The following is a 72089-nucleotide window of genomic DNA, read 5'->3' as shown; positions in this document are numbered from 1 at the left end:
ATATATATAATTAATTGTCACAATTTACTTGCTGTTGTACACTTCAGTAAAATAACAAAACTGTAATAACTCATTAGACATAAATCAAGAATCCCATACGGGACCAAATGCTGCAATCCCAGCTTTGTTGCAAGCATTTACAACATCCCTGCTTCCTTCAGGATTGCTGGTGACGATGACCACCTGAGCATTACATCTCTTGGCTGTGATCACACTGAGTTCAGACACATTTGGCCTCCCAAGAACAGCAGCATCATGAACTATCACCTTCTCTTTTGGATGCCCACTCATCATTCCTTTGATTTCCTTCCCAAAGTTCTGTTCAATCCCCTTAGCCACCCACAACAAGTTTACGTCTGCTCTACATGGCTGCAGCAGAAATGAGAGGAAGACGCAGATTCCTGAACCAGTGGCCACCAACAACACCCTCTCGTACATGTTCACCAGATATGGCAGGCCTGCGAAGTGAACCTGGCGAACCCACAAGTGGCTTGGTGGGTTTGAGACCAGAGATCTTGTGAAGTCTCCAACTGCACCAGCAAGCATCATGTGGTCTTTCTTTCCGTCTGAGATTATCCCAAAGGCGTGCCATTCGGACAGCGGTGAAGGACTGATTCTTCCCAGTATTCCGGCCTTGATTCCTCCTTGGAATTTGATGATCGACGCGTGGCCGGAAGCGGTGGAGATGTCGACACGAACACGTCGAACTGTGAGCCATGGGATGATTATAATGATTGTGATGGCCATAGTGAACCAAAACTCTTGTGTTTTGATTAACCTTGACCCGAGGCCGCTTGTGTAGGATTTGGATTTCGGGTCGTAGGAGATTGTGAATATGATGAACGCCCAGAGAAGAAGAAGAGAGGCCCAGCCAGCAAAACGGTGAGTTCGTTCGAATACATTGTGATGGAGATGGCGAACCAGTGGGAATGCTGCCAGAGAAGAGAGGCAAAGAAGGCCAAGAATGGCGGAGGCGACGCCTATGATCTCCGGTGAAGTGTTGTCTCTGTCTTTAAGAGTGAGAACCAAAGCATATACGAGCCAAGAAATAGAGGAAACACCACAGCCGCTGTGTATGCCTCCTACGCCCTGCAAAATAGCAGTTGTGCCAGTTTTGAGAAGAAGAGGCACCCATGGCCTCCCAAGGAGCTTCACTGAAAGCCAAAACACGACACGAAAGAAGGTCTCGCTTCTACAGAGAGTCAAAGTGAGTATATTACCAATAGAGAAGAGAGCGGCCCTATTTCTTGCATATGGGAAATGACCTGTTGCTGCAAGAACCAGGCCAATAATGTTGATGATCAAGCTAAGAATGAAAAGTCTCTTGTATATAGTGAAAATTCCTTGATCTAGAAGTATGATTGACAGTCTCGATCCGTTCTTTCGTGCAGGTTTTGATGGTTGCACTTCTTCATGCTTGCTGGGGAGCGGGATCATGACTGGCTTCTGGTTCTCCACGTCGTCGATTTCTTCTAGGACATGTTCGACAGAATCATCGTCTTCTTCTTCGCGTTCCACCTCAATGTCACAAAAGTGGCTACTGGTCGTGCTACTGGATCTATGAAAATCAGAAGGAAAAACTCTCGAAGAGCCCAAAGAATCTGTGTGAAGCTTGGCCTCAAAGGCCAGCTGGGTTCTGAAGCTTGAGAACTTTACTGGAGTTTCCATGGAATGAATAGTAGTTGGAATGCTATGAATGCAGAAATTGAGATTTGGAAGCATGGCAATTGCTTTTTTAAGGTTGCTTTCCCTTCGTCCAAAGAAATGTTCTATTTATAGACGCTCCCCCTTCTTGAGAACTAGTTTCAATACTTATCATCTTAATGAACACCCTAAGTTTATCAGATCTGAATTGTCTACATTTTATTTAAATGGTTTAGATTTAAATCTTTAATTAATTATTTTTAAATAGAAAAAATTATTTTTTGAAAGAATGACAATTAAGAGATTATCTCTATTTTAGATTCTATACATATTAAAATAATTATTTTGAATAAATAAAAATAAAAAAAAATCAAATATGAACTATCTAAATAAGATATAGATGATCTAAATTTGATGAGTTTATAATGCTCATTAAAACGATAAGTATTGAAACTAGTTCTCCTTCTATGCGAGGGAATTTTTAGCCGCCTTTTGTCTCTTGACAGTTTGTATTCAAATTATTGCTTTGACTTTCTCACAAGACAGATTATTCGCAATCCTTTTTTTAAATAAAAAAGGAACTTATTTTTATATGCTCTAAAAAATTTTCTTAAGAAAAAGATAGGAAGAAGACATTTAATAATCTCCATAGTTATTTCTTTTAACATGTCCTTTTTTTGGACAAAATTTTAACGTGTCTATTGGAAATTTAATACTTAACTGGCTCTACTACTAAATTATAGTATCAAAGAAATTCTAATTCTAATTCTCTTAATTTTCATGAGCAGAATTTTAATTCTTTAAAATTAAATGAAGTTCGTAAACTACGTAAAACGCCAAAAGTGAAATGTAAAAAGTTGACAAACAAGTGGAGAAGTGGCGACAAGGCAGACAAACTACCTGTAGGAAAGCGGTGGACGGTGGGTCACTTTATGGCTTTTTAATCCGAACTTGTCAGTTGGTCAGATATCTGGTCGACGTTAAAAGTTAAGATCTAGAAAAGACTGTGGATACCACGTAGTAGGATTTGCCCTTGTTTAAAAAAAAAGAAAAGAAATAGTCAATGTGCACTTTGAGACATTAGTTCAAATATGAATGGTCTAACGATGGATCAAAGTCAATTCAATCAAAACTAAAACAATTTAATTTAATTAAAATTACTTTAAAAACAGTATATATATGTATGTATTACCTCCGATCTTTAATATAAGAATTCGTTTGATTTTCAATTTGATCATAAATATAAGACTCTAATTCACTTTGTTTTTCATATTTTTTTTCCAACATAGTCCTTGTAGTAGTTGTACATATTAAATATTCAATCAAATAACAATTTTAGCTATTACAAGATTAACAAGGATATTTTACAGAAGACAATACTTAATTAGTACAAATATAGTTAACTCAACAAACTTTTTTTAATCTATTCAAATTAGTAAACTACTTTTTTATTAAGGACCAGAGGTAGCATGATGTAAATATTACAAAAGTACAGACCCGGACGGTTCCCCACCATTACCCCAACCGAAGATGATTGATTAAGTAATGATCGGATCCGTCATTAAGTAGATTGAGATAGCATGTAGTTCAATGATTAATACTTCTAGCCGTGACTAAACTGAAGTCAATTCAATTATGATTAAAATAACATAACGTAATTAAATTGTGATATATATTAAGGAAAAAACTGATAAAGGATTCCGTTCTATCTCTACATTATTGAAGCATGGGAGGAAAAGTCCCTGTATGAACCTTTGAAATCAATTTTGTTGTGATGTGAGGCAATGCCGTGGAATGGAAACTCATAGAAATTTCTTGGCGAAAAAATATGCACGTCATGGAATTTGAATATCAAATTATTTAAAAATATAACAACTTGTTATAAATTTTTATATTACACTGAAGTTTCCTTGTTAATTTCACTAAAAATATAACGGCTTGTTATAAATTTTATATTATACAATGAATAAATTTGTTTATACGTTATCCAGCTTTTAAGAAATATGTGCCACACCTTTCAACATTTATAGATAGTGAGACGTCAAATTTTATATATTAAAGCAACAATCATGTTTTGCAAGACTATCCCAATGAAGGAAGTATATTCTTCACGATGATGGTTGTCAAAGTTACTTCAAGTATATAACTCGATATTTCAAACTATATATAGATGCAGTCTTCTTAGCTTATACCATCGAAATAATAATAATATTAATAGTAATAAGACTTGTTATAAATTTTGCATCTTAATTAACACATATATGCAAAAAGTTATTCAACCAAAAATGATTCTGAAGATATAGCCACAATTTATCAAAATCATGTGGTTTATGTGGTCTTGTATTCTTCTTACCTTTTCTTTCACTAAAAATCAAATATATACCACCAATATTTAAGAGTCAAAATCAATATACTAACAAAAACGATGATAATATTTTATCACTTACCAATATAAATCTTTTAAATATATTTAATTGTTGATCCGACCTGGCCTGGTCAACTATTTCTGCAGTTATCTACTACCATATATAGATGAGTCTTAAGTTGAAAAAATACACATAAACACACACACACGTAGAGGTGAGTCTTAAATTGACAAGTTGACCACAATACGGCTGAAGACAAGTTTTTATTTTCTAATAATGCAAATTGCTTTTAAGAGAGCATACGGAAAACCAGAAGAAATTAGAAGGGGTGGGGAATAAATATTTAATAGAACTTGGGAATTGAAAATTTATGTTTCGAGTACCTACGTAATGTAATAAGAAAAGTTATTCAAATACAAATATAAATGAGAGACACATAATTATATAACAAAATTAAATTGAATAGAACAATTAATTAAATATACACAAATTATGAATATAACTAACAGGAAAAACGTAACTTTTTGGTATAATTAACATAAAATATACAAATTCTTTTATTTTAATTTGAAGAAATTAAAAACATGACCATAATTTTATTTACGGTAAAATATTTGTAATTTATCCTTTTTAGGAAATATTTGTAATTTCATTTTGAATATAAATAATCAAATTCTTTTTTTTAAACAAAAATAGAAAGGCGGCTGCATTATGCATCACGTAAGGTCAGTTTGTAGGTTTTGGACAGATAAGGACATTTGGTTTGTTTTCCAAATTCAAATTATATTGAATGAATATCTATATGCAGTGTATCCATGGAATAAAAATAATCCGACTGCAGCAATGAAGTAAATAATACTTCTTCCAATTATAAATGTACGAGCAAATTGAGATATTTGTTTTTATTTTAAATATAAAATCTCCATCTATTTTATTTTTCAAATTATAATATTAAAAAATGGCTTTCATATGGGGTAGCTTACATTATGACGGTATTTTAGCAAAATAAAAACATATTTTATCATAAATAACTCAACTACTACCTCTTGTTCAAATTATAAGACCCCGTTTGTAATCTATAAATGATATCTTATAATTAGAATTGGAGGTAATATTTCTAATCTTCTTAAATTAGTTATCTAATTTTTATATTTAGTGAAAAAAATAATCAAATTTTTTGTCATCCATCCATTTTCCCTCTAGCTTCTCTTTTACTAAAATCTTAATTTGACTCTAATATGAGCCATAATATTCTAGGTTTAACATAGGCATAAGTTATGTAGACTATGCAGATGCCCAGTGTCCAAGTAGATCGGAGAAATTCTTGCCTGCTCCGAGAGCACCAAATCATTTATGCCCTGACCAATCAAAATATACCACATCAATCAATTTAATCTGACGTGCAGGCTTATTGTCATTTTATAAAAGCTTTGTTTCTATTTTTTCGCCCGCTTCTCTCTCCTCCTCCGTTATTTTTTTCTCTTCATCTTTTTTTCAAGGGAAAATTTCAGTTAAGGATCGCAGAAGACAATTTATATCAATCAAGGATCAAAATTTTCTGAAATTTTGCTGCAGGACCAAGAGACCAAATTGAAATTAAAATTTAGAGTGAGATTACAATAATACCCCTCCATTTTTATTTTATTAAAAAATAAATATTAACAGGAAATACTGTTCCGGCCACTGGAGGTCGGAGGTTTGGCCACCGATGCACAGGTGGCCGCTGCCAGGAGTTCGACCACCGATGGCCGGAACAGTAGCTCTGGCCGGCCTCCAGTGGCTGCAATTTTTTTTTATTTAAAACAAAGTGGCCAAGGGAGGATTTGAACCCATGACCCCTTGACACACCAAAAGGTTTGCAACCACCAAGCCAAGCAACCCATTCAAACATAAGATGCAAATAAATATATATATATATATATAACAAAAGAAACGTAACTATTTGAATATAAGTAAACAAGTGAAATTAGACGATTTACAAGTAGAATTCAGCAATTTACAACAAAAATTAGGCAATCTACAAATAACATAATAGAAGTCATAATTCCAAATACAAGTGTTTAAGTGCAAATGAGCAAGTAAAATTTGAAGATTTACAACAAAATTTTATGGATTTACAACCCAAATTTAGCAAACACAAGAGAATTTACAACCCAAAATATAAGTGTTTGAGTGTAAGTGAACAAGTGAAATTAGACGATTTACAAGTGGAATTCAGCAATTTACAACAAAAATTAGGCAATTTACAAATAACATAATCGAAGTCATAACCTCAAATATAAGTGTTTAAGTGCAAATGAGCAAGTGAAATTTGAAGATTTACTACAAAAGTTTATGGATTTACAACCCAAATTTGGTAAACACAGGAGAATTCACAACCCAAAGTGTTTGAATGTAAGTGAACAAGTGAAATTCGACGACTTACAAGTAGAATTCAGCAATTTACAACAAAAATTAGGCAATTTATAAATAACATAATCGAAGTCATAACTTCAAATACAAGTGTTTAAGTGCAAATGAGCAAGTGAAATTTGAAGATTTACAACAAAAGTTTATGGATTTGCAAGTGAAATTCGACAATTTACAACAAAAATTAAGAAATTTACAAATAACATAATGGGTTTACAACAAAAATTAAGAAATTTACAAATAACATAATGAAATTCACAATCCTAAATACAAGTGTTTAAGTGTAAATGAACAAATGAAATTTGAAGATTTACAACAAAAGTTTATAGATTTGCAAGAGAATTTCACTTGCTCATTTGCACTTAAACACTTGCATTTGAGGTTATGACTTCGATTATGTTATTTGTAAATTGCCTCATTTTTGTTGTAAATTGCTGAATTCCACTTGTAAATTGTCGAATTTCACTTGTTCACTTATACTCAAACACTTACATTTTGGGTTGTAAATTCTCTTGTGTTTGCCAAATTTCGGTTGTAAATCTATAAACTTTTGTTGTAAATCTTCAAATTTTACTTGCTCATTTGCATTTAAACACTTGCATTTGGGATTATGACTTCTATTATGTTATTTGTAGATTGCCTAATTTTTGTTGTATATTATTGAATTCCACTTGTAAATCGTCTAATTTCACTTGTTCACTTACACTCAAACAGTGCATTTATCTTGTTATATGTATTTTTATTTGCATCTTATGTTTGAAGTGGTTACTTAGCTTGGTGGTTGCAAACTTTTTGGTGTGCCAAGGAGTCATGGGTTCAAACCCTCCCTTGGTCACTTTGTTTTAAACAAAAAAAATTCTGGCCAAAGGAGGCCGGCCAGAGCTACTGTTCTGGCCACCGGTGGCCCGTGGCCGGACTCCCGGCAGCGGCCACTTGTGCGTCGGTGGTCGGAACAGTATCTCAGGTTAATATTTATTTTTTAATAAAATAAAAAGAGAGGGGCATTATTGTAATCTCACTCTAAATTTTAATTTCAATTTGGTCCCTTGGTCCTGCAGTAAAATTTTAGAAGTTTTGATCCTTGATTGATATAAATTGTCTTATGGTCCTTAATTGAAATTTTCCCTTTTTTCGAATCCTCTCTCCTTGTTAACGTTGTTTCCTCCGACACCATCCCCACTCCCCAGATACGGAGCGGTGTCCTTTCCTCCTTTCGCCCAGCAGAAAATAAAAATAGCAAACCACACATAAATTTCAGACCGCAGAGAAGATGAATTTTTCCTCATGACTTTAGATATGAAATAGGAACCAACCAGATTCTAGAACCTGAAAAAGGGAAAAGGAGGATCGGAGGAGGTAGGCCGGGGGAAGTGACGGTGGGAGGAGTTGGAGGGCGAAAAGTAAGTGACGCAAAGAGGGAGGGGAGGGAGGCAAGATGAGAGAGGATGAATAAAAAAAGTCAAGGAGATGAAGGAAGAGAAGCAGAAAAACGCAGCAAAGAGGAAAAAGTGAAAGAGAGAGAAAGTCAAGGAAAGAAGATGAAGAGAAGGGTTACGGAGAAAGAAGCAATGGAAGAAGATGGGCATGTGTTTTTAAAAAAAAAAGGATGGATAAGATAACACGTCAGATTAAATTTATTGATGTGGTGCATTTTGATTGGTCAAAGCATAAATGATTTGGTGCTCTTGGACCCTGCCAAAATTTCTCAGTCGGTCTCCAATTGTGGGGCAAAGATAATTAGACATATTAATATTACGTAATTTGGTCTAATACATTATATTGAAATAATCATCCATCATATATCTTGCACACAAAAAAATCTAGAAAGGGATGGATGAGGAATTGGAGATGAGGGGAGGGAGAAATTTTTTTAAAATAATTTTGATTAAAAATTTTTAATTAGATTTTCTTGCACTTTTATCTTACATTTTCTTTTTATCATAATTTCAAATGATCCCAACAAATTGTTGATTGAGCTAGTAAGCGGTTTCATTCTCATAAAGAGCATAATATAAGTTCAAATAATAAAAAATACATTTGTTGAGAGGACTATAACCTCAATGTTCCCGATTCAACAAAAATTAGTTTCCAGTCCAAAGTAAACAAAACGTTCTTTTTTTTTTTTTTAAGTTCTTTGGACATAAAGAATTGAAATAAAGAAAGTTAACATAAAAAATCCACACACACATATATCAAGAAATGAAATCAAACTAAACAAAATGGAATAATGAAGCTAATGCATGAACGACAAACAAAGCAACAATAGCAAGATAACGTCAGAAAAATCAAATGGAATCAAATGCGAACAGAAAGAAACAGAAAATCAGTGAACAGAAGATGAAGTCACATCAGGAAATAATGAACAAAATGTTCTTTTTCTCTTTTTAAACACAATGAATAGGAAGTCCTTTGATCATGAAGAATTGGAATAAACTAAGTTAAATTTAAAAGAAAGATCAAAGGAAAAGAAAGAAGTAAAACCAGAAACAAAGAGCGAGTAAATGAGAATCCGTAGCTTTAAGTGACTGAGTAAATGAGAATGTTAGCACACAATGAATGAGATAAAATTATTAAACAAAATTGCTGATCAAAGAGGAAAAAAATTTCCTAATCCCTATAGGCAGATTTAGCTAGTGAATCTGCAGTGGAGTGGGTTGTAAAGAACCAGGAGTTTAGAGTTGGGGGTGAGTGATCAAAATGACTAATTTTTCACAAAAGACAGGGGTGAATAAAAAAGAAAACTGAAAAAAGCTAAAAGAAAGAAAGATGGAGATTGCACAAGGAAAAAAAGATGAAATAAAGGACAAAGAAAAGAATGAAAAAAAATAAAAGAGGGAAATGGAAATGAAAAAAGAACTAAGCAAGATAGATTAAAAAAAAAAAATAGTAGAAACCTCATGAGGAGGGACAAGGGCAAGAAGATAAGAAGATGAAGGTTGCGGAGACTGGAATGGTTAGGACTGGCAATTGTTAGTGTTATGATGCAATATACCAGAGTTATTATGCAACGGCTAAATGAAATACTTGCGTTGAGATGTGAAAAAATATGAAGAGGTAGGTAGTCAATGCAAAATATATAAAAGCAGAGCAATATTAACATAACTCTTCCATTCAGTTTACACAGTTTTGCCTTTTTTTTTTTTTTTAACCAAGTCCTCTAGAACATAATCACTTGAAAACATAGCCCGCATGTTTAAAACTTCAATAATAATTATTTATTTTTTATCTTCTGTTATGGTTCAATTATAAATTAATATATTGAAAGATTTATATTATTTTAAACATAAAAGATAGGTAATCATCATAACCCAATAAAGACAAAGCGATCAAAAGTTCATAATTTTTGTTAGTATATCTTTATTTTTATATTTTGAATTTCGAATATTGGGATATTATTAGATTAAAAATTAGTTTCGTTAGAAGTTTATTATATATAATTATCATATATATTATTTATTAAATATTTATCAAATTACGTCCAGTACTTTTAAAAAATTGGTAAAAATGTCAGCTAATCACCAAGATCCTATACTCATTCAAAATTTCATAAAATGAAATGTTTTACTCTATGATAAACAAAGTTACTACTAAAGCAAATCTTTTATCATCGAGCCTAGTGGAAAAATCTTTAGAAATGAAAATTATACATATATTGGTTGTTAAAATATTATCATGTTTAACATTTTGGAGACAGTTTTTTTATAAAACTTAAATTTTTGGATTTGTCATTTTAATTAATTTCTGGTATTTAATGTTGACTTTTATTTACAAACACATATACTTAAAAATGAATTAAAAAAGAAAAGTAATATTTGAAAAATTAATTTTGAATTAGATTTAATATATCTAATATAATCTGTATAAAATATTTATAAAATTATACAAAAATATAATTTTTTAATTTTCTTATAAGTTTTAAACAAATAGTATCAATTTAGAGTTAAAAACAATATATTGAATTTAGTATTAATTTTCTTCTAATTCAGTCGGGCCTAATAGAGGAACAAAGAATAAGGCCCAATACATCCTTATACGGCCCAATTTCCCAACGGATATTATCAAGTCCGCGGCTAATTATTCGGATGTTACAAAAACAATTCCCAAAACAGAAAAGTCAAACTCAAGCCGAGGACAATTAAGGAGAATAATAAAAATGTGCTTAATTTTTCAACAAGGAATTCGTTGAATAAGTTTAAAATCATTCATTATTCATCAGCAATGCTGCTAAATAATAAAAGTTATCAATTTTAATTTAATACATTGATATTTCTTCTTGTTTATTTTATTATATTTTATTTAAAACTTATCAGCAATCCGCGCTCCCAATTAGGGGGGGGAAAAACACGATAAGCGTATTGGGACTGGCACAAAATAGGAAACAATTTAGTAAATCAATTAAGAAACCACAAAATAGGAAACAATTTAGTAAAACAATTAGAAAATTACAAAATAGGAAACATTTTTGTAAATCAATTAGCAAACACAGACACAGTGAACGGTAATGCTTTTCCAAACAGGAGTGCAACGTCATCCATATTCCAAGTATACAGGCATGCAAAACCAATCCTTCCCATCATAAATCAAACTACACTTCACAGACCAGTTCATTTCAGACACACCAAGAGCAACAAGAAGAAGAAGAAAAATAAGAAGATGGGCTAAGTTAGCGGTAACAGCTGTCATCCTCAGAAGGTGGTTGATCAACTTGTAGAGGAGAAGAAGATGATCAGGTCAAGAAGCAACATTGCAGCTAATTGGAGAGAACTCAGTGGTGAAAATCACTGGAAGGGTCTGCTTGACCCACTTGATGTTGATCTTCGCAGATATATAATACACTGTGGAGAAATGGCTCAAGCTACGTATGATGCTTTCATCTCTGATAAAACATCCAAATATGCCAGAAGGTGTCGTTAGGGGAAAAGAGATTCCTTCTCGAAGGTGGGTTTGGAGAATGGGAATCCCTTCAAGTATGAGGTAACAAAGTTCCTATATGCAACCGTAGAGATTGATGTTCCCATATATGGTGATGTTGAAGAATCAAACTGGATTGGGTATGTTGCTGTGGCTACTGATGCAGGCAAGGCTGTGTTAGGGAGGAGGGGCATTGTGATTGCTTGGAGAGGAACTGACCAAATCATGGAATGGATTAAGGATTTTCAGTTCTTCCTTGATGATGTTGCATGTATTTTTGGTCAAGCTAAGTGTAAAGTGCATCAAGGTTTTTATTCCATTTATACAGCAACAAACCCAGTAGTCCTCAACAGAACAAGTGTGCAAAGCCAGGTAATCACTGCTATTATAATTTATTAATTTATATGAACATTCTGCAATGTCAAAAAAAGTGAAAACAAATTCAAACATGTAATAGAAGACTATTATTTTTTTTATTTCACAGGCTAGACTGTATATAGTTGAGTTTTAAAATTTCATATACTACATTTTATGTAGAGCCCAAACTTAATTTGCATTTTTTTGGACTCTTAAATTTTGTACAGATCTTAACTGAGATCAAAAGACTCCTGCATAAATTCAAAGGTGAAGAAATCAGCATTGACAGGTCGTAGTTTAGGTGTTGCACTGGCAACACTAAATGCAGTAGATATAGTCGGCAATGGCTTTAACATCCAAGAGGATGATTCTCAGAAAGCCTGCTCGGTAACAGCAGTTGTATTTGCCAGTCCACGGGTTGGAGATTCACAGTTTCATAAGTTTTTCTCTGCTCAAAAGGATCTTCGGACACTACGCATTCGGAATAAAGAAGATATTGTACCTAGGCTACCTATCTTCCATTCTGCAGAAGTCGGAGAAGAGCTGGAAATTGATACTCTGAAATCCAACTTCCTAAAGCATTTAGGCGGTGTGAAAGTTTGGCATAATTTGGAAGTTTATTTGCACGGGGTAGAACACAAGGGGAGAAAGGAGGATTCAAGTTAGAGGTTAATAGGGACATCACACTTGTTAACAAGAACTTGGGTGTATTAAAGGATGAGTACCATATTCCCAAGGCATGGAGGATAGACCAAAACAAAGGATTGGTACAACAACCTAATTGTACTTGGAAGATGCAGGATCCAGATTCTGAGGAAGATGATTTTATCTGCCAATGATACGCGTTCTGTGTATATGGTCACTGTTACATTATGCATATAAGGTCTGTGTATATGTCCCAGCTATGGATGTTTATAATAGGGTCTGTGCATAAAGGGTTGCTGCTAGAGATGCATAGAAGGTCACTGCTATAGATGTATGTCAGGCCTCTAAATTTTTTATTTTTTGTTCATAGATGTATATGATGTCTATACATGTTATTTTCCGTTTTGTTGCAATTTGTGTTCTATTAATATATGTTGTCATCATTTAACCTAGGGCTTACAAATTCAAGCTTTTGTTTTGTCCCATTTGGGAATAATACTTTCATATATGCATGTAAGCTCTGTTAAGATTGACTATCTTTTGCATATGTCCATGAGAATATTAACATTTTTCGCCCAAAAATATAAAAATATTGATATTTGCATGGTCGATAACTTGTCAGTACGTAATTAATCCGTTTCAGTCTTTAATATCTCAATCTTACAGGGAAGAAAAAATCACTCCTATTGAAGTAAGCTTAGCAACATATGAACTTGCACTACTTAGTCCATTCAAATCTTTATTCCAGCTTTTCACAGTTTGAACTCTAAAATATTGACTTGAATTTTATTGTACTTACAAGCAGCCTATAAAAGAAGTCAAACCAAAATCACTGCAGAATTAAGTCATAATTGGTCATACACTATGTTAAAACATGAGAATGGACCAAACATTTGCATTTATGCACAATTTTCCTATCATTAATTATTACACCCTCAAACTAGTCCCCTTGCTCAAATTTACCAGCAAAATATAAAACCTAGTTTCATTATCGTTGTACTTGCTTATATAAATGTACAACCTTAAATAAAATTATGGAATATCCATCTTCAATACATTGACAAATCAGGGAAATTTGAACTTTTAGCTCCTTAATCACTCCACTCCACTTCCTTTGCCATTAAACTTCCCGTCTGAAGCAAACTAAACAAATTACTTTCTGGTGCCATGGTTCTGTAACCTCAGGTCAAGATGAAACTCTACTCTTAGTGAGTCCTAGTTGTGTCAAACTCTTCTCCTTGTGAGTCCTATTTGTGTTAGTGTTGGTGCCATAACTCTAAATGCTTACTCTGACAATGAGGCCTTTCATACACCATCTTCAGCAGATCGATCCTTGATTTCAGGCTGTGTATAGCTTGTTCTAAAATTAAGGTTCAGTACTATCCCAACTTGCACAGACTAAACAACCCGTATATCACACTTAATTAGATACTTCATATGGTAACTTCTAAGAAAAAAAATCTAGAGCATCAATTACACTCCATAACAGACACCAAAAGTTTAGCAGCTGAATTATAATCTCAATTTCCGGTACTAGTTCGGCCTCATGCGTGGTGATTGAAAGTGTAGCATTATATCAGTCCACCGATTTCACTTATCATTACCATTTAAGCACATAACCATCACATTTAACAACTTCAACCAGTACAAGTCAAACCAGTGGCGATGTATTTCTAATGCTATCACTCCTATATGAGCACTGCAACAACATATTTTAGTCACCGTGACAGTCATATAGTAAAAATACAAGTTCCTCCAAATTTTTTGTCCACAAGTCAGCAACAAAGCAGCACCAAAAAGCCAATTAACATATAGCTCTTACATGGCTTCAAAAGAATACCAATGCATCACCCTTTATGCACATTATATGGTTACAAAACAGAACCAGAAGTAGCTTTCATCAACAAAATCAGTTCACAAAATTGCTCAAAGAATGGAAAAATATTTTCACAAAGATGCAGTCCTAAAACAACAATGCTATTTAAGCCTTGTAGCACTGCCAAAAACAGCACAAAACAGAGCCAAACAGAGCTTCAGAAATTAGCCAAGTTCACATTCCATTTCCACACCACAATTTTACCCTCAAACTAACCAGGATCTTACGAGGATTTAAATGCTATACTTATATATCTCAGTTTGCCGCGTGTCGTACTTCTTAAAGAAAAACATACTTCAACTCATTTCTTCAACAATTTCACAACTAAACATCATCACTCAAGCAAATTAAATCCCCAAAATTCCACAATCCACTATAACTTTTTTTTTTTTTTTCTTTTCCTTTTGCCATCCCACTCTATCTCACTTCACTCTTTAAAGGGAGAATATGGAGTACTTGCAATATGTGTATCTATTTTTCCCTCCAATTGAAATCACAAATTTTTCACCATTAAAACCCAACTCGCAGAAGACTTTACAACGAAGAAATAATCATCGAAAAAGATTTTCAAGCCCTCAATGATCTATCAAAACGGTGCAAGGAAGAGGGTATCTTTAAAATTCAGAATATTGACCACCGTGCAAGCATGAGAATCTGCTGCATTTATTATAGCCTAAAATCAAAAAAGAAAATGGCACTAAATGGCTTCCTCAAGAGAGCCAAGTTCTGACACGCAAGGGCAAGGGGAGGAAAAAATTTACCTTATAGCTATAACATCAATTCATTCCTATTTGTTTCCTCTAATAGCACCTTCACTCAAGCTTCCACTCCTTCTCTTATCCTCTCATTTCCCCCAATTTTCCCCTCTTCATAACCATGAAGCACAAGGAAATCATTTGTTGCATAATCTAATCGGTATAACAAAAAGAGGACAAAGAAAGGGTTGGGTTTAATGAGGGTCACCAAGGTTTTTGAGGGCGATTTCATCCTCATGCGAGCTTGACATGGGAGGGTTGGTTAGGAGAGAAACTGGTGTGACATAAAGCAGCGGTCATGAAAACGCTGGCGTTGAACGACAAAGACCAAAGGGGATTGTGGGGTCAGATACCGTTATTTTCCCCGTGAAAACGTTGGCGCTAATTACTCATTGTTCGATTGTTAAGGTAGGTAAACCAGACATTCCATCATTTGAGGGAAATTTAATAGTTTCAATTTTTTTTAAAAAATTTAATATGATTTTAATTACAAAAATGAACAATATTTTGAAATATTTAACGGAATATTGTTCACTGTGATAAAAATTATACCAAAATTTAGTTTTTCTTTGAATGCAAGGCCACAGTAAAGATAGAAAAGAGAACTAATCTTCATGAAAAGCATTCGTGAAGACATGGTTGAAAGTCGAAACTCGAGAGCGTGAAGAGATCTCTAATATTCCTAATATCATGTATTGATTATTTGTATTTAAACAATTATTGGGAAAAAAGGTTGTGCGCTATACTATCTGCCATTTAGTGACATTCTTTGATATCTCAAATCCTTCCGACAAATTATCCTAATTAATTCAAAATTTGTTGATGAAAGCATTCTATTTGATTTGTTTTCCTCTTTTTTAAATTTTTTTCTTGTTATATTTTTCATCTCGCTTTCACTTTCTCCTTGTCATAATTAATATACTCTACATTTACAAAACTAAGTATAGAGTGAATTCGAGGAAAAATAATGACAAAAATTGTATGAATATCAGTATGATTTTAGATTCGTTCCATGTCAGCCAAATTTTCTTTTGTAAAACTATCCCTTTTAAAGCGTTGTTTTATGAATGTGTATTGAAAACTCAAATTGACGGACAAATATTTGGTGCAGTGATAAGCGGCTAATGCTTCCCGTAAGAATGAGAATATGAGTTCAATTCTCAGAAAATGCATATGTAGGTAGAAGAGCAGGGCCTAAAATGAGCACGGGATACTGGTGGTGGGTTTCCTGTATCACTAGAAAGACAAAAGAAATGATTTAGATTGCTTTGGCAATAAGCCTCTGGTCCTTAATCATACAGTACTTTAAGCTGCACTATTTGTTTTTAAGCCAGATAAAAGAGATTTCCAACTAGACCCACTGAGCAACTTGAAAAAATTAAAATAGATGTCCAACTGCACCCACCGAGCAATATGAAAATACTACTTCCAATTCTTAATATAAAAGCTAGTTGACTAATTGAAGTAGATTAAGAAAATTAGTTAAGTTAGTTATTTATAATAAATAGATGTTGTCCTAGAATGCCCTTACTAATAATGTGTATTGGCTAGAACTATCATTTGATAAAACCTTTAATACGTACAACTATTACAAGAACTATCTTGAAAAAAAAAGGGATAAATATGAGAGACAAAGTGGATTGGAATCGTACATTTAAGATCAAATTAAAAGTTAAATAACTTTTATATTAAAGATTGGAGGTATTATTAAACTATAGGTATGAAGATTTGAAATTACAATTATCTCATAAAATGATTTGCTGATCAAAACTTTAATTTGGTCAAATTAGGCACAAATAACTTCATTAATAATTTGAATTGTCAACTAATTAATTTGACATAACCATTTCCAAATGTAACATTTTGTTCGACACGTTCCATAACTATCAACTTCAAGTTACTTATTTTGAACAAGCATATGGACCACACGGCCACTATATCTTCCATATCATTCAAGATAAAGGAATTAAACTTTCGTCCCCTTGAATCATATCAATTAAAAAAAGGGAAACGACTAAACGAAACCAAGGTGGCTACAATGCTCCAATGAAATCTAACAGTCCAACTAGCTTATATAAGTAGCCTCGCACGGACCATCACAGAATGTAAAACCTACCAGTCTAATACTGTCACATCAATTACATTCCATTTCATAGAAAAATCGTATAATTATCAAATCGAAGTATTTACGAATTCAAAAAACACCAACGGAGCATGAAGGATGAGGTTGTCTAATCATTCCCACGTATTCGGATCAATCATGCGAAACCTAGGACTCTCAAAAAATAGAAATGATATTCATTGCATGCTTCGACACACCATCTCAAATTCTTAATATAAGAGCTAGATAATTAATTTGAGGATATTAAAAAAAACTAGTTAAGGTATTTATTTGTCATAAATGGGTTTTGACCTTTCCGTGTTATGCATTATAATTACCCTTTTAATGGAACCCTTGATATTTACAATCAATAGGGTTATTTTGGGGAGAAAATTATAAATTTGGGTGACAAATTGAATTAAAGTTTTATATTTAAAACCAGAATGAGCCTTTTGTCTACTTCTTATATTAAAAATTGGGCCAGTAGAATTTAACATGAATCATACTATATAAATATTGTGAGTCTTAATGCCTTTTATTGTGCATATTCATATATTAAATTTTGCTCCATATAACGATTGAGTCCCAACAAGCGTTTAAAAAAAAAAAACATATAACATCTGCACGCCTCAAACACAAGTAGCTAATAGTCAACTGCTAATTCCCTTTGTACTAAAATACTACGAATAAAATAATATAATGAAATTTCCAGTAAAGTTTTAAAGAGGCGCAAAACTTTGAACATGAAAGAAAAGGACGAAGTCAAGGTTTTCAAGTATATATATGAGCATGAAAAAGCAGGCTTCCTCATCATAAATCAACCTCATTGTATTTCATAAACCATTCTACTTCAAAGAACAGCGAACAGAAACAAGAAGAAGAAAAACAGATGGGTAGCTTTGCAAGCAAAATGATGAATTCCCACAAGGTGGCAGATCAACTCGAGGAAGAGAAGAAGCAGATGGCCAGATCTGGAAGCATTGCAACAAACTGGAGAGAACTTAGTGGCCAGCATTATTGGAAGGGTTTGCTAGACCCACTGGATATCAACCTTCGTATGTACATAATACATTATGGAGAAATGGCTGAAGCTACTTATGATGCTTTTAACTCTGATACAGAATCCAAGTATGCAAGAAGAAGCCGTTATGGAAAAAAAGATTTCTTTTCCAAAGTGGGTTTAGAAAATGGAAATCCTTTCAAGTATAAGGTGACAAAGTTCCTCTATGCAACCTCAGAGCTTGAGTTTCACGTATTAGACGATGTCGAAGAATCAAACTGGATAGGGTATGTCGCGGTGGCCACCGATGAAGGCAAAGCAGTGTTAGGGAGGAGAGATATTGTGGTGGCTTGGAGAGGAACTGAACAGGTCATGGAATGGATCAAAGATCTTCAGTTTCATTTGAATTATGCTCCATACATTTTTGGAGATGATTCTGAATGCAAAGTTCACCGAGGCTTTTACTCCGTTTACACAGCAACTAATTCAGCACAATTAGACTTCAACCAAGCCAGTGCAAGAACTCAGGTATAATACATATGTTTCAGTATGTGACTGACAGAAACCCATCACTATATATATCTGATCGTATTCATGAAGGCAAATAATTAATATTCATGATCTCTCATTGTGCAGGTCCTAACTGAGATTACAAGACTGGTCGATAAATATAAGGATGAGGAAATCAGCATAACAGTAACTGGACACAGCTTAGGCGCAGCCCTTGCAACACTAAACGCAGTGGACATAGTCACAAATGGATGTAACATCCCAGAAAATGAACCTCTCAAAGCTTGTCCTGTCACAGCCATTGTATTTGCTAGCCCTAGAGTTGGGGACTCAGACTTCCAGGAGTTTTCCTCAGGCCAAAAGGATCTTCGGATACTACGAATCCGTAACAAAAAAGATATTGTTCCAAGGCACCCATTCTGGGGTTATGCAGAAGTAGGACAAGAGTTAATCATTGATACTCAAAAGTCAAACTTCTTAAAACAACCAGGGAATGTGAAGAGTTGGCATAATTTGGAGGTTTACTTGCATGGAGTTGCAGGAACACAAGGGAGCAAAGGAGGATTTAATTTAGAGGTCAAAAGGGATATTGCACTTGTGAACAAAGGCACGGGTGCTTTGAAGGATAAGTATAATATCCCTAAGGCTTGGAGGATTGATCCAAACAAGGGATTGGCTCAACAGCCCGATGGTACTTGGAAGATGCAAGAACCAGAATCAGAATCTGAGAATGATGATGTTTAGTGGATTTATTCTTTCTAATTTATTAATTATTTGATTGAATTATTAATTTGATTCTTTTAAACAACTAAATGTTTCAGTGGAGAAATGTTTGTATTCATTTATTTCATTAATTAAATTCATTGATTGCAATATTAAAACTTTTGTTATATTTCTTACCTCAAAGACGATAAAAGTGTATACATGAGTTGCTAATGATTCTAACACTGATTTGCATGAAGAAATCGAAATTTTAAAGGGATATAAAATAGTTTCTCTAGAGCAATGGCAGTGACCAGGGGATGCAATTTTCTCAGGGAAGCCACAACCATGACCCCCTTTTCTAGTGAGACAATGGGATGAAGTAGCCAGGGGCCTGTTTTTCCTTGAAAACGCTGTCTCCCCGATGAAGAGCGTGTAGCCATTGCCAAGAAGACGAGGGATCACAATTTTTTCTCCCCTGTAAATCTGAGTTGGAAAGAAACTTTCGAATACCTATTGTTCCTTTACAAATGCTTGACAAAAGTGGCGTTTAACTCAAAGAAGAAAGCATGGTCATGCCTATGCAAAATCATACGTGGCATAAGGCTCAAACAACTGTTTGGGTTGCTACATACTATAGAGTAAGGCGACATTGCATCTTTTTTAACACCTCCGGGGAGACATTGAGTTGGGAAAAAAAAAAATGAAGAAAAACTTTCAAATATTCACATTTCCTTCACTAAAACTTCCAAGGAAAATAACCCTTATTAACCCATAAATCTTGAGGAATGACATTTAAGTCCCAAAAGGTTTAATTAAAAACAGTCAAGTCTTCAGAAATATTTAGAAAATAAATGGTTTCCAAATATCGATTTAGACAATTACAAACAGAAATCTCAGTTATAAATTGAGAGTTACATTTGAAAATTAAATGTCTCATTTGTAATTAAAACTCCTGATGAATTTATAGTTGTTGTGTTCCTCATTGTTCAGAAAATTTTGTTAGATACCATATATGTAAGGTGTTTTTCTGTGTCATGTTTTGCATGCCTGGTTTGTTTACCACGCATTATTTATTGAAACATGATTATTGCTAATGATTACTTCGAATCTCACCCCCCTCTCAATGTATTAACCATGAGACCAAAAGTACCTCGAGACAAGAGAAGCTGCAGAAGGCTTAGCCAAGGTGGACTATGGAAAGAAGCCAACTTTTATGATTTAGCTGTTTTTCAAATTACCTTTTATAATGTAAACTTTGGTACCTTTTTGCGTTGTAAATAGCTCCATAAGAAGTAAAAGTTGAACGAATGTAATCAGATACTGGTGCCATGATTCAGACTAAGATATATTCAGATAGACCTGCTAGATTTGAACTGATTATATGCAGGTAAATTAGTTGAAATGAACTCGGGTCTAAAATTTATTATAAAAAAAAAAGATGCTAAAGAGCTGAAAATTAGAGTTTCATACCTCTGATTTTGAATTTATAACAATTTAATTATGAATGTGTAAAGTTTATAAGAGAAATTTCATTTTCACACAATAAGTATTAGAATAGTGTAGCCTTTGAGAAAAACTTTAAAGGTTGGTCTTTCCCAAAATTCTAGAAGCTCACAAGTGGTTCATAAACAACTAAACGTTATTAATTAAGATCCTTAGCGCAAGCCATGTTACATATTTTCCATTGTTTACAAAACTTCTTCAAATTAATTTAGCAAATAATCTTCCAATTTTTATGACTAATTCTTTTATACTTACAACAAACTTTTCGGAATTTATAGTTGGACTATGTTGCATTCTCATTCAGTTGCCTTTTATTTTCAACCTTGATGCTTATATATTTATATACACATACACACACATAATTTCATAAACTCATAGTTAATTACTATTATTTTTTTCTTTAAATTTTGCTTTCTATGGTCCTCTGCGTCATTTCCCTTCAATAGATCAAGGAAAAATCAACTATTATCAACTATATTCTTGAAAACTTGTAATACCCGGTTCGTTTAAAAATGAGTCGAATATAATATTATGATATCTGAATATATTTAATTAATAAGGTTTGGATAATATTGTGATTGGGATTTGGGTATATTGAATTAAATGGGCGGCATCATTATTAAATGGGATTTCAATTGAAGACTCAGATGAAGAAATTAATAATTAATTTTGAATTTGAATAATATCTTACTTGGAATTTAAATATAATAAATTAAATGGGAAGCATCATGATTAAATAGTATGTCAATTGGGGGGTTTAATTGGAGAAATAAATAAATAAATTTAAATTTTCATATGGTCCTTCTAATTTCTCAATCTCTAATTCAAATCTTATTTGAATGAATAAAAAAAATCACATTTCTATAAAAAGTGAATCTTAAACTACCTTAGATGATACAATTTATTAAAATTTAAAATTCAATCAAATATTTTAGCTCGTGCATCGTACGGGGAGAAATTTCTAGTTGTTTTGAAAGCATGTATGTCTTGTTTAACTCCTTTGCAATAAGCCTCTGGTCCTTATAGGTCTTTGTAATTGGCTTTGCCTTTTTTCTAGCTTTTTCGTATTAAGATTTTCAGTCACAATGCATATACGCACACTCCTATAACCCTTAATATAATACCTAATTAGACAGTTAATGTTGGTACTAAATATAAGACATATGTCATATGATTATCAACTTTTTTTCAAATTAAGCTTATTGATGTTCCCTCAACAATAATCAAATAGGAGAGGAAGGAAGGAAATTAAAAAGATGCCTAGGGTGTTTTAGAAAAAACATACTACCTCTAGTCCTTAATATAAGAGTTTGTTTGACTTTGTCTCTCATATTTATTCATTTTTTTTGTTAAGATAGTTCTAACTAATACACTTGATTAGCAAGGATATTTTAGAAAAAATAATACTTATTTATTACAAATAACTAACTTAATTAATTTTCTTATTCTACTCAAATTAGTCAACTAACTCTTATATTGAGGATCACAGGTACTATCATATTAACTAATTCAACTAACATCCTTAATCTATTTTAATTAGTTAATTAATTTTTACATTAAGAATTGGAGGAGCATGTATTTATTCCGATTTCCCAATCACCATACGAATTTTTCAAGCCAGATAAAAGAGGTACAATTAACCAGGGTAACATTTGAAAATATTAAATTGTTGGTTTTGACTAAGCCGTGCAATTATAATAATCGCCAAACAAAATTTCACAAATAAAAATCAATGCCACGAATTTTGTCCACGGAGTTAGCCTTACTATTATCTTCCATGCATTAGCATGACATTTTCTGCAACCATTACATATTTAATTATCAACTCCTGAGTCACACGTTTTGAACGTGGCCGCTATATCTCATATATTATGCATGATTAAAAAAAAGAATATATTAATTCTTTAAATTATAATAAATATTCAACGTCAAAACTAGCTAGCTGATATTATAAACGAACGAAGATGGCTATAGACTGCCACAGTAAAAAGAACACCAGGAGGGAAAAAAAAGAAGACGAAAGAACTAACAGTCCAACTAGCTTGTAGTCTCGCATGGACCACCATAGGAGTAAAACCTAACAGTCTAGTTCTAACGCATCAATTACACCATTTCTCAGAAAGATCGCGTCATTATCAAAGTTAAGTTTTATGAATTCTGAAACTAAAAGATTTAAAAAGACCGAGTATGGAAGATGATGTCACCACATCATTTCTATACAGGGAGAAGTATCATGAGGTCCTAAAGAAAAGAAAATTTAATTATCAAAAAATCCTGATAACAAATAACTAACACAAACCTATTAAGTACCAATAGATTTTGAGGTAATTAAATTTTTTTTCCAAAATCTGATTATAATTCTCCCTTTTAATTAACAAGTAACACATTTTTCTATTTTATACAATTAAACACACCCACGTGCACAAACATATCAACATTAAATTTCAGGACCTCTGTTTTTGCATATTCATATATCGAAGTCCTGTTACAACAATTGATCTCAGAACCAAAATCAACCTGAGTCCCAAAGAGCGTTAAAGAGATGTATCAGCATGACAGAAACATAAGTACCTAATAGTCAACTTCTAGTCCGCTTCGTACGAAACTACTGCGAATGAAATAAAGAAGTTTAAAACCTAACAGTCTCAACAGACTGAGCAAGCATGATTTGGTCAGAAGGCGATTACTTGTCAAATCAAGATTCAACGACTTTGACCATGCAAGGGAAGGACGATCAGGTCAGCATTTTCAAGTATATAAGCATGCAAAACCAGGCTTCCTCATCATAAATCGACCTCACTGCAGTTCATATAACATTTCATTTCAAAGCAAAGCGAACAGAAAGAAGAAAGAGAAGGAGGAGCAGAAAAAGAAGATGGGTAGTTTTGCAAGCAAAGCCATGGGTTCTCATAAAGTGGCCGATCAACATGAGGAAGAGAAAAAGCAGATGGCCAGACCTGGAAGCATCGAAACAAACTGGAGAGAACTTAGTGGCCAAAATAATTGGAAGGATTTGTTAGACCCACTTGATGTCAATCTCCGTAGGTACATAATACATTACGGAGAAATGGCTGAAGCTACTTATGATGCGTTTAACTCTGATACAGCATCCAAGTATGCAAGACGAAGCCGTTATGGCAAAAGAGATTTCTTTTCCAAAGTGGGTTTAGAAAAAGGAAATCCTTTCAAGTATAAGGTGACGAAGTTCCTCTACGCAACGTCAGAGATCGATTTTCATATTCTAGACGATGTCGAAGAATCAAACTGGATGGGGTATGTCGCGGTGGCCACCGATGAAGGCAAAGCCGTGTTAGGGAGGAGGGACATTGTGGTGGCCTGGAGAGGAACTGAGCAGGTCATGGAATGGATCAAAGATCTTCAAATCCTTTTGAATGATGCTCCATACATTTTTGGTGATGATTCTAAATGTAAAGTGCACCGAGGCTTTTACTCCGTTTACACAGCAACAAACTCATCACAATCGGACTTCAATAAAACTAGTGCAAGAACTCAGGTACAATACATCTTTGTTTCTTAAATATGAGTGCAACTGAAATTTCTAATTTATTATTTTACCCATCACTATATATCATCTTATTCATTATCATTAATATCTAATATTCATCATCTATCTTATTATGCAGGTCTTGACTGAGATTAGAAGACTGGTTAACAAATATAAGGATGAAGAAATCAGCATAACAGTAACTGGACACAGCTTAGGCGCAGCGCTTGCAACATTAAATGCAGTGGACATAGTCACAAATGGATGTAACACTCCAGAAAATGAACCTCTAAAAGCTTGTCCTGTCACAGCCATTGTTTTTGCTAGCCCTAGAGTTGGAGACTCAGACTTTCAGGAGTTTTCTGCAGGTCAAAAGGATCTTCGGATACTAAGAATCCGTAACAAAAACGATATTGTTCCGAGGCATCCTTTCTTGGGTTATGCAGAAGTGGGAGAAGAGTTGGAGATCGATACTGACGAATCAAACTTCTTGAAACAACCAGGTGATTTGAAGAGTTGGCATAATTTGGAGGTTTACTTGCATGGAGTTGCAGGAACACAAGGGAGCAAAGGAGGATTTAATCTAGAGGTTAAAAGGGACATTGCACTTGTGAACAAAGGCATGGGTGTTTTGAAGGATGAGTATCATGTTCCTGAGGCTTGGAGGATTGACCAAAACAAAGGATTGGTTCAACAGCCAGATGGTACTTGGATGATGCAAGAACCCAAATCAGAATCTGAGGATGATGATTTTTACTGAATATACTATTGCTAGTTTATTTGCTTGAATTATTAATTTGATTCTTTTAACCAATCTAAATATCTGAGTGGAACCTAGTGTTAAAAGATAGAGAAATATTTGTATTCATTCATTTTATGAAATTCATTAATGCAATATTAAAACTTGTTATGTTTCTTATTACAATTGTACTAGAATTCTCATCAGATAAACATGATGTATTACTTGCAAAACATAAAGCTATAAAAAAGACTGAAGACAATAGAAGGTTATGTATTGGGAACTTTCGGATAAAATCATGGAGAATGACATTTAAATCCCAAAAGGTGGAATTAATAACATCTTGTAAGTTTGCAGAAAGCGAAAGAAAATGGCGGACAAGATGGGGATCTTTCCTCTCCCTAATATCATCTTTTTGGTTTTTTGTTTTGAACAAACTCTCCTTGATATCACCTGCTTCTAAATATGAAACAAAGAAAGAGACATCCTATATAACAGAAACTAAATGTATTGCAGCATGAGCTATATTATTTATAATGTACGAATAATATATTTAATTTATGTTTTGCACTAGATATTTAATTAAATTAAATTTTAGTTATGTTCCTAATCCTCTTCTCCTTTTCTCGTGCTTTTTTTGGGATAATTTTTATTTCCAAAACCAAATAATAATAGTAGTTTTTATAAACATAGAACTCAGTATGATATTATACTCCTCCGGTTCTTAATATAAGATATAATTAATTAATTTGGCTAGATTAAAGATTTTAATTAAATTAGTTAGTATGATATGTTTTTCCTAAAATACCATAAGCATTTTTCTTAATTTCCTCCCTCTCTCCTACTTGGTTATTGTTGGGGCAATATCAATAGGGTTAATTTAAAAAAAAAAATTCATAAACATATGAAATAGGTCTTATATACATGACCAATATCAACTTTTCAATTAGGTCCTATATTAAAAAGCAAAGAAGTATATAATATCAGGATTATATCTATATTTGGAATAGTACGGGTCATCAGCCCATCATCTTATTTCATTATCATTTGGGGGAAAGCAACACCCACAAAATCATTGTACAAATGTTGTTTCACACATTGAGGAGGCAGACCATGTACAATACTCAAATTAGCTAAGGCATCTGCACAAGTATTACCCTCCCTAAACACATCAATAATCTATAAAGCATAAAAGTTTTTGAACTCTAACTGAATTAATCTCAACAGACTAGAATAAAAAAACCTCACCAGCTGTGACCAATATGGCTGATTTCTTTGATTTTGTGTAATATAGGATATTTCTTTGAACGTTTGGGATAATTTTCCCTTAAATGAATCAAACAAAAATGGCTTTTTGAAAGTAAGAAAAATTAATCTTTTGGTTTTTCAAGTTTTAATTCAATTATGACTCAATCTCTCAACTATAATTCAGTATAACTCAATTCCTAAACTTTTAAATCTATTAAAACTCAGTCCTTAATTTATTTTCATTTGATAAATTAATTATACATGGCAAAAGAGATTGCTGACATATTAAAAAATATTGATGTGTGTACCAAAATAAGCTCCGCATGGCTCCTAAAGCAAATTGGCCGCCGTCCTTAAACTCGCCAGTCCGCACCTAACTGTGCATCAACTTTGCAGCTCCATTAACACCTCCCACGCATCTGCAAGCTCCCACACAAGATCACAAACAGCTGCTTCCCAAGCAAGAATCATTTCACCATTAATTATTTCAAGACCACAAACTATCCTATCATGAGTCAAAGACAAAATTCCTAACTCCTAGCTTCCTAACTCTTCTAGACTCAAATTAACAGTCCTTGCTGTGAGGTCTCCCTTTGTGCAATAGGGAACAATTCAAGGTCTCTTCCTCCCCTCCATCCTACCTTCTCTGTTCTTTTTCTTTGTTTTTCTTTAAATGAGGAGTTACTCTTTCTTTCCTGTTAAAAAAAAAAAAATTCCAACCATTTTAGACACATATAGCTCCAATTGCCTCTCCCTCCTCTCACCAAAGCAAGAACATATTTTCTGCAAGAATTTTTATTTTTTGGGCCCCGGGGGGGGGGGTGGAAGAAAGGAAACAAGGAAGAAGAGAAGTGGGAGGTTGAGAGATGGAGGAAAGAGAGAAGAGGACATGTCGATGGAGCTTGTAGATGCGTGGGGTACTAGGGTGCTGATGGAGCTGCAAAGTTGATTGACAGTCAGGTGGGGACAAAGGGCAGGGTTTAATAAAGAAGACCACGAATTTGCGTTAGCAGCCATGTGGAGCTTATTTGGAACACACATCAGCATTTTTTTGAGAGAATGACAGAAAAATACCTCATGAATTTCAAAATGACAAATAAGTTATTTTAATAGATTTTGACTTGTCAAAACTATTATAAAAGTAGTCAATACCATTACAAGAGTAGCCAACTGACCTATTTGTTTTTTTTTTAAAAATTTAACAGGTATGTTTCTATCATTTTTCCTTCTTTAAAATATGTCAGCAACCTTTGTTGCCATGTAAAATTAATTTATCAAATAGGGAAAAAAAAGGATTGAGTTTTGACTGAGCTAAAGTTTAAGAATTGAATTACACCGAATCATAGTTAAGGGATTGAGTCATAACTGAGTTAAAACTTGAAAGGCTAAAAGATTAATTTTTCCTTAAAAATATTTATGTCACTGTTTGATTCCTAAATTTGCTACCGCTACATGAGTTTTTGTGAGTTGTTATTTCATTCATGCTCGAAAAATGTTTTATAACTTTTTATTCTTTAATAAATTGGAAAATGGTTGGCTCGAAAGGTTTATAGGTTGAGTCATGGAAAACCACGAGGACGTTTATAAAATAATTTGTTGATCCAAACTATGGTGAAATTGGGCACAAATAATTTCGTTCATGAAAATAATTGAGACCAAAAAAAGACCAGAGTGGTTGTACTAAACACATTTAATTTGAATTGTCAACTAAGTTGGCATTACCATCTTGCATTAATGTAACATTTTCTAGGACCTGTTCCATAATTATCAACTTTAAGTTACTCATTTTGAACGTGGGCCGCATGGCAAGATAAAGGAATCAAACTTTTGTGCTCATAAATCATCAATTAAAAACCAGTAGAAAATGTTCTTTCAATTATATTAGTTAAATATTCTGCGTCAAAACAAGCTGGCTAATATTACTGGAAACGACAAAACGAACCAAGGTGGCTATACTGCTACAGTCAGAACTAACAGTCCAACTAGCTGGTAGCCTCGCACGGACCATCACGGAATATAAAACCAAACATAGCTCGGTATGATATTATATATAGTATACGTAATAAGAAGAGAGGTATAAAATCTTATTTATAGTTTACAAATAAGGCTAGGAGGTAGTATGTATATATGTCGCTGTTTGATTCCTAAATTTGCTACCGTTACATGAGTTTTTGAGAGTTGTTATTTCATTCATGATTGAAAATGTTTTGTAACTTTTTATTCTTTAATAAATCGGGAAATGCTTGGCTCGCAAGGCTTATAGGTTGAGTCATGGAAAGCCACGAGGACGTTCTTTTCCCTTTCACCTTTCTCTTTCTCACAAAACGTAGTCACATTTATAAAACAATTTGTTGATCAAAATTAAACTATGGTCAGATTAGGCACAAACAATTTCGTTAATGAAGATGAAGATGATTGAGACCAAAAAGACCAGCGTGGTTGCGCTAAACACGTTTCATTTGAATTGTCAACTAACTAAGTTGGCATTACCATTTTGCATTAATGTAACATTTTCTACGACCTGATCCACAATTATCAACATTAAGTTACTCATTTTGAACATGGGCCACGCCACTTCACTCATATATTATTATGCAAGATAATGGAATTAAACTTTTGTCCACATAAATCATCAATTAAAAACAACAAGTAGAAAATATTCTTTCAACTATATTAGTTAAATATTCAGCGTCAAAACAAGCTGGCTGATATTATTGAAAACGACAAAACGAACCAAGGTGGCTGTAATGCTACAGTGAAAACTAACAGTCCAACTAGCTGGGAACCTCGCGCGGACCATCACTGAATATACAACCAAACAGTCTAAAACTGACACATCAATCACAATCCATTTCTCAGAAAAAACGAAAATGAACCTAAGTACATAATAGTCAACCATGCGAAGCCTAGACTCTCTCAACACGAATGAAATGCATGTATAAACCAGATAGTCAACCGCTAGTTTCCCTTCATACGAAACTACTCTATACGAATGCAAAGTAATGACGGACTCATTAAGCAAGATTTGGTCAGAAGGTGACTACTTTTCAAATGAAGTTTCAACGACTTTGACCATGCAAGCGAAGGACGAGGTCAGGTTTATAAGCAGTCTATCAGGCTCCTCATCATAAATCAGCCTCACTGAGTTCACAAAACATTTTATTTCAAAGAAAGGCGAACAGAAAGAAGAAGAGGAGAAGAAAGAGAAGGAGGAGCAGAAGAAGAAGATGGGTAGCTTTGCAAGCAAAACCATGAGTTCTCATAAGGTGGCCGATCAACATGAGGAAGAGAAAAGGCACATGGCCAGACCTGGAAGCATCAAACAAACTGGAGAGAACTCAGTGGGCAAAAATAATTGGAAGGATTTGCCAGACCCACTTGATTTCAATCTCCGTAGGTACATAATACACATGGAGAAATGGCTGAAGCTACTTATGATGCTTTTAACTCTGATAAAGCATCCAAGTATGCAAGAAGAAGCCGTTATGGGAAAAGAGATTTCTTTTCCAAAGTGGGTTTAGGAAAGGAAATCCTTTCAAGTATAAGGTGACGAAGTTCCTCTACGCAAAGTCAGAGATCGATTTTCATATTCTAGACGATGTCGAAGAATCAAACTGGATGGGGTATGTCGCGGTGGCCACCGATGAAGGCAAAGCCGTGTTAGGGAGGAGGGACATTGTGGTGGCCTGGAGAGGAATGAGCAGGTCATGGAATGGATCAAAGATCTTCAGTTCCTTTTGGACGATGCTCCATACATTTTTGGGGATGACTCTAAATGTAAAGTACACCGAGGCTTTTACTCCGTTTACACAGCAACTAACTCATCACAATCAGACTTCACCAAAACCAGTGCTAGAACTCAGGTATAATACTTATGTTTTAGATTGTGAGTGTGACAGAAATGGAAGATTTATTATTTTAACTCATCAATATTCATGAAAGGAAACATCTAATATTCATCATCGATCTTATTATGCAGGTCTTGACTGAGATTAGAAGACTGGTTAACAAATATAAGGATGAGGAAATCAGCATAACAGTTACTGGACACAGCTTAGGCGCAGCACTTGCAACACTAAATGCGGTGGACATAGTCACAAATGGATGTAACATCCCAGAAAATGAACCCCAAAAAGCTTGTTCTGTCACAACCATTGTTTTTGCTAGCCCCAGAGTTGGAGACTCAGACTTTCAGGAGTTTTCTGCAAGTCAAAAGGATCTTCGGATACTAAGAATCCGTAAAAAAGTGATATTGTTCCGAGGCATCCTTTCTTGGGTTATGCAGAAGTGGGAGAAGAGTTGGGGATCATTACTGACGAATCGAACTTCTTGAAACAACCTGGTGATTTGAAGAGTTGGCATAATTTGGAGTTGTACTTGCATGGCGTTGCAGGAACACAGGGGAGCAAAGGAGGATTTAATTTGGAGGTTAAAAGGGACATTGCACTTGTGAACAAAGGCATGGGTGCTCTGAAGGATGAGTATCATATTCCTGAGGCTTGGAGGATTGACCAAAATAAGGGATTGGCTCAACAGGCAGATGGTACTTGGATGATGCAAGAACCAGAATCAGAACGTGACGATGATGATTTGTATTAAATATATTTTTGCTAATTTATTTGCTTGGATTATTAATTTGATTCTTTAACCGCTCTCAATGTCTGAGTGGAACTTAGTCCTAAAAAAATAGAGAAATATTTATATTCATTCATTTTATTAAATTCATTAATGCAATATTAAAACTTGTTATGTTTCTTATTACAACTAGAATATTTTTCCCGTGCTATGCACGGATTGGTGGGTCTTGATCGATATGATCTTTAAAGCAAAGAACTATATTTATGATGATAAATCATTATATTTATATTTATATTTCTAATTGTATAGTTTTTCAATTTATTGAAATATATTTTGGGGTACTTAATTAGAGACGTGAAGTTATTGATTAAAAAAACTTTCTGGACATCCACAGCTACAAATACACTTATTTTTTTTACTAATTAGATTAAATAACCATATATTTATTTAACAAATTTAGTCATTTGTCCTTAATTTTGGAAATTAAATAATTAAAAAAATGATATCTTAAAATATTAACAATTCCTCGCGAATATTTGCAGTCATTTCAAAGTGAGCTGAATTAGTAGCTGATGATGATAATCATAAAAGGAAAGGTTTACTGCAAAGATTTTAATTGCATAGATTTTATTAAATGTAGTGGCTTTTTGCTTATTTTCATTGCAAGCATAATTAATTGATTAATATATAATTAATATCGCTGCCCGCCCAATTTGCTGTTATCTGAATAACTTACCCGACCCATTTTGGCTTCTCAAGTATTACGAGATATTAGATATAAAGTAGAAGATTACCCGACCCATTTTAGCTTCACGAGTATTACGAGATTTTAGATATAAAGTAGATAGATTGTACAAGACTTCTCATCAGATAAACATGACGTGTCACTTGCAAAACACAAAAGCTATAAACAAGACTGAAGACAATGGAAGGGTATGTACTTGGTAAATAATTCCACCTTTACAGATAAAATTATGGAGAATAACATTTAAATTACAAAAAGTAGAATTACTAACAATTTGTCAGGCGGCAGAAAATGAAAGAAAATAGCGGATAAGATGGGGGATCTTTGCTCTGCTTAATATCATCTTTTTTATTTTTGTTTTGAGCAAACTCTCCTTGATATCACCTGCTTATAAATGTAAAACAAGGAAAGAAACATCTTATATAACAGAGTAAAACAAAGAAGAAGAAAGGGAATAGATAAAGATCAGAAGAGAAAAATGAGAAGAGATCAAGAAAAGAAGGGGGAGAGATGGAGAAGGAGAACCAAGAGAGAAACTATGATCTAGGTAATTCAATATTTCAATCAATATCCAAAAATCTACCGTAACCGTAGGGCCTGTTTGGTACGAGACATTGGAGGGGGTTGGTATTGGTATTGGTTATAGGATTGCTTATTTCGTTACGTTTGGTAGTAGGATATTAGTAATCCTGGGACTACACAATCCCACCTTTCATGGGATTGCTCAATACTGCCCAACCCCTTGGTATTGGAAAATCAATCTTAGGAGTGATATTTTTTGGACAAAATTACCCTTCACTCCTGCCCTTTCCTTACCGTCACTCTTATCTCCGTCCTTCCCTACCAATGATGTCTTCCACTGATACGTGACGTCCTTCCTCCGACCTCTTCATCTTCAATCTTTGAATCAAATCTGGAGAGTGGTGATGTCTTTGAAGCTATTGTAACAGACAAAAAGTGGTCTTCCCTTTAGTGAGAGAGAAGCAAAGAGGAACAACACCAACAAAGAAAAATGAAAAAGGAGAATATAAAACCAGAATTCGCAAACCAACAAGAAATAGGAAACAAAACTAGGAATCATAGACCATGTTTGTAGAAAATCATGAGCTTGAAGCAGTCAAATAGAAGGTGGACCGTCTTCGCGGATTGCCACAACCAGGTCAAGAGAAATCACCATCCTCAACTAAAGGTGGAGTCTTAGGATTTGTGAAGGTGGAGGACGAAGGTGGGTGATGCTTCAAAAGATTGCATCTGTGAAAGAGAAGGGTGAAGGCGGGTGAAGCTTAGAACATCGCAAATGGTTTTGAAGTTTGGAGTCAAGAGAGAGGAGGGTATTTTAGTCTTTCTTAATTAATAATTATTTATAAAACAAAATTAATAAAATCAATCCCTCGAAGTATTACTTCACACCAAACACAATTTTAAAGCTTCATTCCTAACCCCAATGTCAATCCTAGTCTCCCTACCAGTCCCATTCCCGATCCATTAAAATTTAAACCTGCATACCAAACATAATCGTAAATCCTAGCAATTAATAAATAGTAATAATAAAAACTAATATCATGAAAATAATAAATAAAAGATAAAAATAATAATTCAGGAATAATCCTAAAAATGAAAACAATTAAAATATTAAATAAATATTGTTGCATCGTTTCCCCATATTCCATCACTAGGTGTATTTGGAATGAGCTATGTTATTTATAATGTATGAATAATATATTTAATTTATGTTTTATATTAGATATTTAATCAAATTAAATTTTAGTTCTATTCCTAATCCTTTTCTCCTTTTATTGTGCATTCAGCCTACCCCTGTTTTTTTTTTTTAATAATTTTTACTTCTAAAACCAAATAAAGAAAAGGCTGAGAAAGGGTTGAGAGGGAACTAGCTTAGGTACTCATCATAGTGATAAGTATTATGATGCTCATCCTTGCAGTAAAACCCAAATTATTCAAATACTGTTTTAATAGTCTAGATTTAAAATTTTTAAGTAGTAATTATTAAATAAAAATATTTCTTAAAAACCTTATAGTTAAGATATTATATTTATTTTAGATTATGTACCTACTAAATAAAAAAATTCTCAAGAAAATAAAAATATTTAATATTAAGTCTCAGTGGTCCATATTAAATTTTTATGGTTAAAATTCGATAAGCATCATAGCTCTTATTACTACAGTGAACACTAAAACTAGTTCTAGGTTAAAAGACATCCTCCTCCTGTTGGTCCTCCTCTCCAATACTAATTAATAATAGTAGTTTTTATAAACATAGAACTCAATATGTGATAAGTGTAATTTTATAATCAAATAACTATAGATTTTAGGTGATATTACACTGAATTTATAGATATTTAATATCTATTTAATTTATTTTATATATTCTCTTTCTAAATTAAATATAAAGATATAAATTTATCTCTCAACAACATCTCCTCACATCTTTCCTTGTTTTGCAGAAAATATAAAATACTCCTCTGATCCTTAATATAAGACCTATTTAACTAATATAATTAGATTAAAGTAGGTAAGTTAGTTAATTATAAGAAATATGACGTATTTTTTCTAAAATATCATAATCCTCTTTCTTAATATCCCCTCTCCCTCTTTTACTTGATTATAGTAAAAGAATATCCATAGGTGTAATTTAGAAAAAACTAATAAATATGATAAATGAGTCTTATATTTAGGACCAAAACTAACTTAACAATTAAGTCCTATATTAATGACCAAAGGAGTAAAATAAGAGATTTTAAAGGATGGGGTTGTCAGCTGCAATTATCTCGAAAATATAGTAGTGGATAGATCTGGGGCTTTTACTGTGATTGTCGCTAATCACAAGAAGTAGACACGTGGCGGATGATGGATGGCTTGAGATATAGATTTGGGGCCTTGAACGCAATATTTTCGCGAAGCAAGTAGGGTTTTAATCGTCAAACGAGCCAACAATAAATAAGCAAATATAACATTTGTATTTATATTTTAAGAGTTCTACTAGAGGAGAGAAACTTTAGATATAAATAGAGGTCCAAAGAGTCGCTCTAGGGCATCTAATCACAATTTGAAGCTATCAAGAGCAAGAAGTTTTTAGAGTGTTGAGGATGAGTCAATTTCTTTTCTTAATTTCTTTAATTTCTTGTGATTGTTTATCATGGTTGAGAATTTTAGAACGGTGATATTTATAAATTTCTTTATGTGTTTCTAAATTCCCAGTTGGGATAGGAATGTAACCTACTGAGAAGGCTAGTTTCTTTTGTTTTGTTTTGACTCTTTTATAAATTTGTTGTTTTGACTCTTTTATGAATTTGTTTTTATGAATGTATTTTAATTTTTCTAGTTATATCTTCTTCCCTCCTTCTTTATGTTGATTTTATGATTGATCACCATTAAATCAAATTTATGGGTAATTTTCATGGACTGGGAAGTGAAGAGAGAACCTAAATCTAGAGATGTAAGCATAAATATTTCAGCTAAGGATAATTTTATAGCTTCATGGTTTAATTAATTGTTTGGGTGTCACGAGAATGAATGCAGCGCTAATTAAAAAGGGACTAATAATTCGGGAGAATATTAGAACATTTTAAGAATAGTTGTCACTATAATTGAATAAAAGTCAAGTTAAATGACAGAAATTATCTACCTACAGGGTAAATTTTAAACCCCAACCTTTTAAATGATTGGTTTCTTCTCATAATCAATTGTTTTTTGCTTTTTTTCCCTTTTAGTTTTAATTCATTCTCTTCAAATAATTTGGTTTACTGTTTTTTTTTAATTTTTAAGTATCAATATTAGTAAATATACAACCTCTTTATGGGTACAACCCCTAGAATATTTTAGGATTTATATTGCGTCGATTCCGCGCACTTGCGGAGCGATCAGTGTGATATTTCATTTTGAGAGTTGTTATTTCATTCATGCTTGAAAATGTTTTATAACGTTCTATTCTTTAACAACTTGGGAAATGCTTATCCTTTATAATAACAGTAAGCTAGAAACGTGGCTCGCAAGGTTTATAGGTTGAGTTATGGAAAACCGCGAGGACATTCTTCTCCCTTTCATCTTTCTTTTTCTCACAAGCACTAAACACGTTTAATTTGAATTGTCAACTACGTTGGCAGTACCATTTTGCATCAATGTAATACTGACAGAATATAAAACCAAACAGTCCAACTAGCCGGGAATCTTGCCCTGGCCACCACGGAATATAAAACCAAATAGTCTAATACTGCCACATCAATCATAATCCATTTCTTAGAAAAATCGCGTAATCATCAGAGAAAAGTTTTATCGTTTGACGAATTCAAAAACGAAAATAAACCTAAGTACATAATAGTCAACCATGTGAAGGGTAGACGAACCAGTTCCAGTGCTTTTTTTTTTTTAATAAGCACTATAAGCTCATTAGATCTGGATTGTCTATATCTGATTTAAATAGTTAAGATTTAAAATTTTTAATTAATTATTTTTAAATGAAAAAATATTTTTTGAAAAAATAATAGTTAAGAGATTATCTCTATTTTAGATTCTACACATATTAAAATAATTATTTTGAATAAATAAAAATAAAAAATCAAATCCAAATCATCCAAATAAGATACGGATGATCTAAATCTGATAGGAACTAGTGTCGGTGCTCATCACTTTGATGAGCATTATAAGTTCATCAGATCTGTACTGGCCATGTTTCATTTCGATGGTATAGATTTTATTTTTGTATTTTTATTTATGTAAAATAATTATTTTAATATGTATATAATCTAAAATAGGAATAATTTCTTTAACTATCATTTTTTTTAAAAATAGTTTTTTCTCTTTAAAAATAAATAATTAAATATTTTAAATCCAGATCATGCAAATGAGATATAAACGGTTTAGATCTAATAAGCTTAAGATGTTCATCAAGATCATAAGTACCAAAATTGGTTCTGAGCGTTGAAACTAGTTCCAAGTAGACTCTCTCAACACGAATGAATATGCTATTCATCGCATGTCATAAAACCAAAGTACGTAATAGTCACCTGCTAGTTTCCCTTCGTACGAAGCTACCCTATGCGAATGCAAAGGAACGACGGACTCAGTAAGCATGATTTGGTCAGAAGGCGACTACTTTTCAAATGAAGTTTCAACGACTTTGACCATGCAAGCGAAGGACGAGGTCAGGTTTTTCAAGCATATAAGCACGCTAGATCAGGCTTCTTCATCATAAATCAACCTCATTGAGTTCATAAAACATTTTATTTCAAAGAAAGGCGAACAAAAAGAAGAAGAAGAAGAAGAAAGAGAAGGAGGAGCAGAAGGAAAAGATGGGTGGCTTTGCAAGCAAAACCATGAGTTCTCATAAGGTGGCCGATCAACTTGAGGAAGAGAAAAAGCAGATCGCCAGACCTGGAAGCATCGCAACAAACTGGAGAGATCTTAGCGGCCAAAATAATTGGAAGGATTTGTTAGACCCACTTGATTTCAATCTCCGTAGGTACATAATACACTACGGAGAAATGGCTGAAGCTACTTATGATGCTTTTAACTGTGATAAAGCATCCGAGTATGCAAGAAGAAGCCGTTACGGAAAAAGAGATTTCTTTTCCAAAGTGGGTTTAGAAAAAGGAAATCCTTTCAAGTATAAGGTGACGAAGTTCCTCTATGCAACCTCAGAGATCGATTTTCATATTCTAGACGATGTCGAAGAATCAAATTGGATTGGATACGTCGCAGTGGCCACCGATGAGGGCAAAGCTGTGTTAGGGAGGAGGGACATTGTGGTGGCCTGGAGAGGAACTGAGCAGGCCGTGGAATGGATCAAAGATCTTCAGTTCCTTTTGGACGATGCTCCATTCATTTTCGGTGATGATTCTGAATGTAAAGTGCACAGAGGCTTTTACTCCGTTTACACAGCAACTAACTCTTCACAATCAAACTTTACCAAAACCAGTGCGAGAACTCAGGTATAATACATAAGTTTTAGGTTGTGATTGTGACAGAAATGGAAGATTTGTTATTTTAACTCATCTATATATGTTATTCATGAAAGGAAATGGCTAATATTCATCATCTCTTGTTATGCAGGCCTTGACTGAGATTAGAAGACTGGTTAACAAATATAAGGATGAGGAAATCAGCATAACAGTAACTGGACACAGTTTAGGCGCAGCACTTGCAACACTAAATGCGGTGGACATAGTCAAAAATGGATGTAACATCCCAGAAAATGAACCTCAAAAAGCTTGTCCTGTCGTAGCCATTGTATTTGCCAGCCCTAGAGTTGGAGACTCAGACTTCCAGGAGTTTTCTGCAAGTCAAAAGGATCTTCGGATACTACGAATCCGTAACAAAAACGATATTGTTCCGAGGCATCCTTTCTTGGGTTATGCAGAAGTGGGAGAAGAGTTGGAGATCGATACTGACGAATCGAACTTCTTAAAACAACCAGGTGATTTGAAGTGTTGGCATAATTTGGAGGTTTACTTGCATGGAGTTGCAGGAACACAAGGGAGCAAAGGAGGATTTAATTTGGAGGTAAAAAGGGACATTGCACTTGTGAACAAAGGCATGGGTGCTCTGAAGGATGAGCTTCATATTCCTGAGGCTTGGAGGATTGACCAAAACAAGGGTTTGGTTCAGCAGCTGGATGGAACATGGAAGATGCAAGAACCAGAATCAGAATCTGACGATGATGAGTTTTAATAAACATGTTCTTCCTAATTTGTTTTATTGGATGTCTATCGTTTCATTGTTTCATTCTTTTATTCTTTCCGGTTATGTCAGTTAATTTGATTCTTTTAAGGGGGACTTTAGATTAAGAACATAGGAGAAATATTTGTATTCATTCATTATTTCATTAAATTCTTAGGAATTGCTATTTGAAAGCTCTACTCTCCTTTCTTACCCTTTTTAGTTTTTACAATTGTCTAAGAGTTGTCATCATCAGATAAACTTGGGCATCTCTCGCAAATCAAGTTAAATGACATAAACTACGTGCCTATTGAATTAAAATCAAGTTAAATGACATAAACTACGTGCCTATAGGGTAAATCTTAAACCCTAACCTTTTAAGTGATTGGTTTCTTCTCATAATCAATTGTTTTTTGCTTTTTTTTTCTTTTAGTTTTAATTCATTCTCTTGAAATAATTTGGTTTACTGTTTTTTTTAAATTATTAAGTATCAATATTAGTAAATATACAACCTCTTCATGGGTACAACCCCTAGAATATTTTAGGATTTATATTACGTCGACTCCGTGCACTTGAGGAGCGATCAGTGTGATATTTCATTTTGAGAGTTGTTATTTCATTCATGCTTGAAAATGTTTTATAACTTTCTATTCTTTAACAACCTGGGAAATGCTTATCCTTTATAATAACAGTAAGCCAGAAACGTGGCTCGCAAGGTTTATAGGTTGAGTTATGGAAAACCGCGAGGACATTCTTCTCCCTTTCATCTTTCTTTTTCTCACAAAATGTAGTCACATTAACTTGTTGATTAAAAAATATGGTTAAATTAGGCACAAATAATTTCGTTGATGAAAACAATTGAGACCGAATGATGAGAGCCTTTATCGTTCACCTTGGGGTTCCCAATCAAAAATAAATCCAAACAATGCAATATAATGCAAAACTCAGGTCGTTTCACTTTGAGAGCCTTTATTTGGAATTCTAAGCAACTAAGTATCAAAAACAAAAAAATTGAGTTGGAAAGGAATTGATTTTCTTTTTAACTAATTAATTGGCAAAATTTAAAAGGATGCAAAATAAGTAAATAATTTTTGGATTTTTAGTTTATAAAATGGATATGAATGAAATAAACAAAGAGAATTAACAAGTGACAGCAAATGGAAAAGTAGTCCTCTAGCACAATGATTTAGGCTATCATTACTTCAAGTAATTTGGGAGTTAGCTACATTCAAAAGACTCTAAGGGCCACCCCTTAGACTCGGTTTAATTAGAATAATCAACACCAAACCACCTTGCATATTAATTACTCACAATTAAACTGTTTTAGCACAATTAGCCAAAAAGAATCAAGGAAAAACAATTAACATTTTTAGTCCAATAACCAAGCCACCTTGAATTACCACTGAATATTCACAATAATTTCAAAACATAGTCTGACCTAGTACAATGTAAAGAAATTAAAGCTGATTATAGCATAATGTTAAATGTTAATCAAAGATTCCAGCAGCTACAGCCAATCTCAATACAAATATAAATTATCACAGCATATTCAAACATTATAAAATTCAGTCTAAGACCTAGAAATCACAATTACAATAAGGTTGCGTTTGGTAAGAAGCATTGAAAATGAGAGATTGAGATTGAGATTACAATTAAAAAAATCCACTAAGAGAGTGTTTAGTATAAGAGATTGTTTGATATATGGGATTAGCCAAGGCCATATATGTGGGATTAGAGAATACCATGAGGGGAAGTGGTATTCCCCAATCCCACCTTTATGGGTTTTCCTAATCCCATATAACAAACAATTACTCATGCTAAGTACTATTTTAATAATTTTTTTTCAATTGCAATCCTAATTCTAATCCCTCATTTTCAATGATTCGTATCAAACGGGACCTAAAAAAAATAAAAATTGGAAGAGCTGAAACTCCCATTTGAAGCTCCAAGTTCAACTCATAAATACTGTACTAGAGAATTGAAGGATTTAGCTAAGCCCCTGCATTAGTAAAACTCCACCGTTCTGTCTCTGTTCGCCGCCACTCCTCTGGTTCTGTTGCGCAACGTGGAGAGGAAGAAGATGCAGTTGACGGTGGCAATGGAGATGATGATGAATAGTGCTCACTCGTTTCTCGCCGCCTCCAGCTCGTTCAGCGTGTGTCCCTCTGCTCGCGTCTCTCCTTGTTTCTTTTACTTTCTCGCCGCCTCCAGGTCGTTCGCTCCAAGATGAAGATGATTAAATTATACTCCTCCGGTCCTTAATATAGGATCCAATTCTTGAGTTAGTTTTGGTCCTAAATATAAGACTTATTTCTCATATTTATCAATTTTCTCTAAATTACCCCTATGGATACTCCTTCAACCATAATTAAGTATAAGAGAAATGAGGGGTATTAAGAAAGATGACTATGGTATTTTAGGAAAAATGTGCCACTTTTCTTATAATCAACTAACTTACTTAACTTCCTTAATCTAATCAAATTAGTTAAATGGGTCTTATATTAAGGACCGGAGGAGTAGTATATTAGGTTGGGGGGAGCAAAACATCTTTTTATTATTATTTTTTTCTTCTATTATTTATTTATTTACTTAATTTATTTTCTTTTATTTTCTTTTTTTTTAAGCCTTCCAAAAACTTGCACTCAAAATTTAAGGATAAAGTAGCATTAATTGTCCTCAAAAATCAATTAGTCACAATTAAACTAAAATATGACAATTTTACCCCTATAAAATGATAATTTAAAATAAAACACATTAAATCAATTAACAATCAATTAAGACAAAACAATTAATTAAGTTGATAAAACTCACATAAAAAATATTAAAATATATAAAAATAATTAAATTTGTCAGCGAAAACACCAACGTCGGTGCACTAAACACGTTTAATTTGAATTGTCAAATAAGTTGGCAGTACCGTTTTGCATTAATGTAATACTGACCAAACAGTCCAACTAGCCGGGAATCTTGCCCGGATCACCACAGAGTATAAAACCAAACAGTCTAATACTGCCACATCAATCACAATCCATTTCTTAGAAAAATCGCGTAATCATCAGAGAAAAGTTTTATCGTTTGACGAATTCAAAAACGAAAATAAACATAAGTACATAATAGTCAATCATGTGAAGGGTAGACGGAACCTGTTCCAGTGCTTATTTTTCCAATGAGCACTATAAGCTCATCAAATCTGAATTGTCTATATCTGATTTAAACAGTTCAGGTTTAAAATTTTTAATTAATTATTTTTAAATAAAAAATATTTTTTTGAAAGAATGATAGTTAAGAGATTATCTCTATTTTAGATCCTACACACATTAAAATAATTATTTTGAATAAATAAAAATAAAAAATAAAATCCAAATCATCTAAATAAGATATGAATGATCTAAATCTGATAGGAACTAGTGTGGGTAATTTTGATAAGCATCATAAGCTAATCAAATCTGTACCGTCCATGTCTCATTTGGATGGTATAGATTTTATTTTTGTATTTTTATTTATTTAAAATAATTATTTGAATATGTTTATAATCTAAAATAGGAATAATTTCTTAACTATTATTTTTTCAAAAAATAATTTTTTCTCTTTAAAAATAAATAATTAAATATTTTAAATCTAGACCATCCAAATAAGATATAAACAGCAGATCTGATAACCTTAGAATGCACCGAAACTGATTCTGATCTGATGAAACTGATTCTGATCTGATGAGTATTGAAACTGATTCCAGGTAGACTCTCAACACGAATGAATATGCTATTCATCGCATGTCATAAAACCAAAGTACGTAATAGTCAACCGCTAGTTTCCCTTCGTACGAAGCTACCCTATGCGAATGCAAAGGAACGACGGACTCAGTAAGCATGATTTGGTCAGAAGGCGACTACTTTTCAAATGAAGTTTCAACGACTTTGACCATGCAAGCGAAGGACGAGGTCAGGTTTTTCAAGCATATAAGCACGCTACCTCAGGCTTCCTCATCATAAATCAACCTCATTGAGTTCATAAAACATTTTATTTCAAAGAAAGGCGAACAGAAAGAAGAAGAAGAAGGAGAAGTAAGAGAAGGAGGAGCAGAAGGAAAAGATGGGTGGCTTTGCAAGCAAAACCATGAGTTCTCATAAGGTGGCCGATCAACTTGAGGAAGAGAAAAAGCAGATCGCCAGACCTGGAAGCATCGCAACAAACTGGAGAGAGCTCAGCGGCCAAAATAATTGGAAGGATTTGTTAGACCCACTTGATTTCAATCTCCGTAGGTACATAATACACTACGGAGAAATGGCTGAAGCTACTTATGATGCTTTTAATTGTGATAAAGCATCCGAGTATGCAAGAAGAAGCCGTTACGGAAAAAGAGATTTCTTTTCCAAAGTGGGTTTAGAAAAAGGAAATCCTTTCCAGTATAAGGTGACAAAGTTCCTCTATGCAACCTCAGAGATCGATTTTCATATTCTAGACGATGTCGAAGAATCAAATTGGATTGGATACGTCGCAGTGGCCACCGATGAGGGCAAAGCTGTGTTAGGGAGGAGGGACATTGTGGTGGCCTGGAGAGGAACTGAGCAGGCCGTGGAATGGATCAAAGATCTTCAGTTCCTTTTGGACGATGCTCCATTCATTTTCGGTGATGATTCTGAATGTAAAGTACACCGAGGCTTTTACTCCGTTTACACAGCAACTAACTCTTCACAATCAAACTTTACCAAAACCAGTGCGAGAACTCAGGTATAATACATAAGTTTTAGGTTGTGATTGTGACAGAAATGGAAGATTTGTTTTAACTCATCTATATATGTTATTCATGAAAGGAAATAGCTAACATTGATAATCTCTTGTTATGCAGGTCTTGACTGAGATTAGAAGACTGGTTAACAAATATAAGGATGAGGAAATCAGCATAACAGTAACTGGACACAGTTTAGGCGCAGCACTTGCAACACTAAATGCGGTGGACATAGTCAAAAATGGATGTAACATCCCAGAAAATGAACCTCAAAAAGCTTGTCCTGTCGTAGCCATTGTATTTGCCAGCCCTAGAGTTGGAGACTCAGACTTTCAGGAGTTTTCTGCAAGTCAGAAGGATCTTCGGATACTACGAATCCGTAACAAAAACGATATTGTTCCGAGGCATCCTTTCTTGGGTTATGCAGAAGTGGGAGAAGAGTTGGAGATCAATACTGACGAATCGAACTTCTTGAAACAACCAGGTGATTTGAAGAGTTGGCATAATTTGGAGGTTTACTTGCATGGAGTTGCAGGAACACAAGGGAGCAAAGGAGGATTTAATTTGGAGGTAAAAAGGGACATTGCACTTGTGAACAAAGGCATGGGTGCTCTGAAGGATGAGCTTCATATTCCTGAGGCTTGGAGGATTGACCAAAACAAGGGTTTGGTTCAGCAGCTGGATGGTACATGGAAGATGCAAGAACCAGAATCAGAATCTGACGATGATGATTTTTAATAAACATGTTCTTCCTAATTTGTTTTCTTGGAGGTCTATCGTTTCATTCTTTTATTCTTTCCGGTTATGTCAGTTAATTTGATTCTTTTAACCTCTCTCTTTGAGTGGGACTTCAGATTAAGAACATAGGAGAAATATTTGTATTCATTCATTATTTCATTAAATTCTTAGGAATTGCTATTTGAAAGCTCTACTCTCCTTTCTTACCCTTTTTAGTTTTTACAATTGCCCAAGAGTTGTCATCATCAGATTAACTTGGGCATCTCTCGCAAAGATGTAAAGTTGCAAACAAGAGCGAAAAAAGCAAACTATTTATGGCTTTATTATAATTGGAATCTACTATGTTTCATCACAAGTATAACCTTGATACTCTCAATTAAAATATATGTGGATAGACAAAAATGTTTCACTTCATGGGGAAAAAAATCCTAATCAAAAGTTAAATATTTGAAATATATAATGTTTCAAGCTTCGCTTTCATAGTTAAAAGTTTTGAATGCAATTTTCAAAGTTAAAATTTTCATCTACAATATCAAAGTTATTGAAGTTACAATTAAGATCTTTTTTGTACTTAAAATTTTGTAATCCTTATCGCCAAAAGTTTTCTATTTTGTGATTACTTATAATTAAATTTTGAATAGATATTAATGAACACCTTATTGCTCCCTTTTGAACAATATCCAGTATTCAAACCTTATGAATCAAAAATCATACTCCTCCGATTTTAAATATAAGACCCATTTTATAGTGTAATTTACACTATAAAATATGTCTTATATTTAGGATCGGAGAAGTATTTAAAAGGTCATGACTGTTTGGATTTGACAATATTCAAATTTATACTATTCAGTCAACTCATTTACTGTGTGTGTGTGTGTCTATATATATAGAGAGAGAGATTAGATGGTTCAAATATTGAGAAACGATGAATGCATCTTCATGTATAAAATCATAGAACCATTGATAGTCATTATTTTAATTATTGTAACTCTGGCTCACTAGCTCTACTGGGTTGATAACATCCTTGAGATCTATTGAGATCTCTTTGAGCCCTTTTAAGAATTTTCGCCATCTTTAACATCTATTGCTACTCCATTTTATCATGCTAGGATCTACAATAATCCGACAATAAGAAAATTTAAGGTTTAAGGACCTAAATTTATCAACTAGACTCTTCTCTACATAATCCGGCAATCACATGTAATAAATTGATCTTAAATGTCACTAGCAAATATCGTAATTTTGTTCAAGACACTGTCGAACATTAAACATGAATGCATCTCTCAACTGGGATTCATTGATTCACCATATTGTGAGAACTAACTTCTTCTATTAGATCTAACCTCTATTACTTTATCTATACTCTTTGAATTTAGTATTCTCAGGTCACTTTTCCTTTCTTCCCATAGCAAGCTGGCAGCCTAAACATATTGAACCAATCGTAACTGTTTTGGTTTATTGTAGTTCGTGGATTTCCATATTTAGTACTCAATAATATTTCAAATAATATTATTGTTAATAAGAGAATGCATGTGTCCATAAAAATAAAAAACAAAATTCTTTTAGGTCTCTAATGTTGCTTTGGACCCCCTTAGAAATAAGTTTCCAAGCCACTTTCTAACTCCAAATTCTGTACTGTAATTTTTCTTTATGAATAGTAATACATTCGGCGCCTAATTTGGGTAAATGGACTCTGCATTCATTGTCTTCAGAGGAGTCGAAATCGCTTATGAAAACTTTCTTTCAGGTTACGGATACAGTTTGACCTGAAAGAACTTACTAAATTCTAAATAACTTTAGGAAAATCCCACCAAAAAAAAAACAGAAATTACTAAATTCTAAATAGAAATTTTTATAAAAATAATATGGTTATTTATAAATAAAATATAATTTAAACCTATTAAAATATAAAAAAATTCTGATTTAGAATTTAGTAATTTTCAAGTTAGGATTTTTCCAACAACTTTTCATATCTAGTCCGTCTTGTCAAATAGAATATAATCAGGAGGTATAAAATTTTAGGGAAAAAACTATATTTTAAGATGAGAAAGGAAACTTTGTATTGTGAGTGACCCCGGAAACCCTCTTTTTGTTATGTCGGTTTAGTGGTAACTAGAAAAAACTATATTGCAATGTTTTTAAAGGGATTGGAACCAAGTAATGAAACGGAATCGTGTGTGTGTATATGTTATATATATGTTTTTCTCCCTCCTTATCTTTTATTTGTTTTATGTCCGTATCAATATATACATTTTTTCCATCTCAATCTGTACCAATTAATATGCCATTGTCTCCAATTGGTTCTCAGATTACCAACCTAGTTTACTTCCGCTGGACATGGCCGCAACCTATATTATATTCCCTCTGATTTTATTTATAAGACTGAGAGAGAATAAATTTTTCACTCCTAATCATAAGATATGTCATTCATTTTTAATCACAAGTTTTTCTTTCTAAATGTTTGCGTGTGTTATTGAAATGTTGGTATCTTAATTAAAATATGTAATCTATATTTAACTGAAGTTAAGAACTTATTAAATTTTTATAAAGTGAATGAGTTTTGAGATTTTCCTAATTAGTTTTGATAATATTATATTTAAAATTACTTATAATAAATAAGACTATTCTAAATATGAAAATAAAGAACACAACTAATGTACTAATTAACACAATCTCTTCTCAGCCTTCTTTTGCCCTTCTCAGCCTCCGATCTCCAATGCCTTGCTGACACGCTGCCCCTCACCCTCTCTTTCCTCCTCTTAACACAAGTGTTCCATCTACGTTTTAGGACAAAAAAGACAAAACTGAAAAAAGGTATTTCTATTATTTTTATACAGTTGATTTTATTGTTTTAAAAAAATAATTGGTTAATTCTTAATCAATTTTGTCAATCATAAATATCAGTTCCTACACCCTCAATCCGTTATGACTAATGTAAATATCAACTACAAAACATATAAGCCGCCAAAACAAAACCCGATGAAAAATACAACGTAGTAAAAATAAAATAATTAAATAAAATTTACTTATTATCTTTTGAATTTGGACCATTCAGAATTAATTTAGATGGTTTAGTGAAGTCAAAAAAATTTTGATAGTTTAAACTAAGATAAATATAATAATATATTTTTCAATAATAAATTTGTTTTACATCTGTTATTTATAAAATTATCTTTATTGTAAATTATTTGTATATTAAGATAAAAATTTATTTAAAATATAGGAAAATAAAATTGAATCTGGACCATTCAAAATCAATTTGGATGGTCCAGATTAAAATGAACATAATAATGATTTTATTGTTTTTTTTAAAAATTAATTGGCTAATTCTTATCAATTTTTGTCAACCACAAATATTATTTGCTTTACCCATAATCTGTTATGGCTAATGTAAATATTGGCTATACAACATCTAAGTTGTCAAAACAAAACCAAATGAAAAAGATTTTACCAAAAAAAATGAAAAATAAAAATTTTTAAGAATAAAATGCTTATATAAAATTTATTTGTTATAGAATCTCAATCATACAAAACCAATTCAGATAGTTCAAATTAGATAAAGGTAATAATATTTCCTTACAAAAATAACCTGTATAAAAATAATAGAAATACCATTTTTTCAGTTTTGTCTTTTTGTCCTAGAACATGGACGAAACACTTGTGTTAAGAGGAAGAAAGGGACCGAGGGAGAGAGGCAGCGTGTCAGCAAGGCATTGGAGATTGGAGGCTTGGGGGTGGGGAGTGGGGGCAGCGGACAGAAAAAGAAAAGGAGAGAAGCTGCTCCCAGGTGGCAGTAGCCTCGTTCCGATCCATAAAAAGAAAAATATAAGTTTAAATTTCATAAAATATACTTACAAGGTGTTAGTCTCAAGTTTATTAATTATTAAGGATATTGGGCGGCTACTACTAGAAAAATATTTTAGTATGATAAATTCATTAAAAATAATTAATTTAGGATACTGGGTGTTATTGAGAAAATACTTCATGATGTAGAGTTTATTAAAAACTGATAGTGTTAGATACAAGTTAACCAAAATAAATAAAAATAAAGTTAATAAAAATTTTTAAAATAGAAAAAGAGAGAGAGGAAACGTGATGAGCATTCCCTCTCATCGAATCGATGAGCAGGGAATGAGGATTCCACGTTGGATCGATGAGCAGGGAATGAGAATTCCACGTTGGATCCTCAATATATTATATCCACTTGTGCCGAATAAAAATTGTTTTTTTCCGGTATCTGAAAGCGTAGATTAACAACTTCATGTTCCGTCCGCAATTTTTAATAGGATTTGCAATTGCAAACGTAATTTAAAAAGTAAACATAATGACTAATATATAGATTTCAATACATTTTTATGTTTTGTAAAAGTATTTTCCGTTATCCATAACGAATAAATTTTTTTTTGGTCAAAATAAAACACAACTTAATTTGAGAAAACTGTTTTGCCTGCAAAAAAGATAAATTATTTTTGCTATCGTTTTCTTGTCACAAAAAGGTTTTTAGGCAATCATCAACCCAGTATCATGTATTTTTATCTCAAACTATATATGAACTTTGATTCTTTTTGCAGTGTATGTAGGCTATAGATTTTTATTCTATGATCAAGTCGATCGGTCGATATAAACATATAATTTTCCTTTTTATGTTTTTCTTACTTATTTTCCTTTCATCTTTGTCCAATTTATTGTTGTATGAGAATAATATATGAGTAATCAAAATATATTTTAGGCCATATTAAATTTAATCTGTACAATTAACTTATGGTAAATATTAATTAGGAAAGGGTGTTGTGAGCTGCCCAGTACCCTTCACATACCAATACAATCAAGTTCTGAACACCTTTGTTTTCATATATCATCCATATTATCATGTTCTTTACGAAGATTTTTGAAGATCTGATCATAAAATTTTGGTAGTGAATCTGTTATAATCTCTGGTTAAAAAAAAAATCTATTACAATCGGTTTTCATTTGAGATAGAAAACCTTAATATATTTTGAGATGAGCAAGGAAACATTTGTATCATGAGTAAATAATTGGGAAACTTTCTCAGTGCATTTTTTATATATTTTATTTTGTTTATCTATGCACTAATAATTTAAATTTTCAACTAGCTAGCTGAATCCATAAACTATATAAGCTATTTGTTAAATTTCTATTTGCCGTTGTGATTTTTATCTTTACAAATTCCTTCATCATATGTGCTCCTTCCGAATCCTAATACAAGGCATTAAAGTCCCATATTTCAATATGCATGCCATCTTACATAATCTTAACGGTAATTAATATCATTTTATCTAAAATACCTCTTAGAATATATCAAAATTACTTGTCTAGCAAAAATTAATCCTTAGAAACAAATCATGAACTGTTAGCTCTATAATATATTTTGATATCTTGGACATGCATGTTCCTCAATATTATATATCCACTACACCGAAAAAAAAATTTCTTTCAATATCAAAAATTGAAGGCAGAACCAATAACAGGTATAGTGAAAGGAGTTAGTCTCTTACAACTTGACGAATTAAAATTTAAATTTATGCCGTGAGAGGTACTCACATTTGATCCTCCAATAGAAAGATATCCATGCTTAGTACAAAAAAAAAAAAAAAAGAATTGAGAATAGACGACTTAATTAAACTTTCATTCAGAATATTCAATATAGTATTTGCAAACGTAATTTGAAATTTAAACTCGCCATACCGAATTCTTTTTCGGTCAGACTAATTGAGCCTTTAACATATGAAAAAGTGAATGATGTTTATTAAATTGGTCGATAACAACCATTCATATCCAAGGAGAAATCAAGCCTATAATACTTATAACAACCAATCTAACAGTGTAATTGCTTGTCAACTGCGTAAAAACAAGACTGAATCAATAACTAAATACTTATTAAAGTAAAATTTCAACATATTCAAAAACATTGTGCATGGAGGGGGGACGACGAGTTCGTCATATTCCAGCTTTCAAACGGTGTCGTCCTCATCTGAAAGAAATATATTTTTAATGTTTAAAATTATTTTAACCCAGAACTTAACCACTTTTATTTTAGTTTAAATCTATTATATTTACCTTAAAATCCCCCCAAATGATGTTTGAAATTAATTTCTCTAATTACCTCTTATAGTTCATTCAAAATTGCACTGATACCTCTCCAAATATACTCAAAATGTTCTTTAAATATACTAAAAATGGGGAGTTATGGAAGATCTAATTTACCTTTCTCTTGGGCGATTAGCGTCTGTTTCGGTGTCAACTTTTCTTCCTAGTTTCTTAATAATTTGGTTTGCAATAAGATACAAGTAATCTCTTCTCCCGATCAACATGTAAAATATTATAATGTTATGCTCATTTTTTTGTTGGAACATGCTCACACGTGCTAATTGTTTAATCTTTCAAATCAGATTAAATAGATCGAATAGACCAATTGAGCCTTTTTAACATAGTAAATTGTTTCGTTTGAAAAATTCCGAATACAAATTGCTTAATAAAATATACCCCACGAGTGATCATTATTGCGTATGAATTAAACCCTTTTACTTTGAAATTTCAACTGATTAAGCTTGGTGAGTGTTAGTTATAGAACGTTACGTACGTGAACTTGATGATGTGAAAATTAAACTTGCATGCGTTAAGTTGGAATAAGATTACAGCGATTAATCAATCAACAAATTAAAGTATAGGGAGAGATAATTGATGATTAAAAAAAATTATTAGCACCAAAAATTTTGATGAACGTTAAAAAATATAGGGAAGGTCATGACAAAGAAGACTCATTGATCAAAGCTGAGAAATTGAAGAGAATATGTTATCCTCTTAATTTACATGTCATTTTCTCAATATATAATTAATTTGTCAATAAATTGATACATTTTGAAGAAGTGGAATGCTTCCCATCTATCTATTTTCAATCATAACTTAAAATTTCTTCTTTCCCAATTAGTGTATAACAAAGATTAAAATATATTTTGATTTCTTGGACACGCATGTTCCCTAATATTATATATATGTCTAGGCGGAATAAAATTTTTTTATCAGTACGGCTTCCAATTTTTTTTTCCATAATGTTATCATAAATTAATACAATCCATTTTTTTTTTAAAAATCTTGTGCACGTTTCTTCCGTTATCCATAATGAATTAAGTAGTTCTTTTTCTCTTTGTGGTCAGAATAATAATTGAGCTTTTTAAAATACGCAATCAATTTCAGAAATTTGGTTTGCTTTTAAAAAAAAAACAAAGATTAACTAACATATCTCTGTTTTCAATAATAAAACAAAATTATCTTCAGCTAGACTCCTCAACACACAAATCGTTCATTTCGAAGAAGTGAAATGAAATGTTTTCCTTCTCTCCGTTTTCAAGCATAATTTAAAATTTCTTCTTCCTCAAGCAGCAAATACCATTGTAAGATATATTTGGACTTCTTGGACACGTATGCTTTACGATATTATATATATCCACGCTGAATAAAATATTTTTTTTTCAAGTATTAATGAAGATTCACGACTTCATGTTTCATCCAGAGTAATGTTTAATACAGGATTCGCAAACATAATTTAAAAGTCTCCTTAATTTTTTCCCAGCCAACGTATAAAAGAGTACAATGCATTTTTTTAATATCTTGTACACGTATTTTCTGTGATCCATTTCTCGGTCTGAATAATTGAGGCTTTAAAGTATGAAAATCTCAGGAAAGGAATCTCTCCACTTCCTATCCCGTCCATTTCTATCCATTTCTTAGTATGTAAAATAATTTTATAAACTATCTTGATTATTGTTTTAAATTATCATGGCTAAATCCCGAAAATCTCAATCATGCTCATTAAATTGTTCGATAGCAATCATTCAAAAAAAATTGCTCGATAGCAAGCATTCATTTGCGAAGCAAAGTCAACCTATAGGCGGCTTCAAATACTGAGAAACGGTAAACTTAGAAGCCTAAAATTCTAGTTGTCCAATCAATTTCGTATAGACCAAGAAAATTGAATTTAAAACCTAACATTCCAACACTAATATCAATTACATACATTTTCTAAAACAAAAGACTGAATCAACATAGCCAAATACTTTTTGAAACAAAGTTTGAACAAATTCAAGAAGACTAAGCATGCCAGAAACGGACGGAGTCATCATTTGCTAGTATAAGTAGGCATTCAAATTAACCCATCTTCATCATCACCCATACGAACTTCAATTGTTTGATAAAGCAGTTCATAAGAAGAAGAAGAAGAAGATGGGCAGCAGTGAGAGCAAAACCGTGAATTCTAACACTGTGGCTGATCATCTTGAAGAAGACAAGAAGAAGATGGTCAAACCTGGAAGCATTGCAACAAACTGGAGGGAACTTAGTGGCGAACATTATTGGAAGGATTTGTTGGACCCACTTGATATTGATCTTCGTAGGTACATAATACACTATGGAGAAATGGCTCAAGCTACTTATGATGCTTTTAATGATGATGAACCATCAAAGTATGTTGGAATGAGCCGTTATGGGAAAAGAGATTTCTTTTCCAAGGTTGGTTTGGAAAAAGGAAATCCTTTCAAGTACGAGGTGACAAAGTTCCTCTATGGAACCTCGGAAAAGGATTTTCTTATAATAGAAGACGTTGAAGAATCAAATTGGATAGGATACGTTGCTGTGGCCACGGATGAAGGCAAAGCTGTGTTAGGGAGGAGAGACATTGTGATTGCTTGGAGAGGAACTGTGCAGATGGTGGAATGGGTCAAAGATTTTCAGTTCCTATTGGATGATGCTCCAATCATTTTTGGTCCTCATCGATCTGATTGTAAAGTACATCGAGGATTTTACTCTATTTACACAGCCACCCACTCGAAATCAGTCTTCAATAAAGCAAGCGCGAGAACCCAGGTAACATATGTTTTTGTTAATGCATGAGGGAGAGAAAAAGATGCAAAAAGATGATAATATGCATGGATGAAGCATAACTTGTTGTTTTGCCCCAACCATAATGGCAAAGATGTTAAAACTGAACTGGACTGGTGAATTCAACCGATTGGGGCTTTCTTTAAAATGATTTATAAACAGCTTTTCAATAATAATTTATCGAATATGAGATAAGTATGTGAGAAAATTTGTCTTAATTTATGTGAAAGTATCTATGAGCACTTATCAAACGTAAATCCAAACAACCCTTGGATCAAAAAGTAGCAATGTCTATGTCCGATTCAAAACACCCCGGAACAAGTTTACCCCATTTTTTCCCCATATTCCAATAACCCAAAACTATATTATTTTTTATTTTTATTTATCTTTTGGTTGGTTTTTCCTTTAATGTTATATATGTTTAATAATTCTATTGGTGGTTTTGGTTAATCATACAAGCTTGTACTAGTTCGGTTGGACAATTAATCTAGTATATTTTGTGATTTCTGTGATTTATGAGGACAAAAATACTTTTAATGTGATGTTGGTGTGGTCGCCTATAAAATTAGCATGTATGACAATATGCATAAATATTGTCTAACATATTTTTATTATTTTTAAACACAATTTTTTAATTGTATTAATTTTATTATGCAGGTTTTAACTGAAATTAGAAGGCTTGTGGATAAATTTAAAGATGAAGAAATAAGCATAACAGTTACCGGCCATAGCTTAGGTGCAGCAATTGCGACACTGAATGCAGTTGACATAGTCGCTAATGACTTCAACATTCGAAAAGATGAATCTCATAAAGCTTGTCCAGTCACAGCATTTGTATTTGCAAGCCCTCGTGTAGGAGAAAGAGACTTTCAAAAATTCTTCTCTAGTCAAAAAGATCTTCGTATGTTACGTATTACAAATAAAAATGATATTGTTCCAAGGCATCCTTTCTTGGGTTATGCAGAAGTGGGAGAAGAGTTAGAGATCGATACTGAGGCATCAAACTTCTTAAAACAACCAGGTGATTTGAAGAGTTGGCATAATTTGGAAGTTTACTGGCATGGAGTTGCAGGAACACAAGGGAGCAAAGGAGGATTTAAATTAGAAGCTAAAAGAGACATTGCACTTGTCAACAAAAGCATGGCTGCTTTGAAGGATGAGTATCATATTCCTGAGGCTTGGAGGGTGGATCAAAACAAAGGATTGGTTCAACAACCTGATGGTTCTTGGCTCTTGCCAGATCCTGAACTTGAAGAATGATGATTCCATTAATGAGTTTTAGTTTCTATTTGGGTGTCTAAGATGTTGTTTCGTTGTTGTGTTTTCCCTTAAGATCAGATAGTTATTTCAAGTTTGAGCGTGTAAGATATCAGTTTCATCGTTGGATTTCAGTAAAACTAAGTTTGGGTAAAACTGATTTTTCGAATTAGATTATATTAACAACTGTTCTGGTTGTAACAAGAGTTATGTTTAAAAGCTTTATGTCAAATGTGATTGCGACAAAATTAATTTATGTGTGTATATGATTTATTCAAAAGCATTTTTAGATATGTAATTGTTTGAAGAACATGAATTTAATAACATACTAATATTTAATGACAAATTGAGCCTGCAAATGAATACATAGGTGATCAGGTTCAAAGTAACTGTACATAGCATGGAACTTATTTATGAAAGGTACAAAGGAAAGAGACAAAGTCAATGCTTTATTCAATGAACTCACTGACACATAACATAGATACTTTATTCGAAAACACGTGCGGAATCAGTAGTTTGGGTTAGAACATAAATAAATTCCACAATTGGAAGCAACAACCACACGCATTGTCGATATTTTATTGAAACACTCATCAGAAGCACAAGAAGCCACGTTTTATACAGTAACCTTGACGAATCATTAGAAGTCATCCTCCTCATGATCCATCAGCTCCCACGAACCATCTAATTGTTGAACCATTCCCTTGTTCTTCTCAACCCACCATGAAACAGGAACAAGATTTTCATCTTTCAAAGCATCCACACGCTTGTTCGCAAGCGCAATATCACGATTCACCATCAATTCAAACTCTCCATCAAGTCCATGTGTTCCTGCAACGCCATGCAAGTAACACTCCAAGCTATGCCAAGTAAGGATTGTCCCTGGACTCTTCAAGTATGGTGACTGCTGAGTATTCATTACCAGTTCTTCACCCACATCTAGATAGGGCAAAGCGGGATAGTTTGGAACAATATCAAGAATATTCTTAATTCTTAAGGCCGTTAGATCTTCCAAGCCAGTGAAAATCCTATTGAAGTTTGACTCTCCAACTCTTGGGCACGCATACACAAAGGCTGTGACGAGACATGCCTTGTCTGATGTGTCCGTTGGCTTGTTATAGCCATTTTGAGCTATGTCCACTGCGTTTAATGTTGCAAGTGCACCTCCTAAACTATGTCCAACTACAGTTATGCTGATTTCTTCATCCTTGTATAGATCTACAAGCCTTCTAATCTCAGTCAGGACCTGGACATAAAGCATTAGTAAGTATCATCAGCACGTCTAAGACCTAAGAAATTGTCAAATTTGAATAATCTTATAAATTTGAAGGGGTTGAATTTGAGTGAATTTTACTAAATTTCAATAAACTTTACCAGAGCTATCTTTATTGGATCTTAATTTGAAATTCAATCAATTGATAGGGTAATTTAAACTGAGACTAAAATTAAAATTCACAATTCAAAATATAAAATCACGAGATTCAGCTTAAGCACAACTTGAGTTCTAGTCTATGTGTGTAAAAAATATGCCCTTATGAAAGCTACTCTCATTTGGAGGTTTGACCCTCGGATTAGTTAGAATCTAATATGGCTCACGACGAGCAGTTAACTACCAAAAGGGAAAAGAAAACAAATACCTGGTCTCTTGCACTCGTCGTGTTGTACGGAGATTCAGGATTATCTGAAGTGTACATAGAGTACCAACCCTGATGCACTCTAGGATCGGTTAATCCAGAACCACCAAAAATTATAGGAGCAGGAACCAACAGAAACTGGAAATCATTAATCCACTCCAACGTTTCTATTGTTCCTCTCCAAGCAATCACAATATCTCTCCTTCCTAATACAGCTTTGCCTTCATCTGTGGCCACAGCAACATACCCTATCCAGTTTGATTCGCTGCTCCAAGATTCCGGTGGCAATGATTGTATTATAAAAGCTTCAGGAACAGCGATTTGTGATGTTGCATACAGATACCTAGTCACAGTATACTTGAAGGGATTCCCATTCTCTAAACCCACCCTTGTGAACAAGTTCCTTTTGGAGTACTTGCTTGCTCCTGCAAACTTGGAAGCTTTTTCTGAGATGAAAGTATCATAAGTGGCTTGTGTTCTTTCTCCATAGTGGATTATGTACCTTCGGAGATCAATGTCGAGAGGGTTTAGAAGATCCTCCCAATGATCTTGTCCACTTAGGATTCTCCATCTTTGGGCAATGCTTATCTTTATGTGTTTCTTTATTTGTGTTTCTGTGTGGATACTTATCATCCACCACTTGCAATCTTGCCTTTTATAGATAGGTAAGACTTCACCTGAAGAATGATTTTTGAATTCTCTGACTTTCGCCTCTTTGAAGTTTTCAACCCTTTACTTCAATATCTTTTGGGTGCGAATCTTATGAATGATAATATAAAAGTAGTGTAGCTGTTTAGTGCTTGTCATTTTGAGATAAACTATAGGTTTCGTAAGCAATAATAATGGCTTGCTCTACACATGATTCATATTTTTGAAAAGTTCCAAATTGTCACTCTCAGTACATCTTGATGGCAAATTGAACATTTATTAACAAACGCCAACACTTCAATAATTTATGTTAAAGAAATTTTGGTAACAATTAGAAAATGGAAGTGTCAGCTACAGGTATATATTCAATAACATCAAAGCAACTGTTCATAACTAACGCGTAAATTTAATAGCTGTCTTGATGCAAACTGAACAATAATTTGGAGGAATATTCTAGTGGCACATTCTATCATTAATTAAGTTTATACTATCTTGATGCCATCAAAAAAGTTTATATTATCCGATCAAACACAAATAAAGATTTTCAGATTTAAGCACTGTTATTGAAGCTGGAAAATTTTCAGATTTAATGAGGATTGATGTTAAATAATGATGAAAACGATAGTGTGTTCAAATGTTGAAATAGAAAAGTAATATGAGTGCTAGTAATTTTCCTTGAAAACACGTGTTCCTCAATATTATGTATCCACTACGCCAAATAATCTTCCTCTCAGTATTAGAAACTGAAGATAGAACCAACATTGGTTGGATCTAGCAAAATGTGTTAATCCTTTACAACATAATGAACTAAGGTTTAAATTCTCATTAAGAAAAGTGTCATTCACAACAGCGCTTCGCCTCCAATAAAAGAATACATATGCTTAGCCCCAAAAAAAAAAAAGTAAAGAAATAGAGAATAGATGACTTAACATTTCATTCAGAATATTCGAGATAGTTGTTTCAATTTTGAGTGTGTAAGATATTTCTTTCCTTGTTAGATTTCAGTAAGCTAAGTTTGGGTAAGATTAATTTTTCAAACTTAATTGTATCAAAAACAGTTCTCGTTGTAATGTGATTTGTTTAAATGCTTCATCTCAAATGTGATTTTAACAACAGTGATTTGTGTCTGTACGAATTATTCAAAAGCACTTTCAGATTTGTACTTACTGAAAAACATGAATTTTATAACATATACTTAATGAATAATTGAGCCTCGACATGATGCAAGATCCATAGTTTATGGGATTCAAAGTTGATGTATGATGAGAGTCTTTGTCCTACGCCTTGGATTCCCAATAAAAAATAAACCCAGGCAACATAGTATAGTGCAAAACTTATGTTGTTTTACTTTGAGGAGCCTTTATTTGAAACCATAAATTAACTAAACATCAACATAATAAATTGATAAGGAAAAAGTTTTTGGGTTTTGAAAATTAATTTTACTCTCGCAACTACTAAAGAAGCAATGAATTAAGAATATAAACTACTGTTTTTTATATTTTCTTTCACAAAGGTAGAATAGGAATGGGAATGATAAAATGTATGATAAGAATGCTCCTTGGGAAGGATTAGTGACCTTCCTTGTTCAAAAGATTTTGGGAGTTAAAACAATACACTAAGTCTTAATAAAAAAAACCCCAAGACATCGTTTGAGTCTAGGAATTTTAATTAGTGATTACTCCTACTACCGTAGTTAAATAAACACCTCTTAAATTACTATTGAAAACCACATAGTATGCAATTGTGATTAAATCAAATAGCTCATTCCGCTTTAAAAATAATGCTCAACCGAGACATTGAACAGAGTGCTTAACCAAAGCACTCAACAATAAGCTCAATTCAACCGTATCATCCACACTAACATGCCAAACAGTACAATAGCAATGACCTCAAATAGGGGATATATGAATATATCCCATTCAAGCCTATAAAATCTAATCACAATCACAATTGTTCAATTCAACAAAGGTAATCAAATCTTAGTCTCTAACATTACAAAAACAACAATCTACAACTATAGAATCCAAATTTAGATAACAGAAAATGAATTGAACAAAATTAACGCCCTATGATAGCTCTGGAACTCCAGTCGCTGCTCCATCTGCAAGAAGCACAATAAAATTAGCTACACATTAAGACAGACAATGCTACCACCATAGTTCCAAACTACTGCAACAAATGGGCTACCATGGAAGAGGAAGACAAAAGCCATCATTAGTGATGCTAGAAGTCAGAACTGCAACCCCTAACTTTCTAATACTCTTATAGGGTCATTTTAAGGTCTATGAATCACTAAACGTCAGGTTTCTATCCAGAAAAAAAGTAGGTAAAGTTCTTTTTTCAAATCATATACTAACTAAAAACTTACGAGTGATTCACATTTAAACCCTGCCTGTACTACTAATAATGTAGGTGCACATATTTAATAATAACGCTATATACAAAGGTATATCTTTGTATATACATTAGCCATCTCGGTCAATGGCACTTACCTGTATGCTGGTAGTGCTTACCTCCTTATGGAGGATACAAAATGGTATATACACAAGCAAGTAGTGGTTACTTGCCTATAAACATGTAAATAAGTTAGTTAGTTAACTACTAAAATAATTGACTTCATAGGTAAGTAGCAGGTATTCTTGCTCTTCATACATGCCCACTTTCAACTCTTACAACGTCCTTACCCTTGGAGCTACTTGCACTTGCTGTACATCGTGAAAAGGAGGGTGAGATTTTGGAGAACCCCCATAGTAGTAATTTCCATCAAACACATATGCAGAATGCACAAAGTATGCAAAACATAACCTTGCAAGCTATGCATAAAGCATTTAAATGCAATGACAAATAGATTGAATAGTTGAATGCGTAATCAACAACACATAAGGCTAGACATACAATGGCACGTAAGGTTGTGTCAATAATAGTTCATAAGGTCACACTTGTAATGGCATGTAAGCTCGTACAAATAATGGCTCATAAGGCCAGGCAAATGAAGGCACATAAGGCCCCATATCTTCCAATTGCACGTGAATTAATAACTCATGCAAAGAATTAAAAATTACATGTTCTCATACTTTGGAGTAGCACATGACAAAAATAGACATGTAGCAATCATACACAAATGTAAGGTAGGAAAGAACCACTATCTGGTCTGCTTCCCTACAAATCAAACCTTACAAATTTCTTCTTCTTCTTTTGCTTCCTTTATGGACTTGAGCAGATATCAAAACTAATTATATTCATAAGAGTAGATCAATACTTGATCCAAACTATAATTCATAAATTAAATAACTCTTTTTAAATCCCAAATCTTCTTTATACTCTAGCCTTATTTAGTAGTTGATCATCCTGGACAATTTTTCTTATTCGAACCATTCTCTTTGGAGGGTTATCTCCTTTATCGCAATTCATATAGTTACTTTACTTAGTAACTGATCATTCTGGTCAACAATATTATATATTATATATATATATATATATATCACATTTGAGGACAACATGGTGCCCTTCATACCTCAATCATTCAATCCTAATAAAGTAAATTTGATTAAAATCCAACTTCACTAATTTTGCACCCATGACCAAAACACGCAAATAAATATATTCATATATATATATATATATAATCACACTAATTGAATGTATTTCATTTTTTTCAAAATAATACTATGACCTCTTAGATTTTATTCACAATTAACTTAATATTTATCATTTAAATCCAAACAAAGAAATTTCAGTTTCTAACCATCTATTGATCTTCTTAATCTTTGGTATAACATTCCTCCAACAACCTTTCCAGTAACCTCTATCAATTGTCAATATTTAACCCATACCTTAAGCATTGATTGTGCCATTGAGAATTTCCTGACCGCACACCTTTAAATAATTCACTACAAGAAAATGTTGAAGTAGCAGCGGAACATTTCTAGCGGTTCAACTAAACCGCTAGAAATTCCAAATATTTCTAGCGGTTTCTCTAAAAAGCGCTGCAAAATACAGACGGTTTGACCATTGCCCGCACATTTCTAGCGGTTACCACCTAACCGCTAGAAAATTAGAGTTAGAAAATTCCCCGAGCTTTGGCGGGAACTTGGCGCCAAATTTGTAGCGTTTACTTTCTAGCGGTTCAGGCCAATAAACCGCTAGAAACCTAAAAATTCTAGCGGTTGATGCATGAACCGGTAGAAATATTTTTCATTCCCCGAGGAGTTTACAAATTTCTAGCGGTTCGGGCCAGAACCGCTAGAAATTTCTAGCGGTTCTGGACCGAACCGGCACATGTGACCGTTGGGAATTCCTAGCGGTTCGGCCCAAAACCGCTAGAAATTTCTAGCGGTTTGGACCGAACCGCTAGGATTTCTCGGTCTATATATACCCCCCCACACTCTCACTTCTTCAATCGTTCTGGAAGCGAAGCTCTGCTGAATTTTCTCCACAAACATATTCGAGTTCTGATTCAGTTGCAAATCCTTATTTTCAGGTAAAAATAGTAATTTATTGATAAATACTTTTTATTTTATGTTTTATTTTATTTATTTTATTATGTTGTAGCTTATAAATAATTTTTCTTTTTATTTCATTTATAAATAATTACTATTTATTGTTATTAGGATGACTCGTCGACACGGGAAAGACCCAGTTGATCCTGAGAGAGCTGGACCCAGTGAGGTTCATCATGATGCTGGTGAGCCATTCCCCAGCATTCATGACTACGATCTTAGCGAGGAGGATATCCTCAGTTTTATGGAGCAGGATGATGTTGAGCGGACTGAGGAAGCTCATTTTACTGGGGATGAGCAACCCCATGCTGATGCTGATGCTGATGCTGCTGACGAGGAGGAGGAGGAGGAGCAGGATCAGGGGAATGAGTATCCCCAGGCTGCGCAGCGTCCTGCTCCGAGACGTCAGGCTGGTTATGAGGTGGAATTTGTCGGTAAGTATTTATTTAACTTTTTAAAGTTTTGATCAGTATTTAATTTATATAGAAATTGTATTAATTTATTGATATATAATTTATTTCTTAATTAAATTTTGCAGACACTGAGGGGAACAGGTCCTATCGGAGGCTAACAGCCAGAGAGCTGTCTATGATGACGAGCGGACGAGTGGTTGTGCCGCTCAATGAGTTGGGCCAACCGACGAAGAAAGGTGGCCAGTTGTACAACAAGTACGTGCGCCTCCTTGGACAGCAGTGGACGCTGTTCCCCATCTACGTGCAGGACTGGAAGAAGATCACCTCAGACAAGAAGCAGCAAGGCTGGGAAATAATGAAGGTAATATAAAATTGTTATTTATAATTTTTTTTAATTTAAATAAATGATTATATATTTTGTTTTCAAATAATTTAATTGTTTGATTATAATTTTTTATTTATTTAATTTGTTTGTTATTTATAATATTTTTAAAAGTAGTTAAATGAATATATATATTTTTTATTTAAATTATTTAAAAGTAATTAAATGAAAATAATTTGTTATTGATTTCATTAATTTATTACTTATAATAATTTTAAATTTAGTTGAGTAAAAATATTTTTCATTTAAATGACTTAATTGTTTAATTATTATTTGTTTTTGATTAATTTATATTTTATTTATAATATTCTTAAATTAGTTAAAAACTAATTATTTGTTTTTTATTATTGAAATTGCTTAATTATTTGTTTAAAATTTGTTATTTAGTTAATTTATTATTTTAATCATAGAGTAAATTTATTCTGGGGGAGGAGTTGAGGGCTGACACGATCAAGAGGCTCGGGATGGCATGGAAAAACAGGAGGGCCGACCTGTGGAGGGAGAAGAAAGGTGACGGGACGAGGCCCCTCCAGGAGATACTGGCAGATGTACCTGGTGGAGTCCCGGACCAAGACTGGTCCAGTTACGTCTATTTTAGGATGACGGCTGACCAAATGGTATGATAATATTGTATTAATTATAATTTCTTTATTTTTTATCCGACTTGACTCATTTAATTTAATTTTTTTACATTTTGCTTCAGGCTCTTTCTAGGAGAAATGCTGGGAGCGTCAGGCATCAGACGATACGTCATAGGGCTGGATCCAGGAGCTTTGCGATCACTTATGACGAGATTGTGAGTACTTGAAATAAATTTATTAAATATGTATATGTATTTAATTTGTAACTAATTATTTCTTTGATTTCATTTACAGAGGGAAAAGACGCAGCAGGAGCGGGGATACACGCCCACTTATGGCGAGATGTGGCCGATGGTGTATAGACCCCGAGACGGGCGTGCGTCGGATGAGGTTGAGGAGATAGCGGTAAGTAATAAATTAAATATTAATATAATATCACAGTGTAGATATCATTATATTATAATTAACTTCTTTATATTAATTTTGGTAGGCACGGATGACTCAGGTCGATTCCGAGTTGCGTGAGTCTCAGGGGTCTGCCTTGGATCCCACCGCCTCACTTTTAGCGGGTCGTGGCCGGCCGCAGCACCCTGGTCGAGTTAGCGGGCTTGGACTTGGACCTACACCGACTAGGTTGCCCCGCTCAAGTGGCGCTGGCCCTTCATATACTGCTGGAGCTCTCATGCGAGTGCGAAGCGGCCGGGTTCCTCATCCTCAGAGGAATTGCGAGAGGAGCTCAGACAAGAGTTTGAGGCCAGGATCGTGGAGCGTGATCGTCAGTTCCAGGAGCGTGATCGTCAGCTCCAGACGCAGCTTGACCAGCTCTTGGCAGCTGCTACGGCTCTGCGTCATGTGGTGGTCAGTATAGCTCCAAACATCTCGGTTCCTGACATCCCCGACCTACACATGCCACCAGTCCCGCCCCTACCCCCCCATCCGCCAGTCCAGTCCCAGCAGGTTGAGCGGCCTGCCCACCCCCAGCCGGAGGATTCAGCAGAGGATGATCACGATGATGCTGCTTCTGCCCCCACCCATGATTTGCTTTCATTGTATCGGATTTTATTAGAATCTTGATTTTACGGTTTTATATACTATTTAGATATTTATTTAAATTTTATATTTATTTGTTTACTTTATTGATTTATTTCTATAATTTTATTTATGTCAAGTACTAATTAATATTGAAATATTTATTTATTTATTACAACATCAACATTACAATTTATTAAACACGTTAAACATGTTAATTAATCAAAATAATTCTATAATCATTTATTAATTTACTAAATATTTATTTTTGTAATGTTATTAATTTATTGTGCGGTATTTCTATTTAATATTTAAAAATAATGTCGTTTGTAGCGGTTGAAAAACCGTTAGAAAATTCAACTGGATTTTAAGCATCGTGAAACTTTCTAGCGGTTCGTGTAAACCGCTGGAAAATTTTTCTAATTTTCTAGCGGTTCTTGGCCTAAATTTCTAGCGGTTTTATAACCACTAGAAATTTCTCACAAAATTCCCGTTAAACCGCTAGAAATTTCTATCGGTTTGTAACCGATATTTAGAATTTCTAGCGGTTAATAACCGCTGGAAAATGAAAATTTCCGTTAAAACCGCTACAAATTTGTAGCGGTATTGTAACCGCTACAAAAAAATGACCGTTCCACCAGCCTCCTTTATAAGCTGAAGCACTCCAACTGAATTCCATTTTAACTTCTCTTTGAGCTCTGTGTCATATTTTCACGAAATTTGAGCATTATTAGTGATGGATAGGTCGTGGATCAACTTGCACCGGTCAACTCCGCAATACTTGGCTGGTCTAAACTATTTCTTGGATTTTGCTTTCGCCAATGCTGCCGTAAATGGTAAGATTCAGTGTCCCTGTCCTAAATGTAATTTCAAAAAGTGGCATCCCAAAGATATTGTTAGGGAACATTTAATCTTTAAGCCTTTTCCGCGAGAGTACGTATTTTGGCAACTACATGGGGAACGGCTAGATATGGGTGCTGAGTCAGTGCCAGTAGTTTCACGGATGGGAGTTCGAGTGGATGAAGCCGATGCCGTGAATGATGCTGTGCGTGATGCTTTTGGTGTTCACGAAAGCTCGAATCCCAACGAAGATGAAGTAGAGGGACCTCAACCGGAGTTTCTAAGAAACGAAACTGCTCGGGAATTTTTTGACCTCATGACCGAAGCTGACAAGCCTCTTTATTCTGGGTGTACAAAGTATTCGAAGTTGTCATTCTTGGTGAGGCTGTATCACATCAAATGCTTGTGCGGTATGACTGACAAGGCGATGTCTATGTTGCTGGAATTACTGGGAGATGCTTTCCCCCAAGCTGAATTCCCTCCATCTTTTTACGAAGCAAAAAAGATTATTAACAAGCTTGGCTTGAACTATAAGAAGATAGATGCATGCCCAAACGACTGTATGCTATACTGGGGAGATGATGCCAACAAAGAGATTTGTACGAGATGCAAGACGTCACGCTATAAGTCGGTACGGAAGGGCAAGAAGCAAAAGAAGAAACCGGCCAAAATTCTCAGGTACAAATTATTACAGCGTGTTACTTGTTCCGTCTCTAAAAATATTCGATATTTGAAATTCTTAAAACAATTGATTATGTCATCAATTTTCTTAAATTGAGTCAATATTTAGTATTTAAATATTCGGTATTTTAAATTTTTAATATATTATTTTCTTAGATACTTTCCTTTGAAACCACGGTTGCAAAGAATGTATATGTCATCAAAAATGGCTCAGCACATGAGGTGGCACGCGACTGAGGAAAACCTAGATGGTAGGTTAAGGCACCCACGAGACTCGGAGGCGTGGAAAGCGTTTGACGGGAAATTTCCAGACTTTGCCAATGATCCTAGAAATGTACGTCTTGCATTGGCAACCGATGGTTTTAATCCCTTCGGAAACATGAGCACAAGTTACAGTATCTGGCTGGTGGTGTTAATTCCATACAATCTACCACCTTGGATGTGCATGAAGCAGAGCTCCTTTTTGCTTTCCATGATCATTCCTGGCAAGAAAGCACCAGGAAATGATATTGACGTATACCTGCAACCGTTGATACACGAATTGATCGACCTATGGACGAATGGTGTTGAGGCATATGACTCACATGACAAGCAACTATTCAATCTCCGTGCAGCCTTGATGTGGACAATAAGTGATTTTCCCGGTTTGGGAACTTTGTCTGGCTGGAATGTGCATACTGGGTTGGCCTGTCCTGAGTGCAATTTTGATTCTGTGCCATGTCGCCTTCCACACAGTCGCAAGTGGTGCTTCATAGGACATCGACGGTTCCTTGATTCCAAGCACAGACTTAGATTGCAACGGATTCGCTTCGATGGGAAACAGGAGAAGAGAGATCCTCCTGTTACTTTGTCTGGTATGGATATTTTGCGGCAGTTAGAAGATGTTCATGTCGAGTTTGGTAAGAGTGTGGATCCCGAACGATTGGGACGACGATCTCGTGGGACATCTGATACGCAACCTATGCAATGGCGGAAGAGAAGCATATTTTTCACTCTTCCTTATTGGGAATCTAATTTGCTACGACACAGTTTGGATGTTATGCACATTGAAAAAAATGTGTGCGATAATGTGCTATATACGTTGCTCAATGAAGCTGGAAAGTCCAAAGACCATCTCGCAGCTAGAAAAGATTTACGGGCCTGGGGAATTCGTGAAGAGGCTTGGCCTGATGAAAACGACAAGTTTCAGCCAGCTAAATTCACCTTGACAAAGCAGAACAAGGATATCTTCCTCTCGACGTTGAAGAACATAAAAGTACCAGATGGATATTCTAGCAACATCTCAAGGTGTATCGATCTGCAGGCTCGAAAGGTTACTGGGTTGAAAAGTCATGACTCTCATGTTCTTATGCAACAGTTACTTCCATTGGCCTTGAAAAACACACTTCCTTCTGATGTATCGGTGGTTTTGGTAGAATTATGTTCATTTTTCAAGAAGTTGTGTGCGAAGGTCTTGGTAGCGGAAGAGCTTGATCAGCTGCAAAATAAAATTATTCTTACACTTTGTCACTTGGAGATGATATTTCCTCCATCATTCTTTACTGTTATGGTTCACTTGACTGTCCACCTTGTTCGAGAAGCAAAGGTTGCTGGCCCAGTTCACTATCGATGGATGTACCCTATAGAGAGGTACTAGATTATCTTTTATTCCCGCCTCTTTAAATTTCACATTGTTCTTTCATTTACTCGTAATTATTAATGCAATTTTAACTTACAGGTACTTGGGAAAATTAAAATCATATGTTAGGAATAAGGCATGGCCTGAGGGGTCAATAGCAGAAGGTTATTCCGGAGATGAGGTCCTAACTTTCTGTTCGAGGTACTTTGATGACATGGAGACATCTTTTAACCGCCCGCGTCGCGTAGATGATTCTCCTCCTGGTCCTTCCACGTCAACTTTATTTCCTCCTGTTGGGAAACCAGTTGGAGGATATGAATTCTTCAGACTCACTCCTACAGAGAAACTCCAGGCACACAGACACGTTTTGATAAATTGCAGCCAAGTTGAACCCTTCATGCAGTAAGTATATATATCATATAAGCTCACTAGCTTTTACACTTTATATTTGTTTCTTACTGACTCTTCTAACAAATTACACTTTACTATAGTGAGTTTAGAAGTTATCTCAGGCGTCAGCTACGGGGCCGTGCGCGTTCTGCTGACATTGATAAAAGAGTCCACAAAGAGTTTCCCAGTTGGTTTACACGTCGAATACGTAATGACAACAGCCCATACACAGATGAATTCAAAGCTCTTTCTCTCGGTCCGTTAGACCATGCACGAAGGTTTACCGCGTACAATGTCAACGGCTTCAAGTTCTGTACGGTTGGACGTGATCAGGGATTGCTCACACAAAACTCTGGAGTTTGCGGGACATTCGGAACGAGATGTTATGCTAGCAGTAGTGATGGCGATATGCGCTTTGGAGGCGTCACTTACTATGGAAAGCTAATTGACATTATTGAGTTGAGTTACCAGCTTTTCACCGTGACACTGTTCAAATGCTCCTGGGCAAATACGACAACTTCACGGGGACTCGCTACTGACCATTTGGGCATCACCTCAGTCAATTTCTCTAGACTTATTCATACGGGGGCATCTGAAGATGATGAGCCATATATCCTTGCTTCTGAGGCACACCAAATTTACTATGTCGAGGACGAGAAACATAAAGACTGGAATATGGTCGTTCACCTCAAGCCACGGGATCTTTACGATATGGGTGATGGTGACATTATTTACGACAGTGAACCCTTCCAACCCTCGAATTTTGAAGACTTCTTTCCTCAAGGAGATGATAATTTGCCATTTATCAGGTACACATCTTTTCTTAAATTATTTAAATAATTAACTACTAATTACTAATTTTTTCCAAATACAATATAAATTTAACAATTTTTTTTAAAATGTGTCCTTTCAGGCCGGATGATGATGGAGAATAGCAGCATCCAAAATAAATTATTTAAAAAAATTTTCGTCCATAAATACATATGTATAAATTAAAATTCGTACAGTTTTTTTAAAAATAAAAAAATTTTCATTTGTAGCGGTTACATAACCGCTACAAATTTTTTTCACGAAATTGTAATTTGTAGCGGTTACCAACCGCTACAAATGTATTTTCACGGAATTGCATTTGTAGCGGTTAATAACCGCTACAAATGTATTATAACGAAAACTTTACGGAATTGTAATTTGTAGCGGTTATTAACCGCTACAAAATACATATCTGTAAATTAAAATTCGTTCAGATTTTAAAAAATAAAAAATACTAAATTTCTAGCGGTTAATAACCGCTACATATATAACCGCTACGAAATACTAGCGCTTATATATACGCTAGAAAATGAATAACAGCTACAAAATGTAATAAAACGCTACAAAAACACCGCTACAAATGTGTTGCTGATCTCTATAAATACCATATCTTCTCTACATTCATTTACTCCATTCTTTTCCTTCCTCTCCTATTCTTCTTCATAATTCTCTCTTTTTTTCTTACTATCTCATATGGTGGTTTTTTCTCTTTACTCTATGGTAAGTGAATTTTATTTTATAATTCATTGTATCTTTTATTTGTTTTTATTTAAAATTTACTAACATATTTATTTCTCCTTTCCTTTCAGATTTTTCTTCTCCACACTTGTCATGCCCTCCTCAACTGATTCAAATACTCATCAACCTAATACTATAGGTTCAATATTACAAAATATATCATCTTCAATTCAACTATCTTATTAAATATTCAATTAAATTATCTTATTAAATTAAATTCACTTCTTTTGACACATTCATCATTTAATTACATATTTTTTATTACAAAATTTGAATATATAAAATGTAACATATAACTAATTATACAAATTAACAAAAATTCTTCAACATAATTTATTTAATGGTTTTTAAAATTATAATATGAAAAACCATAAATTTTTTTTTCTGGCACGGTAAACATTTCTAGCGGTTCCGAACCGCTAGAAATATTTCGTCAAATTTAAATTTTGCGCCAAAATTTCTAGCGGTTCAAACCGCTAGAAAATTTTTCCCCGCCATTCCTAAAATTCAATTGGCGGGAAAATTTAATTTCCCAAACATTTCTAGCGGTTATTCCAAACATTTCTAGCGGTTCTGTAACCGCTAGTAATTTTCGCGGGCTACTGAAATTATTTAATTCCCGGCAAAATGGATTTCGTTTTGCAGGTTTCTAGTGGTTATAAAACCGCTAGAAATTTTTTTCCGGGAACTTTTCTAGCGGTTTTATAACCGCTAGGAATGTTTCTCCTTCAGATATTTTCTAGCGGTTAGAAACCGCTAGAAATTTTCTATCGTTTTGACCATGATGTGTAGCGGTTGCGATAACCGCTAAAATTTTTTTCTTGCACCTGTTTTTCTAGCGGTTTCCTTAACCGCTACAAATTTGATTTGTTGCGGTTAAAACCGCTAGAAATGTAACACTCTAACCGCTAGAATTAGCATATTTTTTTGTAGTGATTGTTCACCAAATAACTTAACCGCAAGTGGACGAGTCACAAGTAATACAAAAAGTATCGTTCCCTCAAAGACTAAGGCTAGATGAGTTGAAAAATCATAATTGTGTATTTGATTAGGTTAAGTGAAATAATTGTTGTAAAAGAGTGAAATGAAAGTTAAGAAAACAATGGTTTAAAGCAGTATAAAATCAAATCGACCTTGGAACAATTAAGAGACTAGGGTTATTCTTCACTAAAGTACTTCATGAAACTGGATTAATTACTTCTCAAGTAGTGCTTTACAATAAGTTCAGTTAGCCTGGGTTTATAGAATTGATTAAGCTTTCTCAAGTCAAAACGAAATGTTGCAAACACAATTAAAACACAGCAATCTCTTGCATTTGTTTGAAAAGGTTGCTCTTTAAAAACCAAAACCCATTTAGTCTATGCTAGGTCAACAGATACATCTCTGATCAATCGACAAACCATCTATTCACTCAAATAAATTTCTGGACTAGCATGTTTTTACCAAAGTTCACGAATTAGTTTAACTTTCTCAAGTTAAACTAATCAATCAATCAATCCAAATGATGGCCAGACAAAAGGAAGCATTAAGCTCAAAGTAAAAACAACTGAATATTATCATTAACACTCAAGAGATAGTAAAACCAAGTCTCAATCCATACAATAGATCAAAATAACCCTAGAAAAACGGATTTAGCTATACATATCGAGTAAAGAACTACAACTATAAAAGTATCTAGTAGTCATAGCAGAAACAAGAAGAGAAGAAGAAGGAAACCCAGAAAATTCAAGATACAAGCTTTGAATCTCTTCTAGCTTCAAGCCCAAAGGTTCCAAGCCTCCAAAACTCCAAACCCTAGCAGAGCCAGCCTCCAAAATTGCTCCAAAAGTTGAACTCCCCCCAGAAAACCGAGTATCCACCTCTATATGCCCTAATTTTTTAAGTTAGCAAGTAAAACGCATAGTTGCGAGGGGTTAGGCGCCGCAGCGGATTCCTTCAGGCGTCGCGGCGCCTATTACAGAATGACATTATGGCTCAGGCACCGCGGCGCACGTGATAATCGGCCGCAACGGATTTCACCGAACAGGTTTCCTCCGAGATAGCTTGGGCGCTGCGGTGGATTTAGCAAGGCGCCGTGGCGAATTTCACAGAGGCGCACTCCTCCCTTTCTGTTTGATCCGCCGCGGCGTTTTCATCCAGAGGCCGCGGCGGATGACTTCTTTTCAGCTTTTCTCCATTCTTTACTCTCCTCAGGCTTTGTTTCCTGCAAAATTGACTTATAAACCCAATAAAAAAGCGTTAAATCAGCTTAATTCAGTAGGAATTTTGAGAGGTTATCACACCCCCAAACTTACACTTTTGCTCGTCCTCGAGTAAAACAACAAACCAACGACTAAGTGACAAAATTGCACATTAAAGATTGTAGGAACAGTTGTATCCTCATCAAATGCTCAAGAAACTATACAGGATAGGAAATTACTGAATCACCCAAAGAAACAAGTTTCATGAACTTAAAACAAACTTTCAATGATTTTGGAGTGTGAGTGTGTGTATAGAGTCAATGAGCATCTCTTAAGATACTGTTTCAGTGGAATGAGAGACTTTAGCCAACATACTAACCTTCAACCGCATCCTTTCATAAGCCTAACTTCTTCTCTCTGTCTACAACTCACCCCATATACATTTGAAATCAAAGGGACTTTTCAGCTTATAACGTGGCCAAGAGGTAATGGCTTAGGAAAGAAAGGGGAAAGTAGATCATACAAATACTTTGAGATAAATAGATATTCAATAATCAGAACTTACTTCAACCACTTTCATTCTCCCAAACTTGTACCACAATTATTTGTATATAGATATGTATATATACATTTTTTTCTTTTTTTTTTTTTTTTTGTTTTACATTGAAAACAAAAAATTACAGCTTAGCTCCTAACACTTTAAATTTTCAGAATAATTGACTACCCCTGCCAACCTTTCAAAATCTCCACATTTCATCAAACCCCTTATCCTTTCAACTTCCATTTATCTCAAAGCTAGGGATTTCATGGTTTTTCTCAATTGGTTTTGGGTTAGGAAGAGGTTAGGGTTTGAAACAAAACTTGAACATATATACTTTTTTTTTTTTGGCTCAAAGCATGGGTTCAAAGGATAAAACCTATAAGGTCAGCTTGAAAGGCTCAAACGCGTTTAAGAACTGCCCTAATCCTTTTTCAAATTCATATAGAACAAACTATAAACTTTGAGAAATCAGAAGAAGGTTATGAAACAATTTAGTTGAAACAAAAGTATAGAGGCTAAATTATCCACTCAACCTCAACATAACCCCTTGAAATGTCTTGACCCTTTTAGTGCATTAGTTTCTCCAAAATTAAAGAAACATAGGTTTTAACCTCACAAATCAAGCATCAAAGAGCAATTCAAAACTTCCTATCAAGCATAGTAACTAAGCATTTTGTTCAATCATTGGACCATTCATACATTCTCAATTGACAACTTGCCACTTCAGTGCATATTTCATAAAATCAACCGAGCAAAAATTTAAGCTGACAAAATTTCTACTGTTTCAGCTGTTTCAAAATTTTCTCAACAAAATGACCTTTCAAAAATTTTCAAATATAACCCTGTTATCCACAAAATTTTCAAATTTAATCCTGTTATCCACAAAAATCTTGTTATCCAAAAAATCAATCCTCACCCCCAAACTTAAAATTGACAGTGTCCTCACTGTCAACAAGAGGAAGTAAAGATCAGGGCATGCAGGCAGAATTGAAAAAACAATATATTCGCTGCATGAAAGGTCAAAATTTCGCTTTTCTTCCTGTACAAGTATATCAGTATGCACAACTATCAATAGTATCGTCATCAGATAATCATTATGAAATCATCAATTACTAAAAGCATCCACAATTAATCAATCAAAAGATCCGTTAACCATTCACATTTTCAATCAATAATGACAGATATTGGTCAACAGTCAGAATCAGTTAATAGGCCATCAG

The 72089-nt window shown here is 33.8% G+C and overlaps 7 protein-coding genes and 2 pseudogenes across 7 annotated transcripts; 7 read left to right on the top strand and 2 right to left on the bottom strand.

Moving 5' to 3' along the window:
• Nucleotides 1-84: 84 nt before the first annotated feature.
• LOC114743508 (adenylate-forming reductase 03009-like) lies at nucleotides 85-1668 on the bottom strand. The gene is made up of 3 exons (XM_028931718.1): nucleotides 936-1668; nucleotides 344-851; nucleotides 85-286 (listed from the first exon to the last, which is right to left on the bottom strand). Exons 1-3 carry the CDS (start codon nucleotides 1666-1668, stop codon nucleotides 85-87), a joined length of 1443 nt encoding a protein of 480 aa, XP_028787551.1.
• A 9473-nt stretch (nucleotides 1669-11141) lies between these two features.
• LOC114743507 (phospholipase A1-II 4-like) lies at nucleotides 11142-12526 on the top strand (annotated as a pseudogene).
• Nucleotides 12527-17953: 5427 nt separating this feature from the next.
• On the top strand, nucleotides 17954-19318 carry LOC114743506 (phospholipase A1-IIgamma-like). The gene is made up of 2 exons (XM_028931717.1): nucleotides 17954-18592; nucleotides 18701-19318. Exons 1-2 carry the CDS (start codon nucleotides 17954-17956, stop codon nucleotides 19316-19318), a joined length of 1257 nt encoding a protein of 418 aa, XP_028787550.1.
• Nucleotides 19319-23657: 4339 nt separating this feature from the next.
• LOC114743505 (phospholipase A1-IIgamma-like) lies at nucleotides 23658-25047 on the top strand. Its single transcript, XM_028931716.1, has 2 exons — nucleotides 23658-24296; nucleotides 24427-25047. Exons 1-2 carry the CDS (start codon nucleotides 23658-23660, stop codon nucleotides 25045-25047), a joined length of 1260 nt encoding a protein of 419 aa, XP_028787549.1.
• A 4454-nt stretch (nucleotides 25048-29501) lies between these two features.
• On the top strand, nucleotides 29502-30873 carry LOC114743504 (phospholipase A1-IIgamma-like; annotated as a pseudogene).
• Nucleotides 30874-36683: 5810 nt separating this feature from the next.
• On the top strand, nucleotides 36684-38281 carry LOC114743503 (phospholipase A1-IIgamma-like). Its single transcript, XM_028931715.1, has 3 exons — nucleotides 36684-36760; nucleotides 36846-37542; nucleotides 37664-38281. The coding sequence occupies exons 1-3, from the start codon at nucleotides 36684-36686 to the stop codon at nucleotides 38279-38281; spliced, it is 1392 nt and encodes a 463-aa protein (XP_028787548.1).
• Nucleotides 38282-42358: 4077 nt separating this feature from the next.
• LOC114743502 (phospholipase A1-IIgamma-like) lies at nucleotides 42359-43733 on the top strand. The gene is made up of 2 exons (XM_028931714.1): nucleotides 42359-42997; nucleotides 43116-43733. The coding sequence occupies exons 1-2, from the start codon at nucleotides 42359-42361 to the stop codon at nucleotides 43731-43733; spliced, it is 1257 nt and encodes a 418-aa protein (XP_028787547.1).
• An 8222-nt stretch (nucleotides 43734-51955) lies between these two features.
• On the top strand, nucleotides 51956-54041 carry LOC114743519 (phospholipase A1-IIgamma-like). Its single transcript, XM_028931725.1, has 2 exons — nucleotides 51956-52613; nucleotides 53286-54041. The coding sequence occupies exons 1-2, from the start codon at nucleotides 51975-51977 to the stop codon at nucleotides 53886-53888; spliced, it is 1242 nt and encodes a 413-aa protein (XP_028787558.1). The 5' UTR covers nucleotides 51956-51974; the 3' UTR covers nucleotides 53889-54041.
• A 484-nt stretch (nucleotides 54042-54525) lies between these two features.
• On the bottom strand, nucleotides 54526-56152 carry LOC114743501 (phospholipase A1-IIgamma-like). The gene is made up of 2 exons (XM_028931713.1): nucleotides 55523-56152; nucleotides 54526-55131 (listed from the first exon to the last, which is right to left on the bottom strand). Exons 1-2 carry the CDS (start codon nucleotides 56150-56152, stop codon nucleotides 54526-54528), a joined length of 1236 nt encoding a protein of 411 aa, XP_028787546.1.
• Nucleotides 56153-72089: the final 15937 nt, after the last annotated feature.

This window comes from Neltuma alba, unplaced genomic scaffold (genome assembly GCF_004799145.2).
Source record: "Neltuma alba isolate B1F8T4 unplaced genomic scaffold, ASM479914v2 tig00004040_pilon, whole genome shotgun sequence".
In the NCBI taxonomy this organism is placed as follows: Eukaryota; Viridiplantae; Streptophyta; class Magnoliopsida; order Fabales; family Fabaceae; genus Neltuma; species Neltuma alba.
Note: the sequence above shows the minus strand (reverse complement) of the source record. Positions and strands in the feature narration are given on the sequence as shown.

Excerpts from the sequence above, each read along its gene's own strand:
- LOC114743502 (XM_028931714.1), top strand. The coding sequence starts at position 42,359 with ATGGGTGGCTTTGCAAGCAAAACCATGAGTTCTCATAAGGTGGCCGAT. Across the intron at positions 42,998-43,115 it reads AAACCAGTGCGAGAACTCAG|GTCTTGACTGAGATTAGAAG; the intron begins GTATAATACATA and ends CTTGTTATGCAG.
- LOC114743501 (XM_028931713.1), bottom strand. The coding sequence starts at position 56,152 with ATGATAAGTATCCACACAGAAACACAAATAAAGAAACACATAAAGATA. Across the intron at positions 55,132-55,522 it reads CGACGAGTGCAAGAGACCAG|GTCCTGACTGAGATTAGAAG; the intron begins GTATTTGTTTTC and ends CTTTATGTCCAG.
- LOC114743508 (XM_028931718.1), bottom strand. The coding sequence starts at position 1,668 with ATGGAAACTCCAGTAAAGTTCTCAAGCTTCAGAACCCAGCTGGCCTTT. Across the intron at positions 852-935 it reads TCTTTGCCTCTCTTCTCTGG|TCTGGGCGTTCATCATATTC; the intron begins CAGCATTCCCAC and ends CTCTTCTTCTTC. Across the intron at positions 287-343 it reads AGAGCAGACGTAAACTTGTT|TGGGCATCCAAAAGAGAAGG; the intron begins GTGGGTGGCTAA and ends AGGAATGATGAG.
- LOC114743505 (XM_028931716.1), top strand. The coding sequence starts at position 23,658 with ATGGGTAGTTTTGCAAGCAAAGCCATGGGTTCTCATAAAGTGGCCGAT. Across the intron at positions 24,297-24,426 it reads AAACTAGTGCAAGAACTCAG|GTCTTGACTGAGATTAGAAG; the intron begins GTACAATACATC and ends CTTATTATGCAG.
- LOC114743519 (XM_028931725.1), top strand. The coding sequence starts at position 51,975 with ATGGGCAGCAGTGAGAGCAAAACCGTGAATTCTAACACTGTGGCTGAT. Across the intron at positions 52,614-53,285 it reads AAGCAAGCGCGAGAACCCAG|GTTTTAACTGAAATTAGAAG; the intron begins GTAACATATGTT and ends TTTATTATGCAG.
- LOC114743503 (XM_028931715.1), top strand. The coding sequence starts at position 36,684 with ATGATTTGGTCAGAAGGCGACTACTTTTCAAATGAAGTTTCAACGACT. Across the intron at positions 36,761-36,845 it reads CAAGCGAAGGACGAGGTCAG|AAAGGCGAACAAAAAGAAGA; the intron begins GTTTTTCAAGCA and ends TTTATTTCAAAG. Across the intron at positions 37,543-37,663 it reads AAACCAGTGCGAGAACTCAG|GCCTTGACTGAGATTAGAAG; the intron begins GTATAATACATA and ends CTTGTTATGCAG.
- LOC114743506 (XM_028931717.1), top strand. The coding sequence starts at position 17,954 with ATGGGTAGCTTTGCAAGCAAAATGATGAATTCCCACAAGGTGGCAGAT. Across the intron at positions 18,593-18,700 it reads AAGCCAGTGCAAGAACTCAG|GTCCTAACTGAGATTACAAG; the intron begins GTATAATACATA and ends CTCATTGTGCAG.